The 72089-nt window shown below is 40.2% G+C and overlaps 1 long non-coding RNA gene across 1 annotated transcript; it reads right to left on the bottom strand.

The window, feature by feature from the left end:
• Positions 1 to 30044: 30044 nt before the first annotated feature.
• LOC145411107 (uncharacterized) lies at positions 30045 to 59897 on the bottom strand. Its single transcript, XR_013899373.1, has 4 exons — positions 59871 to 59897; positions 58178 to 58210; positions 57695 to 57799; positions 30045 to 30168 (listed from the first exon to the last, which is right to left on the bottom strand). It is a non-coding gene; the product is annotated as an uncharacterized LOC145411107 (long non-coding RNA).
• Positions 59898 to 72089: the final 12192 nt, after the last annotated feature.

The following is a 72089-nucleotide window of genomic DNA, read 5'->3' as shown; positions in this document are numbered from 1 at the left end:
TCTGAATATAGCGTTGCGGAGGTATTTGGGAATGATCAACCAATGCTACCCTTAGCATGCTCACTTCTTTTTGCTCTTCATCTCCCTTCACTTTCTCACCAACGCCACTAATTTGGGAACGATGAATATCCCACTGCTATTGCCACCAGTGTAATGATAAGAATTTTTATCCATCCCAGTTCCCACCAGTGTAACGGTATGAATTTACTATCCCCACCGTTATTCTTCACCCAGTGTAATGCTCAATATTTATAATCTTACCTGTTTTTGCCACTGATCAACTCATCCATGGATAATATAAGTGGTATCCGACTTAGTATAGTAGAAGGTAAGTATTTAAGAAAAGAAAGAATTGTGGTAGCGTTTGTAGTTTTTGGCCGAGCTTAGATTTAGTCAGTACCACGGGTGGTCGTCGTTCCCTCAGCGAAGGAATCTTGAATTGGAAGGGGAGTGAATTTGGCTTGAGGACATAATTTCCTTGATTAGGTACACCAATAAAGAAAAGAAAATGATATATACTTTAATAACTTGATGCTAGTTTCCACAAAACATTTTTAATTACATGGCCCTTTTTAGTATGAGAGAAAATTGTACATTAAAACATGGTTTGGATGATCATTCCTCTAACATTATTACCAGACGAAACAATTTGATACATACCAACGATTTATGAGGTTATTGTACTTTACTTTCTTTTGGCAGTTACTCTTGGGCTCAACAATAGCCTCAAGCCAGGGACCTTTTTTACGAGCATGGGTTATCTGTTCGGGCTGGCATAGCCTCGAATCAATAAGAATGATTACTTGTGTTCATTTTCATCCATATAATATATTCTCATCATGTAATTTTCTAGAATCCAATATCAATTCAGTACTATTTACAGTTCATAATCATCACTGCTATATAATCATTAGAAATACATAATCACTCGGGCTTGTCTAGCCTCGAGGAATAATTCAGAAAAGAAACATAATCACTAAGAATTCGTGATCACCCGGGCTTGTTTAGCCTCGAGGTACTATTCAAACATTGTATAATCACTAAGAATACATAATCACTAGGGCTTGTTTAGCCTCGAGGTTCATTTCAAAATTACATCATTGCTCACAGTCACTAAGTTCCCTTCCACGCTCCTAACTTCCTTAGTTACAAGCAAGAAAACGGTTAATGGGTTTGAATTTCGCTCTTCCGTTACCAGATTACATCACTTTCAATTTTCTATTTCTTATTTACAAAATAAAATTCACTTGACAGATCAATAATACTAATACATTTGGTTTATATAATAATAATTCATGGATAGTGTAATGTGTGTATGCTCAAGTCCTTGGACAATACTATGGGAAAAACGTCGTGCTCACACTGACGTCGCCGGTGTCTGGGGGACTGAACAAACGTCCATTAGATACGACGTCTGGGGCTCGAGTCACTACGTTAAACTTTCAACAATATTACTTCATATAGTCCATAACAAGTAAGGATTAAACAAAGAAAAAGAGGGGGGAGGAAGAAGAAATGTGGACGGCTCACCTGAACAAACGTCCATTAAATACGACGTCTGGGGCTCGAGTGACTACGTTGGGCACGCTAGCGACGCCAATGCTCAAGTCAAATGAGGTGGTGTTTTTGAAATATGGTGGGTTTCAATTCTCTTTACAATTTATTTAGCAATGTACCCATGACGCCAGGACTTTTGATTGAATTGGGGAAAATTTGGGATTTATTCCTTACTCAATTTAGATACTGATTCTATCACTATCTCACTTTGAATCTGACAGCAGCTCATGCCATCTAGTGACGGCCAAGACAAACGGGACCTTTAAATCCTCACAAATGACATTATTTAGGCCTTTTGAACTGTTAATCTTACATATTTGGGTTCTAGCAGCTTCATTAGCAAACATTTCACAACTAGGTTACGGAAAGAATTGTATATTCATCATTATTCTGTTTAAGGTTTAAACTCGGCGCCCAATAACGACAAGAAAAGTTGCGCGCATGTTATTCGTTACTCTACCAGACGGGGAATTCCCATAGCTCAACATCCACAATTACATCACCCACTGCATAGATACAGAGATACATACATATAAAAATAGTTAACCCTACATTAATCATTAACATATGAATTACTACTTAGGATAGGAACTTATAAACTAATATTCAGGTTACACCCTAACTTAAAAATTACAGTACTACTAAACACATACATGAATATCAAATTTCTGGCACTACACGGCTCCCACATTCGGAAAACAAATTTTACCCAAGTCAACTTTCTATGACATGTGCATGGATGGAATGTTGTTACTCTGATAACTGCTATGAACACTTTGAATTGGAGTGCTTTTCCCCACAATCGGTGACACCTGTCGGTCCACATTAAACACCTGATGCGTACCTCGGAAGGTTGCTTACTCACTACATTAGGAGGTATGATCACTCCTTACTCGAGATGTTATGAGGGAATTTATGCCCCAGTCAGCCTCAGGTTTTGGAGGATAGCGTGTCGCTCACCTGAGCTCGACAGGGTCTCTCGAGATTGAGATCACCACGGGAGGCGCTTCCTTACACTCTTCCATTCGCAATCACATTCACTCTGTCCTTTCGTTTCCAGCTTTCCTCCCGCAAGAGGTGAGCGCTTATTCTGTCCTGAAGACTCCACTACCTCACAAACCGTGCTAACTGTAAGGTGAGGGGATTGATCACTCCCCTCGAAGTAAGGCACTTCCCGGTTCCAACAGGAACTCTTCTCTCTTTTCCTTTTTACACCCACTCCTCGGGGATGAGTCCACCCGGAACATAACTTTAAGCAGTTATGTTTCACAACATTCGTCACATGCACTTGTCTACTTTCCTAACACTCCTCTATGAGCCTCCGAGGGGCAGTCCTCACTCGCGGCGGCAACCGCTCATCTTCGGGCTCTGGGGCGAGCTCCTGTTGCAGCGGTTCTAAGAGCCATTCCTCGGTACCATAATATGGTTTTACCTTTTCAGCAGCCCTTTGTATTTTTTTTTCCACTAAATACATTTTCAATGATATAAACACTTCCATCAAGCAGCACTTCAATCACTTTATACGGGCCGTCCCATTTGGCATTCAGTTTTCTACAGGTACCTGGCTGTATGATCTCTTTTTTTGCCCACACCAAGCTATTGATTCCAACCTTCTGTGCTCTCCTCCGTTGTCCAGGACGATACCTCGTGACGTCTCCAAAGTCGATGAAGTATTGCCCAAGACAGTGTATGATGTTTGGTGTATGTTTGTCTCTGGGTAATATTTGTTTAGAGAACATATAATAACCTAACCCTGAACATTCTAAGCTGGAAGGAAGGAAAGAAAAATGAAGAATTAGCACTAAGCTTGGAGGAAACATGGAAATATCGAGACAAGAGGTAGAACAGAAAAGCAGAAGAGGACAGTAAGGAGAGACTGGAGATAAAAAGGCCCCCTTTAGTCGCCTCTTACAACAAGCAGGGATACTGGGGAAGTATTCTTTCCCCCCTTCCCCAGGGGTAACCGTATCTAGTACACTATTTGAACCTCATTACTACCAGGATGTTCTGAATATAGCGTTGCAGAGGTATTTGGGAATGATCAACCAATGCTACCCTTAGCATTCTCACTTCTTTTTGCTCTTCACTTCCCTTCACTTTCTCACCAACGCCACTAATTTGGGAACGATGAATATCCCACCGCTATTGCCACCAGTGTAATGATAAGAATTTTTATCCATCCCGGTTGCCACCAGTGTAACGGTATGAATTTACTATCCCCACCGTTATTCTTCATCCAGTGTAATGCTCGATATTTATAATCTTACCTGTTGTTGGCACTGATCAACTCATCCATGGATAATATAAGTGGTACCCGACTTAGTATAGTAGAAGGTAAGTATTTAAGAAAAGAAAGAATTGTGGTAGCGTTTGTAGTTTTTGGCCGAGCTTAGATTTAGTCAGTACCACGGGTGGTCGTCGTTCCCTCAGCGAAGGAATCTTGAATTGGAAGGGGAGTGAATTTGGCTTGAGGACATAATTTCCTTGATTAGGTACACCAATAAAGAAAAGAAAATGATATATACTTTAATAACTTGATGCTACTTTCCACAAAATATTTTTAATTACATGGCCCTTTTTAGTATGAGAGTAAATTGTACATTAAAACATGGTTTGGATGATCATTCCTCTAACATTATTACCAGACGAAACAATTTGATACATACCAACGATTTATGAGGTTATTGTACTTTACTTTCTTTTGGCAATTACTCTTGGGCTCAACAATAGCCTCAAGCCAGGGACCTTTTCTACGAGCATGGGTTATCTGTTCAGGCTGGCATAGCCTCGAATCAATAAGAATGATTACTTGTGTTCATTTTCATCCATATAATATATTCTCATCATGTAATTTTCTAGAATCCAATATCAATTCAGTACTATTTACAGTTCATAATCATCACTGCTATATAATCACTAGAAATACATAATCACTCGGGCTTGTCTAGCCTCGAGGAATAATTCAGAAAAGAAACATAATCACTAAGAATTCGTGATCACCCGGGCTTGTTTAGCCTCGAGGTACTATTCAAACATTGTATAATCACTAAGAATACATAATCACTCGGGCTTGTTTAGCCTCGAGGTTCATTTCAAAATTACATCATTGCTCACAGTCACTAAGTTCCCTTCCACGCTCCTAACTTCCTTAGTTACAAGCAAGAAAACGGTTAATGGGTTTGAATTTCGCTCTTCCGTTACCAGATTACATCACTTTCAATTTTCTATTTCTTATTTACAAAATAAAATTCACTTGACAGATCAATAATACTAATACATTTGGTTTATATAATAATAATTCATGGATAGTGTAATGTGTGTATGCTCAAGTCCTTGGACAATACTATGGGAAAAACGTCGTGCTCACACTGACGTCGCCGGTGTCTGGGGGACTGAACAAACGTCCATTAGATACGACGTCTGGGGCTCGAGTCACTACGTTAAACTTTCAACAATATTACTTCATATAGTCCATAACAAGTAAGGATTAAACAAAGAAAAAGAGGGGGGAGGAAGAAGAAATGTGGACGGCTTACCTGAACAAACGTCCATTAAATACGATGTCTGGGGCTCGAGTGACTACGTTGGGCACGCTAGCGACGCCAATGCTCAAGTCAAATGAGGTGGTGTTTTTTAAATATGGTGGGTTTCAATTCTCTTTACAATTTATTTAGCAATGTACCCATGACGCCAGGACTTTTGATTGAATTGGGGAAAATTTGGGATTCATTCCTTACTCAATTTAGATACTTATTCTATCACTATCTCACTTTGAATCTGACAGCAGCTCATGCCATCTAGTGACGGCCAAGACAAACGGGACCTTTAAATCCTCACAAATGACATTATTTAGGCCTTTTGAACTGTTAATCTTACATATTTGGGTTCTAGCAACTTCATTAGCAAACATTTCACAACTAGGTTACGGAAAGAATTGTATATTCATCATTATTCTGTTTAAGGTTTAAACTCAGCGCCCAATAACGACAAGAAAAGTTGCGCGCATGTTATTCGTTACTCTACCAGACGGGGAATTCCCATAGCTCAACATCCACAATTACATCACCCACTGCATAGATACAGAGATACATACATATAAAAATAGTTAACCCTACATTAATCATTAACATATGAATTACTACTTAGGATAGGAACTTATAAACTAATATTCAGGTTACACCCTATCTAACTTAAAAATTACAGTACTACTAAACACATACATGAATATCAAATTTGTGGCACTACACACTAAGAAGATGGGAGAGTTTGAGTTAGGGAACTCAGAGCATTTAGTACGGATAAAATTATTTTTAGCAGAAATATAAAAGAGGTGAGATTAAGGAGTGGGATGGCTCCCATACCATATGGGGGCCCCTCTCCTTGTGGACAGCATTAGAAGCGTGATTAAACTTTTTTTTTTTCATTAGTCACAGGATAAGAGAATGGAATATATGCTTCCATGCCGATGAAAATCACCTCTGTAATGCGGAAGGAACATTTACACAGTTCTCCCAATCAGCAGCTTCAAAGTGCCAAAGCCACCGCTTCTTGGGAGGGTCCAGAGGCCTTACAGGTGCACTAGGACAAGTTAAGGTGTTAAGGCCGTGATCGGAGGAGCCCATGAGAGAGAAAGGATTAACACCATAAGCAGAAGGATTAGTTGCAAGGAAAATGTCAGGTATGTTGAAACTCTCTCAAAGGCGGTTAGGGATACTTTGAGGGTGTTGTACAGTCGGCCTAAGAAGTGACGGCAGAGTATCCAGAAGTTTTCGGTCATCGATAATGTACATATTTGTCCTTATATCTTTATAGGGTGAAACCTGTTATGTAAAACTGTTACAGAAAACATCAAGTAAATGAAAAAGTATCGGTATATTTCAAAACTGTAGTAATCAGTTCGTTAATTACGATAATAGAATATCCTAAACAGAACTAATTGAAATTTCAGAACTGTCACTCAGGGACAGTCAGGAATAATTAGCGGAGTTCATATCTAATATGATAAAATGAAATAATTTTTTAGTAGCGTAATACTAAAAAGAAAAGCGCTTTAATAATTAATTAAAGTCAGTCATTATTATTTATAAAATAATTTCCGTTACAATACTAAGGAATAATTAAAAGTCATTTATTTCCGTTACTGTTGTCTCCATGTACGACGACAGAAAGCGGGAATGCGGCGTAAATTAGTAGCCTATTTTAAATGGTTCGATCACTATGTACGGAAGGAAACAGCTTTTACTCAAAGACATGCAGTTATTACAATGCTTCTGGCCAGTTTTTCATTAAAAAAATTATCTTGAAGTTTTAAGATAAGCCAGAGGACTATCAATGATTGAAAAATAAGGAAAACCTCGAAAATTTGCCGAGAGTCGGAGCTCCTTGGAGAATGACAAACTCGTTTCATAGCCTAGTATCCTCAGTTTCTAAACATGTGGCAAGAGAAAGAAAATGCAGATGTTCATAAACAAATAACTGAGTTCTAAACTTTCATATCAGCATTTTCAGTTTAGCAGGGCACAGAAGTTTATTTGAAAAGGATACTAGAAATAGAGCAAAAAGTATGTGCTTTTGCATTGCAAGAGTATGAACTCATGCTTTGGTCCTCTTCACTGCCTAGTCATATGAAAAAAAAGGTAAAATCTCATATCTTCATACAGCCTGAAATAATTTTGCATGAATTAGGAATAAAGTCGCAGATAAATATAAGCGAGGGGAAGACAAGGAATAAAAGGCAGAATGGTCTTGCTGCTACCGCTGTGGTAGGGTATCATTACTAAGAAAAACTTCATTGTTGCAGCATCCTTTTTGTTGCTGTATCATGACTATAGCACTTGAAAATAAGGTAGTGTATTGCAGTCACATGAGTTTTAACTTAACCGGTCTTCGAAACTAGAGCATCTGTAATTGAAATCCTGGGAAGCAAATACACCAGGAACATGGGGTTATGCTGCACGCCATGCGCGGAATAATACTTTACACATTCATTCAAATCGGAAGAAGTATCTGAGTGTTAACTTCTAATATATCACTACCTCATGTTATTCGTTTTACATAATTCTTAGCGTGATATGATTTATTTTATATGACGTAATGGAGGCACATAAGTTTTACAATAAATTCACTAAGTTTTCATTGAACGTACATCGGTGCAGAGTGACCGTAGCAATCTGAAACTCTCCCATCACCTCTTGGGGCGACTGTACAAGCTGCTCTAGGTCATTCAGAATAGGAAAGATGTAGGCTTGTTCACCCGGTGGGTCAGTGAAAGGAAAGGAGAACCAGAGGTGGAGGATATCACCTAGAATGGAGATTTTGGAGAAAGGAGATAATTGATAGGATGTGTTCCATCTTAGAACTAAAATAGTCAGAGACTTCTTTAAATTAGGAATAATTAGGCATAAGTAAACAGCACAGATATACTTAGTCAGAGAATGACGAGATAGTCGAAACCAGAGCATAGAGTTCAGAAGATTATGCTCGGGAACCTAACAGCCATATCCATTGTGTCCCTCACAGCGACCACAATTACACTAATCACCATTGCCAAATTACCAACTTCAGACTCACAAAGAGGATAAGTAAGTTGGATAAATATTTTTTCACATTCAAGAAAAAACTTAAAATGCACACTGAAATTAAAAGGGTCACATTATTAGGCAACAATAGTATATTAGACAATACGGAGGTTCTCTCGTGGATTCCGAATGCAGGTAAATAAAAGAATGTCTGGTGAACAAATTTAGAGAGGAAATTAGCAAGTGCAATGGAAGTGTTAATACAGCTGGATAAAGGAATGAAGTACAGGACGGACCAGTACTGGTGGAAGGAAAAAGTGAAGTGTGTTCCACGAGAACCTGTATTCAGTTTCATCAACAACTTCAACAAGATGGACGTAGAGGAAAAATAGTGGAAAAGGAAACTTTGAACTGGATGGTAAGTAGTCTATACTGTCAGAGAAAAGTCAGTTTAGCAGCCAGAAAATCATTGCCAAAAAAACAAACAAAAAAAAAAGAATACTTAATGTCTGTGTGTTCTTACCTAATTGTTCTTAACTAATTGTATCTTTACAGGAATGAGTCAAGCTCGTACTGTCCCGTGTCTTAAACCATATTTATCGTACATATCCTTAAATATGTGAATTGTTTTGGCACACACTATTTCATTCGGTAGTGCATTCCATTGATCAATTGCTCTGTTTGGGAAACTGAATTTCCCTACGTCTTTATCACCTCTCTTCTTATGCAGTTTTTTGCAGTGTCCTCTTGCTGATGCTTCTCCATATGTTAAGTAATCATTTATGTCTATTTTCTCCTTCCCTGATATGCACTTATATAGCATTATCATGTCACCTCTTTTCCTTCTCTTCTGTAGTGTTGGTAGATTCAGTTTATTTAGTCTTTCTTCGTAGCTTAGGTCCCTTAAGCTTGGTATCCATCTTGTAGCGGCCCTTTGAACTTTTTCAATCTTGTCTATATGCTTTTTGAGATGAAGACTCCAGACTACTGATGCATATTCCAGGGTTGGTCTAATGAATGATGTTATTATCCTTTTTAGCATGTCTTCATTTATGTATGTGAATGCTATTCTCATATTTGCAAGCAGTATATACATGTTCCGTACCTTCTCGCTGATGTGGTCAGCCGGAGATAGTCTGTTATTGATAATCACACCTAGGTCTTTCTCTCTTTCTGATGTGTATAGGGTTTTATTTCCTAACTTATAATCCCAATCAGGTCTTTTTCCACTTTTACCAAACTTGATTACATGACACTTGTCCACATTGAATTCCATTTGCCATGTACTACTCCATTCATGAAGTTTATTTAATTCTTCTTGTAGGTCCCTACAAGAGTCTGTGCTAGTAATTCTCCTTTGTATTTTTGCATCATCTGCAAACATATTCAGATAGCTCTCATTTCCAGTGTTACTGTTTATATCATTTATATATACTAAAAACATGATTGGTGCCAGCACTGAACCCTGTGGTACTCCACTAGTCACTTCTTTCCATGATGAGTAGTTTCCTCTTAGTACTGTCCTCATTTCTCTTTTTTATGTGTGTGTGTGTGTGTGTGTGTGTGTGTGTGTGTGTGTGTGTGTGCTGAATAATGCAGGAACTGAACTTTATATACAGAAAAAGAAAGGACTAAAGGCTGTGAGCCTTCAAATTGCCATCTTGTCCAAACTGAGGCCAACAAAATAGAGTGAAAATAAAGATTCATTCATTCCGAAATATTGGTAAACATTATGCATTGCAGGATGATCATCGTAGGTGAAGACACATTTCAGGAAATTAAGTTGATCAGATTTGTTGTGTAATAATTACCTTTATCAATGCCTTTGGTTCCTTCTTCCTCGAAAAAAAACAAAACAAAAAAAAGATACCATAAAAGCCCCCACCAACCCCAGCCTCCCACTGACAACTAAATGAGATGCCTGGAACCATCGTCTGACTCTTTCTCTATTAACTTCTGCGTCATCCGTGGCCTTTCCTCTAATTTTCTCTCTGTAGAAAACCACTTCTTATCCTTTAAAGCTCATCTTCCCTTACTCACTGAGACTAAGCTCTCTGAGATGATTGATAGCAACCCTTTCTCAGTATCCTCCTACTTTCTCTGTACTCACTTTGTAACCGAGGGCAGCTATAATGTGTATGCCTATAGATTCCCCTCCCGAACATTTATTTTACTGTATCCCCCTTATCTTTTCTTGTGTCTCCTTTTTTCTACAATTTCTCTTTTATCATAATTTTGTTGTGTCATTGCATCTTTGCAACTTTGTAAACTGTGGTTATCATTTTTTACTTTTGTTTATAATTAGCTGTCTGTTGTTTGTGACACTGAAAGACTAAAGAATCTAGTTGTTGTTTCTGTTAATCCTGAGTTTAACAAGCACATAAACATTGGGCCTGTTCACACTGATTTATCGTATAATATTATCATCTGCGGCCAACTTCACCCTCACATGCCACCAGCGTCTTTTTCCCTTCTATCATTTTCTCACAAGCGTTGGTTAGATATTTCGCAGAATGTGTTTATATTCCGGATAAATAACATCGTAATTGGCCAATAGTCTCCTTGCGTTTCTAATTGCTATGCACTATTTACCAACTATTGACCTTACAAATATATCTGTCAACTTTATTGGTACTGTCAGGCAGGCAACTGTCTGGCCATTGTTGCATATTTAGCAGTTACTGTTTCAGCTGATCTCTAAAACCACCAACACTTAATTCAGTATAATAATCTGAATATCATAAATTCTGCTAACATGACCACAGTTAAGCAAGAGCCTTCCTGACACCATTAGTTAGGAATCATTATCCCTGCTAACCATACATGATCTGTGCAATCATCATCATCATCATCACCAGTCATCACTAACAGCAGCAGCAGCATCCTCTAACATAAACCTTTCCTACACCAGTTACCACAACAATCCCTATCGCCATTTATATTCTATGTTCACATCAGGCAAAGGCTGAATTAATTAATCCAACAAAAAAGTTTTGTAACAGGATGATTATTCTCATTTACTGATCGCAGCATTAATATTCATGACCATATAAAGTTAGAGTGGCCAAATACTGTTATTCCTGTCACGTACCAGTTTTATTAATGCAAATCATTTCACTTACCACAGGAGTTTCAATGAACTCTTTGTCAGTCATCTTATGTATCCCACTTTTCTGCATATTCGTGCCTTTTTTTTTTTTTTCTTAATGTCGATACCCTGTTGGTTCTGCCTATGGAATAGAGTCTAACATATATATATATATATATATATATATATATATATATATATATATATATATATATATATATATATATATATATGTGTGTATATATATATATATGTGTGTATATATATATATATATATATATATATATATATATATATATATATATATATATATATCTATATCTATATATATATATATATATATATATATATATATATATATATATATATATATATATATATATATATATATATGTGTGTATATATATATATATATATATATATATATATATATATATAAATATATAAATATAAACACACACATATATATATATATATATATATATATATGTATATATATATATATATATATATATATATATATATATATATATATATATATATATATATATATATATATACACACAGAACCAAGCCAATACAGCACTTCCACTTTCACATACATCATTCCTCCGACAGACGCCAGTTACTCGTAGTTCTGTAACATGGGGAAGGATCAATTCTGTCTATCGCTCTCCCTCCAAAGAAAAGGTCGATCCCACAGTGGACCTAAAGTGGATTTCTACAGAAGAAACAGACAATCTATAATATGCCTGGTATCCTTATTTAACTTAATTCCAATTATACCTCTTCCCAATATTTTACATCACCTCCCTCACTGCCACCACCACTCAGGCACACGACCTCAAACTTTACTCACAGGTTGCCAATACTGAAGCTCTGTTGTGAGTGAGTGTTCGTGTTGTGAAGGAGTATACTGAGATGAGTGACTGTAGTTCGTGGTAGATGGTGGTGACCATCATCCAATCACTTGATGTAGTTCTCTTCTTCCTTCACTTTTAACATTTTTTTTTTCTGTGTCTGACCTCCTCTCTTCCTATTTCTCACATCTTTTCTATCACTTTTTATTACTTTTTTTTTCTTTTTCAGGTGGCTTTAAATTGTGTGACAAACTTAATGGTTTCCTGTAAGCCAGGAAACCTTTTACAACCTACCCATATGTGTTCCTTAACCCCTATCTGCCAGGTAATTTCTATACATATCACAAACGGGGTGCTCCATGGCCACCAGGTAGCAGCTATACGTGCAAGTGTCTTCCAGCCACCATTTGAACCGGCCACCATTTCATCTCGGCACCAAAGGGTAGGGAGGGAGTACCACCATAGCACACAGGCGAAAGTCAGTCTGTTCCGTGCTTTTGTCAGGTGTACAACGATGTCTTCAGGTTCCTATTTGCCTGATTCTGTCCACGGCACTTGTAGCCAATTGCATCATCCACCCCTGCCAAGCCTCTTTCCAAGGATACTAGAAAAAGATTCAGTGATAGTGCCATAAGGCATGCCTTGGATGCAGGGGCGTCATTTGGGGGGGGGGGACAGCGAGGGGCGCTCGCCCCCCCAACCTTTCTGAGGGGTCCTCCAAATCAACTACAATTAATGAAAAATATATAAGGTTAACATCATGAAATTAAAAATCATTTGTATTTAGCCTCAATACTTTTTGAGTGAAATATATCTTGTGTGTGTGTGTGTGTGTGTGTGTGTGTGTGTGTGTGTGTGTGTGTGTGTGTGTGTGTGTGTGTGTGTGTGCGTGCATGTGTAATAATCACAATAATTTACTAAGTATATTAAAGGATGTCAATGTAAATATATTCCTAGTCCTATGTTCAGTTAACTTCAGTATCGAGCTGCCTTTTTTATTGTATTCTGGCTATCATTAAAAGTTTTTCTTCATCTTTGGAAGTACGTACCTGTAGGTAGAAGTCTTAAGAGTTCATTTAGATCAGTGGTTCCCAAAGTGGGAGGTGGAAAGATCCAGAGGGGAGGGGAGGTACCATGGGACCGTGGGGAAAAAGGGAACGGTAGGGGGAGGGGGGGACGGCAGGGTGGCATCAGAACGAAGTAAGCCTTTTTTTTTTTTTTTTTTTACAAAATGACAAAATCTAAGTCACAAACACTTAAGTGACATATATGTATTATTTAAAAAAAAAAATTATTTACGAAAGCATGGTTTTATTTTATTTTGTGGTTCGACGTCGGAATTAAAAGTTTGAATGTTTTCTTTATATCACGGTAACGTGGTCTGCACACGATAGGCACCACAAGCCAGCGGACAGCCAGTCAGACAGCAGACACCGCGGGAAGTTCATTCTGTAAGGGCTGACAAAGTAAGTATGAACACAGTTCTGTCTACCTTGTCACGAATCAAATTCGCGACATTTCCCTTTTGTGAGAAGCCACGAACTATTAGTGGAAAACTCACTGTTTATCGTTCAGTTAACCGCTCATTCGGACGGAAGCTTTGTCAAATCAATTTTTCAGTGTCATACGTTATCGTCTTTGCATGAGACATTAGTGCTTCCGCTGAGCGATTTGCTTTGGGCGCGTTTCGCTCACTCGACCGTTAAAAAATGCGGCCTACTGCTCCCCCTTTTTTCCCACGACTTACGCAGTCCAGTGTTTGTTGTGACGGAGAGAGGTCCTGTGCTCCAGAAGTGTGAGAGGTCAGCTAGCACCCAAGCTCCACTGAGTACAGTTAATCCAAGCTCCCATCCCCTGGGTGATACACAGCATTCATTGATCAGTATTTCCTTTTTGTATTTTCGTAGTCTTAAGAGTTTAGTTAAGGTGTTTTTTCCTAGGCGTAAGTATTTAGCTTTTGTGTGAGTGAGTGAGTGCGATCTCATTAATTTGATTTTGAATTGTAACGTTAAATTTATTTTGTAATCAATAAATTTAACAGTTCTTTTGCTTGAGCTTAATGTAATGTAAACTCTTGTTTCATTTCTCCGCAGTTAAGCTTATTTCTCTTATAGCTCCTAGCTTGCATAAACGTTTGCCTTTCATAACTGGTACTTAGACCAGTCTTGTATTAAACTTAAAATCCGTTGTGCCTTCTAGGAGTTAAGCATCAGCAAGAACCTGATGTTAGTATTAGTTATTTATTGTCAGGGGTGAAGTAACTTTCTCCAGAGGCTACAGTACTAATGAACAACAATTGAGTGATTAGTCTCTGCTGTGTACTGTCGAGAAAGTTTATAAATTCTTGTTCTTAGAGAATCGTTGCTTGATTTAGCAAGACAATCATTGTCCCTGCTCTTTAATATTATTGAATATTATTATCAGTTAAATAATATTTTAGCATTTATTTTAAAAACTCCGTGATATTATAAAAAACCCATAATAATTTTTAAAAAAACCGTGACAATTGGCGACCTCGCCAGGATATTAACTCCTAGCTCTAAAGCTATTCACGAGATAGTGCTCACTCGTTCATATTTAGGTATTTATAATTAAAGTTTATAGGCACAAGTTTACTGGTGTTTACCGTTAATTTAGCAAGTGAATTTTGCTTTATTAATCCATAGAGTACTTAACTCTATTTAGTACTTTATTTTTGGTAACGCCACACGATTTTATTCGCTCCTGGGAAGTCGCCGTACCCATTGTGTTAATTATTGAGTCTTCCCAGTTATTTGCATTTTTGCTTTAATCTTTGCCAGTTAACTAGACAAGACTGGTCACCAATAGCTTGTGTCTGTACTCTTTACTTGTGTTTATTAGTATTCGTTTGCGAAGCAGTCAGTACTCAGTTTCGGTTTGCTCAGTAAATTAGCGACATGGCTACCACCATATTTTTACAGGAAGCCAAAGATATGGGTCTTTTGGACCCAACCGAAATTAAAGAGTATATACTCTCACGGCATAATCAGGAGCAGCAGCGCGAGAATGATGCCCGTGAAGAGCGTAAGATTCAGCGCGAATACGAGCGAGAACAGTGCGAACACGAGCAAAAACAGCGCGAACTCGACTTAGAACACGAGCGAGAACAGCGTGAGGAACGAGAGAGAGAACGAGAACACGAACGTGCCGAGCGAGAAGCACGCGAAAAACATGAACTTGAAGTGCTGAAGCTCAAGCGAGATTCCTTGGCTTCAGACACATCTGGTGCAGTTGGTCAAAGCTCCACGAGCGTTCTCCCTGCACATGTCCTGGCGACCCCACGCATCAAGCTTCCTTCATACAAGGAAAGCGAGCGAATCGAGCCGTACATAGCTCGTTTTGAGGACATGGCAGACATGTATCAACTGGATGAGGCAGCTAAGCGGCTTCAGTTTCTTAGCCTATTTGAGGGCCCTGCCCTCGATATTCTCCACAGAATTCGTGGAGACAATCTCACATATGAGATGATGAAAGCTGCACTCATTAAGGCGTATGGTCTCACAGTAGACGACGCCAAAGTTCAGTTCATGCGAGCTCGTCTCCAAAACAAGGAGACAGCTGTTCAGTTCCTTGATCATCTCACAGCTTACTTAAATGAGTGGATGGAGAAAGATGAAACTCCTTCCACGCGTGAGGGGATAATTGACCTTATGCTGCGTACACAGCTAGAGAGGTCGTGGCCTGCTGAGCTCATAGCACAGCTTAAGATCTGCCAGGTGAAAGATGCCAGCCAAATGGCAGAAAAGGCTGACGCATTCTTTACTGCATATGGGTATCAAACTCGTAAGCAAAACACCTGGAACAGAAAACCTGATAAGTCTGGGAAGCCGTCTCAGACTGAACCCCAGCAACAAGGCCATTCTCAGAATAATGGCCAAGGTCCAAAACCGCAGTGGAAGGACCAGGGGCAAAGCACTCAGAAACCTGAGTGGAAGAGGTACAACAAGTACCCTAACCAGCAGCAGTATCAGCCACGCAACCGACCGTCGGGACAAACTTTTTCACCACCAGCTCAAAAGAGGCAGGAAGCGAATGCAGCCTTCATTCCTCAGCAGCAGCACGGTGGTCACGTTCCTACCAGTATGGGTACTTCCCCACAGTTCACTAGTCCCACAGTGACAGTGAACCCCCCTCCACAGATGGCCAATGTTCCATCTTCCCAATATAATTCACAAGGCACAATGTTTGCCGCATCAATTCAGCAGCCTCATGAGTGGCTAGCTGCTTCCTCCACAGGCCCTCCTACAGGTGACAGTACCTTCCTTGTTCAGCCAGGGTTTGTGGGAGGCATTCCTGTGAAGGTCCCGAGAGACAATGGTTCCTCAGGTTGCTCTGTTAAGCAGAGTTTAGTTCGGCCTGAGCAGTATACAGGTTGACAGATCCATGCAAACCTTATTGATGGATCAGTGAGATTGTTCCCTGAGGCATGTATCCAGGTGGCATCTCCATTTTATACTGGTACGACACTTGCAGTTGTCATGCCAGAACCTTTATTTGACCTCATCATTGGCAATATTCAGGGAGTCAAGGATAGTTGCTCCGATGATGACGCTACTCAGACTTCGGCTGCTGCGGTAACACGAGCCATGGCTGAGGCTCCAGATTGTGTCACCCCAGTGATCATTGAATCGCCGCAAGATCTGATGTGTAGTCAACTTGTTGTACAAGAACAACATTCTGACCCGACACTTGCTGCCGTGCGGAACAAACAAAAGGGTCGAGTGATAAAGTATTCACGGGGAGGTCGAGCCAAGTTCCTTCGTAAACAAGGACGGCTCTACCGTGAGTCACGAACACCCGAGGGCGAGGTTCGACTGCAGTTTGTCGTTCCCGCCAAGTACCGCCTAGCAGTGTTACAATGGGGTCATTGTTCAGCCTCAGGAGGTCACATGGGCAAAAGGAAGACCCAGGGCCGTATCCGAGCTGACTTTTTCTGGCCAGGGATGGGACGAGACATAGATAGTTTTGTCCGTTCCTGCAGTGTGTGTCAAAGTAACACCACTAATCAGGGATATGTCCTTCCTGTGCCGTTCGTAACCACACCTGTAATCTCTGAGTCAGTTGAGAGACAGGGTAGTGGTGAAGTGGGTGCAGACCTGACGTCTCGCCCATTGGCCCCACGGGACACATTATGTCCAGGGCCTGTACATACATATTATGTACCGTAGGTTAAGGGGGAAGTTAGAAAGAGAATTCCGCAGAGGCGACTCGAGGCTATGGAAGACCCGAGTTTGCACAAGGATTCTCAGCTTCCCGGTACTAATATAAGTACTGTAGGTTAAGGGGGAAGTTCGAGAGAGAACTCCGCAGAGGCGACTCGAGGCTATGGAAGACCCGAGTTTGCACAAGGAGTCTCAGCTTCCCGATATTAATATAAGTACTGTAGGTTAAGGCACAGGTTGAGGACCCGTGTGCAGTTCGAGGCTATGGAAGACCCGAGTTTGCACAAGGATTCTCAACTTGCCGACCATAATCGTGTGCTATAATTAATGGCGACCTCGAATGTACGAAGCTTAGGCTGTCACTTGTATTTTTCAGCTAGAGCGTACTTTTCGTAGCATGTACTGATTGCTAGGCAGAGAGAGTAATTGTAACGTAATAAGAATTTTGTCTCATTGACACTTTTGATGCTCCACCTTAATTGGTTTTGCAGGTTCAGCAATGGGTGTAGCAGTTTTGCTGTGCGGGCCAGCTGATCGTCTGCCGCACGCTGCCGCCTCTTCTCCTCTGCCTTCGTCGTCGCCATGTTATTATTTACTATGTCATTTTACACGTAGGTACAGTTACACTACAACTGTCACACCTACACCGTGTATTACATACACCACGCTACACAACAATTAGTTGTCAGTGTAAATGTAGCGACTTTTCGCTCAGTTTGACCTGAGTACAGGATTTTCACCGTCGTCACGGAGTTTTTCCCTCAAGCTTGCTTCTATTAACGTAAATATGAGGTTTTTTCGCTCACTGGCGACTGCGACTATCTCCTGTAGCAGGATAGCACACACACCACAGTGTGAATCTTGTGTGAATGACTTAGGATGTGTACATATATATATATATATATATATATATATATATATATATATATATAAAACCACAAATTTTTTCCCATTAGGAAAAAATTTAATTTTGTAGGGGCGTAATGTCACGAATCAAATTCGCGACATTTCCCTTTTGTGAGAAGCCACGAACTATTAGTGGAAAACTCACTGTTTATCGTTCAGTTAACCGCTCATTCAGACGGAAGCTTTGTCAAATCAATTTTTCAGTGTCATACGTTATCGTCTTTGCGTGAGACATTAGCGCTTCCGCTGAGCGATTTGTTTTGGGTGCGTTTTGCTCACTCGACCGTTAAAAAATGCGGCCTACTGCTCCCCCTTTTTTCCCACGACTTACGCAGTCCAGTGTTTGTTGTGACGGAGAGAGGTCCTGTGCTCCAGAAGTGTGAGAGGTCAGCTAGCACCCAAGCTCCACTGAGTACAGTTAATCCAATCTCCCACCCCCTGGGTGATACACAGCATTCATCGATCAGTATTTCCTTTTTGTATTTTCGTAGTCTTAAGAGTTTAGTTAAGGTGTTTTTTCCTAGGCGTAAGTATTTAGCTTTTGTGTGAGTGAGTGAGTGCGATCTCATTAATTTGATTTTGAATTGTAACGTTAAATTTATTTTGTAATCAATAAATTTAACAGTTCTTTTGCTTGAGCTTAATGTAATGTAAACTCTTGTTTCATTTCTCCGCAGTTAAGCTATTTCTCTCATAGCTCCTAGCTTGCATAAACGTTTGCCTTTCATAACTGGTACTTAGACCAGTCTTGTATTAAACTTAAAATCCGTTGTGCCTTCTAGGAGTTAAGCATCAGCAAGAACCTGATGTTAGTATTAGTTATTTATTGTCAGGGGTGAAGTAACTTTCTCCAGAGGCTACAGTACTAATGAACTGCAATTGAGTGATTAGTCTCTGCTGTGTACTGTCGAGAAAGTTTAAAAATTCTCGTTCTTAGAGAATCGTTGCTTGATTTAGCAAGACAATCATTGTCCCTGCTCTTTAATATTATTGAATATTATTATCAGTTAAATAATATTTTAGCATTTATTTTAAAAACTCCGTGATATTATAAAAACCCCGTAATAATTTAAAAAACCCCGTGACATACCTATCTATTGCCAGACGCCTTAAACCCACAAGGAGTGGCCACAATCAAATCGCCTTCATGTCGCCCTGTCCCCCTCCGTTTCACTGCTCTGCTCCCAGCTCACACACCCCTTTCTCATATACCTCTCCACTCCATCCCTCCATCTCATCCTTGGCCTCCCACTCCCTCTCCCCCCCCACCTCACCCACATACACTCTCCTCGTCAGTGTCTCACTCTCCATCCTCTCCACATAGCCAAACTACCTCAGTGTGTTTCTCCTAATGCTTCCTATCACATCCACATCCACACCACAACGCTCCTTCACTTCCTCATTTGTCACTTTGTCTCTCCATGTGACTCCACATGCTCCTTTCAAATAACTCATTTCCACTGCTCTCACTCTTGACTTGTGTCCCTCCAACAAGGTCTAAGCTTCACTTTCATACTTTAGAGTTGGTATCACAATACTATCGTGTAGTAACTTTTTCACTTCCATGATCACTTCCATGTTTCTTATCACTGCATTCAAGGAACCAGCAACCATTCTTCCTTGTTGTACCCTTTTCAAGCACTTCACTCGCCATACTTCTATCCTTACTCATCACATTACCCAAGTACTTAAACGCACTCACATTGTCCAATTCCTCCTCAAAGAACCTCACTGTACATTCATTGACTTCACTTTTCTCGAAGACCATAACTTTACTCCTCCCTACATTCACCTTTAGATTCCGTTTCTTACACACTCTCCCAAAATCATCCACCAAGCCTTGAAGATCATCCACCAAGCCTTGCAGACCCCCTTTGTCTTCACTTAACAACACAGTATCATCTGCAAACAAGAGTACAGGGAGTTTCCAAACACTGCCCTCTCTCATTAGGGCTGTTCCAACATCCACTGCCCTACCTTGTATCTCTTTTATTACCCCATCCATATACAGATTGAACAACCATGGAGACATGACACATCCCTGTTTCAATCCAACCTTCAAATAGAATGATTCACTCAGTTCACTATCCATACGCAATGCAGCCTTAGCACCCTCATATATACTCTTCACGGCAAAACTTCCCATCTATTCCATACATTCTTTATTACTTTCCACAATCCTTGTCTTTCCACCCTGTCATGTGCTTTCTCCAAATACACGAAGTTCGCATACAACTTCTTTCCCTTCTCTAGAATAATTTCCACTAAAGACCTAAGAATGAATATCTAATCTACACAACCTCTTCCCTTCCTAAAACCTCCCTGTTCTTCTCCAACTAATACCTCTATTATTTCCCGAACTCTGTCAGTATTTATCCTACCATACACATTTCCTGTTACACTGTGAAGACAAATACCCCTATGATTACCACACACTTCTTTTCCCCCTTTTCCGTTGTACAGGGGAATAATTATACCTGACTTGCAGTCCTCCAGGACTCTACCTTCCTCCCAAGCCAATCTGCACATCCTTCACATCCATTCTGCTACTATCTTTTCCCCATGCTTCAGCATTTCACCACACACTCCATCAATTCCTGGGTCTTTCCCCATTTTGACTTTCTCATTGCTGCCACAACTTCCATCCTACTGATTTCTTCTTCTCTTCTCTCTCATCCCTCCTTCTCCCAGCCATTCCCCAGTCACTTACACTCGCATTACTTTCATTCTCTATGTTCAACAATACCCTAAAGTGTTCCCTCCATCTGCTCACTTTTTCTCCCTTCTCCACTAGTAATCTACCATTTATATCTTTCACTCCCTAACTAACTCCTGTGACACCCTGTCTAACTTTCTTTACCTCTTTCCAGAACATTTTCTTATGTTCCCTCCACTTTACACTCAAATTCCTTCCAAATTCCTCATCCACTTTCTTTTTACTGTCTCTTACTAATATTTTCATCTCTTTCAACTTCTTCCACACCCCTGTTTCTCATCCACTCACTATATGTTTTCTTCTTTTGTGCCACAGCCTCTCTCACCTCTTCATTCCACCATGCTGTTCCTTGCATCCGCTTTCGTCTTCTCTTCTCCCCACACACCACCTCACATGTCAAATTAATGTATGATATCTTGCCATGTAAATATAATAATCTCTTGGAATTGGTACAGAATAAAGCTGCTTTAGATAAAATATACGGCATTAACCACCATGGCACGTAGGCCACAAAGGGCACTACAAATAACTTTGCAAAGCAGAGATCACGGAGATATCCACTATTGCAGTAGTTTATTCATTATTCAATGCAATAAATATACTTAGTTTAGTTTTCAATTTCCTCTGATGAATTCTGAAATTAATATACTATTCTTACCTGTGCATCTTCCAGATTTAAAAACCATCATTCTATTTCTCCCACCTCTTAGTGTAGGGCTTACTTTTTCACATTACTTTATATGGTTCATGGTATTTTGGGGGCTAGTAAGATAAAAGCTTTCCATTTTTAATTCAATTACAAGTTTACAACTTATCATTCTCAATTTTATATTCATTATCTTTTCATCAGGCTATAAGAATGAAGTCAGTTTAAGCTTTCACCAATACAAATATTTTAATTGCTATTTGATCTATTATGCAAGTTCATTAGCATATAATGCAATGATATGTACTTTACCATGCACTTTAAATTACATATTCAACTTCACACAGAAATACTGCCAATGCTAGAATATCCATCAGTATGTGTGTCAGGAAGTAATTGGTTAAATAAATAATTATAAACAGTATGTATATTTGTTTACTGATTATCTCTAAACATAGCTCAGCATGTGGCTTCAAAATGTTTGCTGGCCACCCCCCCATGTGGGGAGGTGGGAGCAGGGGGGCCTCCTAAGTAACCTATTCCCCCCCCCAAGGAAAATTGAAATGACACCCCTGCTTGGATGCAACAATGTTTGGTTTATATAATCATGGCAAAGTTAACACGTTGAAAGCAAAGCCATAATCGGCGCCGCAGCCAGCCGCACGGACACGTCCTTGTCTCGCATTGAAAATTTGTTATCTTCTTCACGTCATTACTCGTCAACGCAACGACAATAGTCATGGGGATACTTTCATTCGCAATAGGAAGAGTTGATGAGTAATACTGTCTTCAATCTGTTTGCCTACGTGCAAAACTTTCTGAGATATTAAGATTTGAAAACAAACAATTTTTTGGGAAATCACCAGAACTGAGGTGACGACTGCAATAAAAACAGCCCGGCGTTTGGGGGTTAAGTGACAAAAAGTGTGTTGGTGGAGGATTAGTGCTCTTGCCCGTAAAACAAATAAAATAAAAAACAAATGGCCACCCCTTAAGGGATTATGGTGTCTGGCTATAGACAAAGATAAGAGACTGTAGTGAGGTTGTTGACTGTGTTGCTGAGTGTCGTGAGTGTAAGGAGAGGGTTGGTGTGGTGTGGTGTGTGTAATGTGTGTAGCGAGCGAGATTAATGAGTGTGGCAAATGAGTTAGTGTGTTATAGTGGAGTTGTGCATCAGTGATGAGGTGGTGATGATCAACCTAGTGATGTCATGGCTTGGAATGCTGTATTAACACACACACACACACACACACACACACACACACACACACACACACACACACACATACACACACACGCACGCACGCGAGCACACACACACACACACACACACACACACACACACACACACACACACACACACACACACACATACACGCACACACGCGCACGTGCACGTATGCAATAACTAGAACTTACTCATGTACAAAATAATGTACTGCACATCCCAACTCCATAGCAACACACACACTGTATGGACCCAACACTTTCTCAGTACAGACAAATCATACCATAAGTAGCCCTAGAACACATTCCATAACAACTGTATGTACAACTCTATAACCGTTTTTTCTGTGCTTCCTGGGCAACATCCATCATCAGAACTATCCTCCCCTTCCACTTCCTCCTCCTGGAAACGAATCGTGCCAAGCCAACCCACAGCATGCTGTGGAGTGGGAGTAAAACTACTTGGTAAAACAAAGTATTTAATCTGACGCTAATTGGAGCTTAGAGAACACCCAGGCTGCAGAAGGTCAAGTGAAGCCGTTTAGTATTGTTGCATTGCCAAATGATAGTTAAAGCTATGGAAATGGCACGAGAAGAGATAATACAACAATAATAACGTGAAAGAGTAAAACAAGAGATGTTAAATGCAATGGCAAAGCTTTCACCAAAGTCCCGACATATGGATGACGAGGACTCTGAAAGGAAGGTGAGAAGATCTCAAGTGAGCATCCTTGGGAGAACCCATACTGACTATCGGAAATAATGTTGTGTGAGGAAAGGTGCTTATTTTTTTTTTTTATTCAATCAATCAATCAATCATTTCCTGTGGCACCCCAGGGGATGCATTGGGCCTCGATGAACTCTCTTCACCAATATTTGTCTCTTGCCATCTCCTTCAGGTCCCACCAACACTCCTCTCCTGCTTCTCTTTTCATTGTCCTCAACCAGGTTTCCCTCGGCCTACCTCTACCTCTTCTTCCTCTAGCAGTCCACTCTGGCACATCCTGTATTTAAGTGCTTTTCTTTTCTGTATATGTGCCCAAGCCACTTCCAGCGAGACAGTCTCACATATTCATTAACTGGTTCTACACTCGTAATATCCCTTACTCTTTCATTTGTAACTCTGTCTTGCCATTGTACCCCAAGAATCCTTCTGCGAATTTTATTCTCAAATCTCAATACATTCTGATCTGTTGCAATTGTACTGTACCATGACTCATGCCCATAAATTAAAATTGGTCTAACCATGGTTTTGTAAATTTTCACTTTAGTATGTACCGAAAGCATATTATTATTCCAAACAGATTTCAACATTCCAACCGCTCGCCAAGCCTGTCTAATCCTCTCATCAATTTCATTGTTTAATGATCCATTAGATGATACAATCGTTCTCAGATATTTAAAGTTTTCTACATTCGTCACCACATTATTCCCAATTACACAATCGATTTGGTTCTCCACTTCATATTAATAATTTTAGTCTTTCCACAATTTATTACCAATCCCACTTTTTCTCCTTCCTCCACCAGACAATCAAGCACCCTCTGCATCTCGTAAATACTTCCGCAAATCAGTACAATATCATCAGCATAGTCCAAATCCATCAGTTTCTTATTTTCTTTCCAGTTAATTCCTGCACCTGTTCTCCTTACAACCTTTCTCATAACATAATCCATAATCAAAACAAACAGCAATGGCGAAAGAACTCCTCCTTGAATCACTCCTGACCTAACTTGAAATGAATCACTCAAAGAACCACCCACCATTACCTTACAGAAAGTACCTTCATGCAGGCTTCTAATAATATATACAAACTTTTCTGGTATACCATAAATCTCATAATTTTCAACATAGCTCCACGTGAAACACTATCAAACGCTTTTTCAAAATCCACAAAACACATACTAAGTGGCACTTTCATCTCATTAGCTTGTTGCATTAGATGCCTTACAGCCTCGACCCTTTCTAAATCCCGCTTGTTCATCTCTTAAAATTTTTTCAATTGCTGGCTCTATTCTGTTCAACAAGATTTTGGAAAAGACTTTTGCAACTACATGTGTCAAAGTTATCCCCCTCCAATTGCCACACACACTTAAATCTCCCTTTTTTGGTATTTTTATAATCACTCCATTTTTCCACTCTTCTGGAATTCCACCATTATCCCAAGCCACATTAGTTTCAAAAGCGCATTCATCAACTCGTCATTTTCCACCTTAAGCATTTCAGGAAATATTCCATCCTCTCCTGGGGCCTTAAAATTCTTTAACTCCTTTACAGATTTTGCAACCTCTTCCAAGGTTATATCCCCTGTTTCTATCTGCAAATCTCTTTCGGCTGGCAAAATATCCTCTTCAGCTGGGATTGGTCTATTTAGAACAGATTCAAAGTGTTCTTTCCACCTTCCTTTTATATCCAAAACTTTAATCATCAAATTACCATTTCTATCTTGTACAGGTGTTTCCTTCCTTTTCTTTTCAGTCCCAGTTAACTCCTTTGTGGCCTGATACGCTGCTCTTGTGCTCTGACCGTCATTTTTACTTAATTTGATTTCTGTCTCTGTTGCATTTTCATCATATAGCCTCCTTTTATCACGTCTAACGAGTCTTTTTACTTCAGAATGTAAACTCCAGTTTTGATTTGATTAAAAAAAAAAAGAAATACAGGATTTTGATTAGAAAAAACAAAAAAGAAATACAGGATATTAAAGCAACTAGGCAACATTTAGAAGGTTGGGAATGGTCACTCTTCTTTGGGACAGGCTGAATAAGAGCATATTTCTAGCAAGATGGGAAGATAAAAGTTGATAGACAACGGTGAAAGAGCATGCCTAGGCAGGGTGAAAGTACAGAATGACATTTCTTGAGGACAACAGGAAGGACCTCATCAGATCCAAATGCCTTGTTAGTACTGAGGCCAGTGATGGCAGAATACATATCAACTTAAGAAATTTTAATGTGAGTCAGAGGGGAGAAGTGATGAAGAAGCAGCACTGGAATCATCTGAGGTGGAACTGGAGGAGAACGTCTGAGTGAAGATTTGTTTTATCAGTAGAAGAAACAGCCACAGAGCCATCAGAGTGGAGAAGAGGATGGAAAGATAAAGTAAGTTAATGCCATGGTGACAGAAGGAACAGTAAGAAATTGAGTTGATGAGTTCAGAGAATCAGCACAAATGACAGTATATTTAGCAGAGTGATGGGCAGACTAACCAAGCAGAAACACAAGAGAGATGAGATTCAAGGGTGGGTTGGCCTTGTGCCTTTTGCAATCCTTCTCCCTGTTATGGACACCTTTAGAACAAGTGTGATTAAACCAAGTTTTGTATTTTTTCCTTTGTCTCAGGATAAGAGAGAGGAAAGTATGCTTCCATGCCCGAGAGAATAACCTTCGAATTGCACAAGGATCACTCAGAAGGCTCTTGGCCATGGAAGCAATAATCATTCCACGGATAATCAAAGAAGTACTGCCTGAGGGCCTCCCAATCAGCAGCCCCAAAGTGCCACAGCCATTGTTTCTTGAGAGGGTCCACTGGCCTTACTGTATCGATAGGATAGGTCAAGTTGATATGGTTGTGATTGGAAGAGCGCAACAGAGAGAAGGGATTACAAGGGTAAGCAGAAGGATTAGTTATAAGGAAAAGTCAAGTAGGCTGAAAGTCTGTCCATGGCAATCAGGGATATGATTTGGGTGCTATACAAGATGCGCTAGACATTAAGGATAGTAAAGATATAGGCTTGTTCACCAGGTGAATCAGTGAGTGGTGAGGAGAACCAAGGGTGGTGTTGAACATCGAAATAACCTAAAATGGAGATTTCAGAGAAAGAAGAAATTGAGAGGATGAGTTCCATCTTCGAAGTAAGATAGTCAAAAGATTATTCATAGTCGATGGAATGAGGAGATAAGTGAACAACATAGATATATTTAGTCAGAGAATAACAGTATAGTCGAAACCACAGTGTAAAGAATTCGGAAGATTCATATTCAGGAACATGAAAGCAAGATGTATTGTTTTGAATATAAACACAACAGCCACTTTTGGCTTTGAAGTGAGTATAGAGAAAACAGTTGGAATCAAAGAAGACGTTGCTATCAGTCGCCTCGGAACACTGAGTCTCTATGAGGAAGAGAAGGAGAGGTTTGGAGGAACAGGGGTGGTGCTCAACAGAGAGAAAATTAGAGGAAAGTCCACGAATGTTGCAGAAATGAAGAAGTGAGCCTGGCAGTGATTCCAAGCATCTTGTTTGGTCGTCACCGGGAGAGGGGCAGATGGTGGGGACTTTTATGTCCCCCCCTCCCCTTCCCCCCCCCCCGAGGGACTCGACGGCTGGGAGTTCAGATGGTCTTTTTTTTAATTTTTATTGGAAATGTGTGCACTGCGCATGTTGTTTGGTGTTGATAGTTACAGGAAGTTGTATAGGAGCACATGCTAGGCCATTCTCTGTGTTACTAAAACAATTAAAAAATTTCAGCAAATACGGGTGGTGAGAAGCTAGTCTTAAAGGCCGATGAAACGGGAGCTCCAGCTCTCCCTCTCATCAGCCTTCCATCCAACTTGGGGGTGCCACCCTATTCGGCTGATACTACAGTTTACTCCCTCTGCAGGAAAGTAACCAAGGAAGTATGCAGAGAAGTAGATAGGCAGGTAGCTAGGGCAGCAAGTGGGCAGGTAAGTAGGTTGGTAGGAGGTTGACAGCCTTTTAAATATGCAGAAAATGATTGTAAACAGGGAGGTAGGTGGGGAGGTAGACAAGGAAGTATGTGGAGAGGTTGGCAGAGAGGTAGTTTGAGATGTAGATAGGCAGGAAGTAAGGTAGGTAAGGAGATAGGCAGAGAGGTATTTGGGGTAATACCCAGGGTAATACGTCGGAAGGTCGGTTGGCTTGGAGGTAGGAAGGCAGGCAGGCAGACAGACAGGAAGGCGGATAAGTAAGTATGCAGGTAAGTGGGCAAGGGGGCAAGTGGTAAGGTCAGGTGGAAGATAGGTAGTCAGGGAAGTATGGGGTCAGTTGAGTAGGCAGGTAAGTAACTTGGCAGGGAGAAAGGAAGGGAAATAGGTAAGTAACCAGGGAGCAATGGTAGATAAGAAGGTAAGTAGGTACAGGCAGGTAAGTAGAGAAAAATGACAAGAGGTGCAAGCTAATCCTTTCTATGCTGAGGGAATAATTTGCAGTTGAATATTTCCCGGTTAAAGAGCCACACTGTGTAACAGCGTGGCTGCAAATACTGCAGTAATCACATAACAGAATCTGCTGTACACGGCAAATACTGAGAGAGACTTCATCTTCGGAACCTTACCTTGGCGACACACTGTTAATGCTTTGTAATTAGTGAGCGATTTTTTAAAATTTCTTCTCTAATTACTGATATATATATATATATATATATATATATATATATATATATATATATATATATATATATATATATATATATATATATATATATATATATATATATATATATATATATATATATATATATATATATATATATATATATATATATATATATATATATATATATTAGTGCGAGTAATGGATTATAGTGTTGAAGACGTAGTGCTCCCTTGTTCAAATGCATTTTCTCTTATAATAATCAACATATATTTGGATTTTTGTTATCAGTGTTCCATTAGACACATATGAATTGTTTTTAAAAATCTGATTTAAGAAAATTGTACTTACGTTTCATGCCATTTATATTCAGTTAGTAAAAGGTATCATGGAAGTCTTTGTTTTGCTGTCTTCTTTTTCGAGGCCCCCTCCCGCACAATGTAAAGGGAGAAAAAATAATAAAGTTGATGGGGATAAAAAGAAAAGTCGTTATACTTATGCAGTCTTTATTTAAGTGGATATTTTATCAACATTGCTTGATTTATTACCGTGGGTGAAGACATGGTGTCGTACTTATAGTGTCCCTTGTGCTTTTGTTACCTACAACATTTTCTGTATATTTTGGTCTTCACTCTCACTAGTACAAAACTGTTCTCGGTCAAATTCGGCTGATCTTTAAAGAGAACAGATACGAGAAACAAAAAAGTATGTGATAATAGTTTACTGCTTTGGAGACTGGTTATCCAGTAAACTGAAAGGATCCTCTGAGGTGCGGCACTTAAAGACTACATGGCTTGAATCATATACTCAGCGGGAGAATCTCATAGTACGAAAAAGTCTATTTGTCTTGTCTTGAATAAAATCCCCCAAAAGTGCAGGAGCATAGCAAGTAATATTCAGATACAGACCAAATTAATTATGTTACACTTAACGAATGAACATATTCTGTCATGGTTTACATTAATAGTTTAGATCAACCAAACTCCTAGAGCACTAGATCGAGAATTTGAATATACGGAGTTAATTGGACAAAATAATCGAACATTCTTCAGATCAGATTATGCGGTAGATACATACAGTAGAAATTTTATGTATAATTTTAAAACGATAACCCCATGAACATGTTAACTGATTATCAGTGGAAATGCACTAACATCATATGAAGAAATTATACATCACTTATCCCTTGAAAGTTATACAGATATGGTAATAATAAAAAAAAAAAGTATGAATAAGGCAAGTATAAACTGAAGTACTTATAAATCAAACCAATTTCTAGAGGATTGTAACTCTGATGGTGTGAACAAGTGATGGTTGATTTCTAATTAAACACTAAGAGGAATCCATATATCCCCTGGAGGTGATGCGTCAGGTGGTAATGGTGGTAAGCGTGGATCAGTGGGTCTGAGGTCAGATTCACTAATAAACTTACTAACGACTCCTTCGTAGCATACTGTTTGGCGAAATATCCTACACAAAAAATTTAGTCAAACTTTTAATTTCTACTTCATACGGGATATTGAAAAAACATCAATATCAACAGCAACTAAAATAGAGCTGATACATCATTATGAAATTTCTCTTGTAGGTAGTAAGAGCCAAAACGATCACATCACTGTTGAATGAAATGAGTTTAGATTCTTCAGGCGAGCTATTTTGCGAGCAGCACCAAATCCTATAGACTTTAAGGGCCAACGACTTTACTATGTTATGGAAGAGGAACAAAAGAAATTAAAGGGCCAGGATTTTCATTCCCATTTCCTTCCTGCAGAACAAATCTTGGGTGAAAACTGTCGTGCTTATAATACTGTTTTTGTGGTAATGGCGTTTGGTGTCCCTCCTACCAAACAAATATGAATCAAGCGAGAAGAGTGGTCGTAAAGTCTGGTATAATCTGACAACGATCCCTAATCCTATTAAACAAAGTTGATAGTCATGTGTAGTCAGATTGGAGGACTCATTTCTACCTCATACAAAGGGTCATCTAATTTCAAATAACAACTTATTATTCAAGGTGTGCGAGTGATCCAGTTCCGTCAGATGAACACAAAGCGGGTATAGTAAACCTGCGCCTTGGTCTATGGCAGGCAGAAGAGCCGTGGGTGCTGGAGTCTATGGAAGTACAACACCACCACCTGACAAAGACGTGAGAATATTAGTGACATACACGGCCTCAGCGAATGGACTGACTAGCTCTCTCTCTCTCTCTCTCTCTCTCTCTCTCTCTCTCTCTCTCACACACACAGACACACACAGACGTTGACAGGGGAAATGTAGTTAATGTGAACTGAAATGATAAGAAGGATTAAAGATAAAAGGGGAAACAGAGTAAAACGAGGAGACATGATGGAAACGAGAAAAGGAAAAAGGAAGGGAAATGTCTCTGGTAATCCTGTAGTACTGATAAAAAAAGACTAACTTACACACACACACACACACACACACACACACACACACACACACACACACACACACACACACACACACACACACACACACACACACACACACACACACACACACACACACACACACACTTTGGGTTTCAATAAGGTTATATGACTGTTTCAGTATGTATAATTATACAATACATGGAAGCCAACCACACCCGGGCACCAGCTGGTGTAATGGTTAGCACATCAAACACGCAGCTGGAAAATTCGAGTTTGAGTCCCAAGCCGGTCAGAGTTTTGGACAAAGGTTGTTTGCTTTATATCCCTCTTCAACAAGCAGTTCATTTGGGGACCTGGATGTAAAGGGAATTGTTGCGTGTTGTATTCTGGAGGAAGTTTGTGACTTGGTTTGTGACTTGATATAACTATTTTACAGTGTGTTTTACTGATTCTCATGCAGTCGAAAGGCACTGATCTTAAGCCTTCTTCGCACCCAGGCAGCATTATGGACATAATCTGATATTGGAATGGGCCTCAGCAAACGGACTGACTAGATTCGCTTGGATTTTACCCAACCAAACTACAACTTACAATCCAATGACGTTTTCCTTACTTCATTTTTGCTGCCTCCAAACGAGTCTGTATAGCTAAGGAGACACTTTGTGAATGATGGTGTCAAATACTCACCCCTTGACAACAAAAGGTCTGACATAAAATGAGTTCAGTCCCGTGGTGGTAACAGAAATAAATACATAGAATACATCACCTATTTCAAGGGATTTATTATAGTTGCAGTAGTAGTAGTAGTAGTAGTAGTAGTAGTAGTAAGAGGAGGAGGAGGAGTAGTACTAGTAGTGTGAGGAGGAATAGAGGAAGAAGAGGAGGAGGAGTACGAGGAGTAGTAGGATGAGTAGAGGAGGAGGAGGAGTACGAGGAGTAGTAGGATGAGTAGAGGAGGAGGAGGAGTACGAGGAGTAGTAGGATGAGTAGAGGAGGAGGAGGAGTACGAGGAGTAGTAGGATAAGTAGAGGAAGAGGAGGAGGAGTACTTGCACTAGTACTTGTAGTTGTAGTAGTAGGAGAAGAAGGAGGAGGAGGAGGAATGACAGTAGCATCAGTGGTAGGGAAAAGATGGAGGAGAAGAAGGAGGGAGAGGAGTACTACTGAAGGAGTAGTTGTAGTAGTAAGAGTCGCAGTAGTAGTAGTAGTAGTTGTAACTCCATGCAAATCTGACTTCTAACACGATGGACTGCAGGCCAAAGTTACTCTTCTTCTGCAGCCCACCATCCTTCTTTTGGGCTATAGGTAAGGAACTGAGGGTGGTTTATATAACAGGTCTACTCCACAGTCAGGTCATATCAGTGCCATCCACTTCGAGGCGCCCCTCCCCAGCAGCATGCAAGGGTAAGAACGCAGATGGTTTTATTGCTGACTATACTTGCGTGTAAACCAGCAGGAGACTTGCCCCGGAGCTGTATGTGCCACTGGTGGGTTGGCAGGGGTCCTATGGGGACTGGGGGTGGCGTTGCCTTGTGGGGGGATGGTGTCAGGGGCATGGGTAAAGGCAGGACTGAGTGGAGGGCCTCTAGTTTCCTCTGGTGCTTCAGTAATTTTAAATAAATAAATCACATTTGTATCTGAAAGTCTGTCGTGCTGTGCGTTTGCTATGAAAATTACGGGCGAACTATGTAGAGAGATTGAGTGAGGTTTAATACTGTGACTTTCTACTGATAAATCATTTTTGTGGTTTAAGGTTGCTAAAGGCGCCCCGGACGGCCAGATTTAGATCTACTCGAGTTAATAATCAGGTGTGCAGAGTGTTGCCTGAGGGCTAATTATCAGAGTTGTAATTTCCTCCTACAAGCATATCATTAGTATTATTAAAGGTTGGGCTGAAGGGTAGCCGAGGTGGAGGGATTGGGTTGGGTGGGTAATTGGGTGTTGTGCGGAATGATGGGGCAGCGTGAGTAGGGGGACCGAATGGGAATGTAAGTTTTTGGGTAGTAGGATGTGTGTGTGTGTGGGGATGAGTATGAGTGAATGGGTTCAGAATGGGTGTGTAAGTGGGTGGAGAGGATGGGTGTGTGGGTGGCAGAGTGTGGGTGAATTGGAGTGTGGTTTGGCAGAACAGGTTGGTGTATAGATGAGTGGGTGGGCAAGGCAGGAGGGTGGCTGAGTGGACAAGGTAGGTGGGTGGATGAGTGGGCATGGTAGATGGGTGGGTCACTGAATGGGCAAGGTAGGAGAGTAGGTTGCTGGGTAGGGTGGATGTGCAGTGTTGGTGGATGGGTGAGTGGGCAGTGTGGGTAGGTAAGTGTGTGGGCTTGTTATGAGTCCATATTATATTTACAAATCATAATAGATAGATAGATAAATAGACAGATAGACAGCTCTATGCGAGCCTGGGAAAGGGAAATGATCTTGCAAGTTAACTGAGGAAATGCTGACGACAGATTAGGAAGTAGCAATGTCAGGAGATGATGCAGGTAGTGTGTCAGCGAGATAGCGGGGGAACAAAGCCTAGTGACATACACACATACTCACACATAGGTTTCTGGAACTTTCCAACCACAGTGTAACACACGTGACACGATCCCTGTTTCACCAGAATTTAGGAAAGAGAGCTCAGAAGGAGACAGGCCATAGAATCGGCAGGTAGTAGGGAGAAAGGCTTAGCAACTTAGAGAGAGAGAGAGAGAGAGATAGAGCGAGACAGGGAGGTAGCTAGCGGGACTCTACTTATACTTCACTCGTGTGTGAGAGACTTTGTTAATATTCCAAGACAAATAAAAATAGTCCCATACTATTCTTTACCTCTCCTGTCATTGCATGACAAAAGGGAACCAAGATTTTCTACTTACAAAACTACTCAAGCATAACAACCGCTCATCCACAAGTTTAATATATATATATATATATATATATATATATATATATATATATATATATATATATATATATATATATATATATGTATGTATATATATAACTTCTCTACAAGTAAACTACAAAGTCCTTTTTGTGACATTTGGTAGCAGCTAAAGTTCGGACCTCGTCTTCGAATCAACAGTGAATTTCTACAAAAGCAGGCGACACTCTACAAGATTAGCTTCAGTTCTACAGTGAATTCCTACAAAATACAGCCAACAATGTAACTAGCCTACAAGTCTACAAAACAACTCTATAATCTTCACGTAACTTCAAGAAGCAGCAAGAAGAATAAAAAACAAAGCAAGTAAAGAAGAGGAAACATTAAAGCAACAAGCAAACATACCCCTACTACTCTCTCCCGACTACCTCCATCGCTGATGCAGAGGTCAAGACACGCAGCAAAACACCAGAGCCACATTTATAATGCGACTTACTCACCTTTCTTCACCCAGCTTAAGCATCGCTACTCAGTATTCACCACAGCTACCAGTGTGGGAAGCCGACGTCACCATGTGCTGAGGGACATCACAACGCGAGTTTGCCATGCCAAGCAACGTGTGACTGACACCAGGCACTTCTCACCCACTACTCATTACTCATTATTCACATAGCTCCTACTCATACTCATTTATTTCCACAGTATTGAGTTGGAAATTCGACGTTCTATGCTGAAGTTTGCCTGTGACAGCTGTTAACCACCACAAGCACCAGGGCATGGAATTTCCTGAGTAATATCGTCCATCAACACAGCACTAGAATTATCAAGAGATCTTCAGTCAACCCTGCATTTTTCTTCCGAGATCGACTTTTGTATCGACACACCTCTACGATCTGTATCAAGTGGGTAAAATTATACTTACTCATTTCTTCTCAGTGCTAAAATTAGCTATATTCAACTTTTTTACTTATTTCCATATATACACTTATACACTCACTATCTATCATTTATTTCAACTTATTTACTCATCTATTTTGTTAGGACATAAATAAACAAAAGGCGTATTTCATAACACCATATCTTAATAACAGGAATATTTTCGCCACCACCCACGTTAATACCAGATGACACACAATTAGCCACAACAACAGACTCACAATTAGGAGAGCATCAAGGCAACACACCCCTTGTACAAACCTCACTACAAATTAAAGACCAAGAAATACATATGGCAGTTTCAGAGGATGAGTGGGAAACCTCCTCTGACTTTGTCGCTGACTTGCACACGTATGCCAATACACTTAACAGGGTTCACCGGTCCGGTCGAATATATTCCACCATTCCCTCACACAACGATAAACAAGTCCAAGTTAAATTAACAGAGCAAACAGTGAAAATGAATCAAGAAACAAATACCGCGGATCTAACAACCACACCCCATGTGTTCGTGTACCATGAAGATAAAACTGCCCCAAAATTCTCTGGCACAGAAAAAGTTCGCATTGATGTCATTTCATTAGTCAGTCAGTACGAACAAATGTTCATCAAGCGCCACATACTAGATGAACAAGAGAAAATTGCTATTTTTTCATATTGCATAAGCCAGGAAAGATGTCCAGCAAGCAATTTATTGCGATCAGATAAGCTCCATAAAGCTAGGACATATGATGAATTTAAAACTGAATTTTTGAAGAAATTTTCTGGAGGTATGAACTTCTTGCCAGGTATAATTCCAGAATTACATAAAATTGTAGATCTTGTAAGGGAGCACACTACAAACCATGTGCTCAGTGAAATAACTGCTGATGTCTCCACAATCAAAAGAACATTGTTAGTTACTTTGAAAAACTCAAATTGGATAACAGATGATGGAAAGATGTCCCCAGACCTCGTCGTGGACATCAATGGTTATGTAGCTGCCTTGTGTAAATTACCTGATAGGACCCTTAAGATCGCCAAGACGATCGCGTACACCCCAGGCATGTGCTTACTAGACTTAATGAACGAGGTAGAGATGCAGTGCAGTAAAGCAGGTATGGTCGACACACATGCACATTCTAGTAGAATGAGGGTACCTGAGACAGTATCAGCTGTGAAAACATCTACACCGACCCCAAACAGAGAACAAAATCGATCGCGACCCGAAAGCAGGCAGAGCAAACAACCAAATCTGACGAGGGCTCGATCACAGACGCCAGGCTACAGGCAGTTTCATAAGTTTTCGCGAGCCCGAGCAGGTCTCACGCCATAAACAACACTACTTATGGGAAGTCATCTCGTAGGTCACAGTCAAGGGATAGGTCCATTCTATGTCATTATTGTGCAAAACCAGGACACACAAGGTATGAATGCTTTATCAAAGCAAAAGAGGACAAACAAAAGACACAAGGATTTGGTCCTTACTGTAGGCATCATAGATAGCAAGGGCACTGGACCAGTGATTGCAAAACAGTAGAAAAAATTGTGTCCATGTTCAAATCGGGGGAAGACCAAGTCATGACAAAAAACAAACAAACGTAAAAAAAAACAAGTCTAAAATTCACATAGGAGGCATGTTGGGAAATGAGTGTATCTTGATACCAGCGGTATGTGAGGATCAAAACGTTTCCTTATTTTTAGATACAGGCTCTCCAGTGAACTTAATAACACATGAAGAAATAAATAGAATTCTTAAAAATAAGAAGAAAGTAACTTTTCTGGATGAAGCCGATTTAGATTTATACACGGTAGATGGAAAACAAATTACAGTGAAAGGTATGATAAGATTAAATATCAGTTTCACAGAGACTACAAGACCATTCTCTGCATTTTTCTATATCGTTGAAAATTAAAGCTCATATGTTACTGGGCTTAAGATCCATGAGAGCAGAGAACATAACTATACTCCCACAAATGAATGGAATAGACTTTGGCAATGAATTCATAGAGGAAATACCTTCAGAGCCCTCACCGATTGGTAAAAGAGAGCCAAAAAGAATTGGTAATATTAAAGGCTTAAACAAACATACACAAACAGATGAGTGTATAGATCCACTCCCACCACCAGCCCCATCCTCCAGAATTAGTGACCCAGATAACAGTACTGATTTATCAATTTTTCCAGCCCATCTCACTAATGATTTAGTTATACCACCTAATTCCTACATGAAAGTTACCATAAAGAGCAAATTACGGAATAGTACTGTTCGTGTCTTAGAAGAATTATGTAAAGTAAAGGAATTGTCAGTAGAAAACGCATTATGTCATACGAACGACGAAGGGCAAACTCAGATATTCATAATTAATCACATGGATGGGGAAGTTCAGTTGAAAAAGGGGACTTGCATAGTTAATATTGAAAAATGTCCTGCCCCTGTGAAGGAAATAGTTATAGCTGGAGTGACAAGTGAGATAAAATCTACGGATAGAGAAAGAATAAAAGAATTTAATTCTATCTATCTATATATTGCCAGACGCCTGAATCCCGTTTGGGGTGGCCACAAACAAATCGCCTCCAAGTCGCCCTGTCCCCCGCCATTTCACTCCCCTGCTCCCAACTCACACCCCCCTCTCTCATATACCTCTCCACCCCATCTCGCCATCTCATCCTCGGCCTCCCCCTCCCTCTTGCCCCCTCCACCTCACTCACATACACTTTCTTCGTCAGTCTTTCACGCTCCACCCTCTCCACATGGCCAAACCACCTCAGTGTGTTCCTCATAACGCTTCCTATCACATCCACATCAACACCACAACGCTCCTTTATATCCTCATTCGTCAGCCTGTCTCTCCATGTGACTCCACAGGCTCCTCTTAAATAACTCATTTCCACGGCTCTCACTCTTGACTTGTGTCCTTCCAACAACGTCCAAGCTTCACTTCCGTACGTTAGAGTTGGAATCACAATACTGTCATGTAGTAACTTTTTCACTTCCATGCTCACTTCCCTGTTTCTTATCACTGCTTTCAAAGAACCAGCAACCTTTCTTCCCTGCTGTACCCTTTCAAGCACTTCACCCTCCAAACCTCCATCCTTACTCATCACACTACCCAAGTACTTAAACGTACTCACATTTTCCAATTCCTCATCATCCAACCTCGCTGTACATTCACTGACTTCACCTCTTTCAAAGACGATCACTTTACTCTTCCCTACATTCACCTTCAGATTCCGTTTCTTACACATTCTCTCAAACTCATCCACCAAGCCTTGCAGCTCCCCTTCATCTTCACTCAACAACACAGTATCATCTGCAAACAACAGTACAGGGAGTTTCCAAACACTATCCTCTCTCACCAGGGCCACTCCAACATCCACTACCCTACCTTGTACCTCTTTTATTACCCCATCCATATACAGATTGAACAACCATGGAGACATGACACATCCCTGTTTCAAAGCAACTTTCAATGAGAAAAATTCACTTAGTTCACCATCCACACGCACTGCAGCCTTCGCACCATCGTACATACTCTTCACAGCATTCAACAACTTCCCATCCACTCCATATATTCTTAACACTTTCCACAATCCTAGTCTATCCACCCTGTCATATGCTTTCTCCAAATCCATGAAAGCCACATACAACTTCTTTCCCTTCTCTAGAAACTTTTCCACTAAAGATCTGAGAATGAATATCTGATCTACACAACCTCTTCCCTTCCTAAAGCCTCCCTGTTCTTCTCCAACTAATTTCTCTGTTCTTTCTCTAACTCTGTCAATAAGTATCCTACCATACACTTTTCCTATTATACTAAGAAGACAAATGCCCCTATGATTACCACACACTTCTTTTTCCCCTTTTCCTTTGTACAAGGGAATAATTATACCTGACTTCCAATCCTCCGGGACTCTACCTTCCTCCCAGGCCAATCTGCACATCTTCCACATCCATTCTACTACTATCTCTGCCCCATGCTTCAGCATTTCACCACACACTCCATCAATTCCTGAGTCTTTCCCCGATTTAACTTTCTTCATTGCTTCGACAACTTCTATCCTACTGATTTCTTCCTGTCTTCTCACCTCCCTCCTCATCCCAGCCATTCCCCAGCCACTTATACTCGCATTACTTCCATCCTCCACGTTCAACAATTCCTTAAAGTGTTCTTTCCATCTGCTCACTTTTTCTCCCTTCTCCATTAGTAATCTACCATTTTTATCTTTCACTCCCATGCTAACTTCACTTCCACCCTGTCTTATTCTTTTCACCTCTTTCCAGAACATTTTTTTACAGTCCCTCCACTTTACACTCAAATTCCTTCCAAATTCCTCATCCACTCTCTTCTTACTCTCTCTTACTAATCTTTTCACCTCTCTCTTTCTTTCTACATATAACTCTCTCTTCCGCCTCTCAACTTCTTCCACGCCCCTATTTCTCATCCATTCATTGTATGCTTTCTTCTTTTGTGCCACAGCCCGTTTCACCTCTTCAGTCCACCACGCTGTTCCTTGCACCCCCCTCCGTCTTCTCTTCCTTCCACACACCACATCACATGCTGCACATATTTCTTCTGTAAATATTCTACACACACCTTCCACGTCCCCCATCTGCTCCAATTCATATTTGCCCAATCGTTCCTCCACTTCTCTCTTATACTCTGCCTTTTTCTCATCCTCTTGTAACCTTTCCACTCTCCATGCAACTACTCCTTCCTCTCGTCTTTCCATTTTTCTATTCCTCCAACTTACTTGAACTTTAATTCTGGCCACCACCAAGTAGTGGTCAGAAAGTCCACTCCCCCAACCTCTATAAACTCTTGCATCCAATATACATCTTCGCATCCTTTCATCCACACACACATAATCAATCATTGCCTTCCTTTCACTCAGTTCACCACCCACCCTTCTCATCACTCGCCATGTATACCTGTGGATCATTATATGCCTGAAGAGGGTATTGGCTATCACCAACCCCCTCCCAGCACAAATGTCCACTAACGCACTCCCATTCTCATCTCACTCAGGTGAATTTGATGAAGAAAATGATTTGTTAACCCTGCTGGAAACACACAGGGACACCGTAGTATTGCCCGGAGAACAATTAGGGTGTACTAACATGATTAATCACATGATTAATGTGCACCCAGAAACACCACCAATTTTCGTACCAGCTTACCGCATACCACACTCCCAACGTACACTTGCAAATCAGTATGTCGATGAAATGTTAAAACTTGGAATTATTGACCTTTCAGTCTCCCCGTGGAATGCCCCATTATTCTTCATGTCCAAACGAAATGGAGAAATGCGTGCGGTAGTAGAATACCGTAAACTAAATAGTCACACAATCCCAGACAGATTTCCCATGCCATTGCTAAGCGACGTTCTACAGAATATTGGTCCTGAGAATAACATATTCTCAACCATCGATCTCCTAAACGGCTATTATCAAATCCCGGTTTCGGAGGAGTCACGTAAATACACTGCCTTTTCCACAAACAGAGGCCATTATCAATATACAAGAATGCCAATGGGACTGAGGACAGCCCCAGGCACATTCCAGCGTCTTATGAATTACGTATTGTCCGGAATTTTAGGACAAGGAATATTTGTTTATCTTGACTATATCATAATCGCAACGAAGAATATTAAGGATCATCTCAGGAAATTAGACTTACTCTTACAAAAGCTTAGTGATGCTGGTTTAAAAATTAAACTTTCTAAATGCAAATTTTGCTTTAAGGAAATAAATTTCTTAGGCCACAAATTAAGATCTAATGGTATTCACACCACTGATGACAAAATACAGGCAGTGAGAGATTTTCCTGAACCCACTACGACTGACGAAGTTAGACAATTTTTAGGTCTGGCTGGGTACTATAGGTCATTCGTACCACAGTTCTCTCATATAGCCTTTCCTCTATTCCAACTACTCAAAAAAGATGCTCTTCCAGCGTCATGTGTTGTTTATTTCTTTAAGGTCATCCTCTGTAGCCAATCCAAATATGTTCCCAAGAACTGCGCCACCCAGGTCGAAGAAACCGCGCTTTTGGCGAGTACGTGTGATGTTGTTCCTGTCGCTCAGTACCTCCGTTCCATAAGATGGGAGATCTTGGATCATGATGAGCATAGTTGACTTTGCCTGTTCTAGTTTCCATTTCGCTAACTTTACCATTTCATTCACTTCCTTTGTGTTATGTGCTTGTGAAACATAGTTTCCTATCATGAAGTCCAGAGTTCACATTGGCTTCGCAAGATTGTCTAGATAAGTGGGTAATTCATACAAGTAATCTAGACTTATTTCAGTACTCATGACGTCCTTAACGATTGTAGTCGTGGCCGTTGGAGCTATGGGGCATCCTTGTCGTACTATGTGTTGGGGGTCTAAGTGCGCATATCCTCTTGCTATGTAAAGGAGAATCCATAGCATAAGTTCCTTCATCGTAACCTACCAAAAAAAAAAATCTATTAATTTCCTAATATGGTCATGCTGTGGTCGATGATAGTGATGATGTGCGTTATGGTTGACTGTTATTTCATTTATAGAAGGAGTTTAAATCGATATCTAATTCTCGTAAATGATGTACTGTAGATTTTATTGGAACAGTTGCACCTATGTTCGATTGTTTGGTATATGACCTTAATTTCTTTTTGTAATCATTGTTGTTTTCTTGCTTGGTTTCTTGAGGTACGTTCGCCTGTTCGGTTGTATACGAGGCTGAATAATTATTGGATAATTCCCTTGAAACTCGTTTTAAATGGTCAATATGAACTTGTTTCTTTTCGCCACTTGACAGTGACTTAATTAAAACTTTGTTTGCTTTTATGTTAATTACTCTGTATGGGCCCTTAAATTTGGGGTATAATTTATTGTCTCTCGTATGAATGATACCATAAACAATGTCTCCTAAGCTGGTAGGTGAATCTGTCACGAATCAATTCGCGACATTTCCCTTTTGTGAGAAGCCACGAACTATTAGTGGAAAACTCACTGTGTATCGCTCAGTTAACCGTTTCTCTCTCCATTTCGGAGTATACTTTTCAAAACATTCGTCACCGTTTTCAAAAGTGACCGATTTAATGCACATCACTAAGTCCTGTACTGAGCGATACTATTGTTTTTTTATTGTTCGCCCCTGCTCACTCGACCGTTAGAAAATGCGGCCTAGTGCTCCGCTTTTCTTTCCCACGACTTGGGCAGTCTAGTGTTTGCTGTGACGGAGAGAGGTCCTGTGCCAGCAGTGTGAGAGGTCAGCTAGTACCCAAACTCCACTTCACAGTTAATCCAGTCCTCCCACTCCCCGGGTGATACATAGTATTCATCACGACTGGTATTTCCTTCTGTATAATCCTAGTTTTAAGAGCTTAGTTAAGGTGTTTTTCCTAGGCATAAGTATTTAGCTTTTGTGTGAGTGAGTGAGTGCGTCTCATTTAATTGATTTGAATTGTAACGTTAAATTTATTTTTTGTGATTAATAAATTTAACAGTTCTTTTTCTTGAGCTCAATGTAAAGTAAAATCTTGTTTCATTTCTCCAAATTTAGCTTATTTTCCATATAGCTCCTAGCTTGCATAAATGTTTGCTTTCATAACTGGTACTTAGACCAGTCTTGTTGTATTAACTTAAAATCCGTTGTGCCAGATAGGAGTTAAAGCATCAGCAAGAGCCTGATATTATTATTAGTATTAGTTATTTATTGTCAGGGGTGAAGTAACTTTCTCCAGAGGCTAACAGTACAGTAATTCAGCAATTGTGAGTAATTAGTCTCTGCTGTGTACTGTTGAGAAAGTTTTTAAATTCTCGTTCTTAGAGAATCGTTGCACGATTTAGCAAGACAATCATTGTCCCTGCTCTTTAATATTATTGAATATTATTATCAATTTAAATAATATTTAACCATTTATTTCAAAATTACCCTGATATTATAAAAACCCCGTGACAATTGGCGACCTCATTCCAGGATATTAACTCCTAGCCCTAAAGCTATTCACGAGATAGTGCTCACTCATTCATATTTAGGTATTTATCATTAAAGTTTATAGACACAAGTTTACTGGTGTTTACCGTTAATTTAGCAAGTGAATTTTGCTTTATCAATGCATAGAGTACTTAACTCTAGTTTATTTTTGGTAATGCCAGACGATTTTATTCGCTCCTGGGAAGTCGCCGTACCCATTGTGTTTATTATTGAGTCTTCCCAGTCATTTACATTTTTGATTTATTCTTTGCCAGTTAACTAGATAAGACTGGTCACCACTAGCTTGTGTCTGTACTCTTTACTTGTGTCATTAGTATTCGTCGCTAAGCAGTCAGTACTCAGTTTCGGTTTGCTTAATAAATTAGCGCCATGGCTACTACTGTATTTTTACAGGAAGCCAAAGATATGGATCTTTCGGACCCAACCGAAATTAAAGAGTATATACTCTCACGGCATAATCAGGAACAGCAGCGCGAGAATGATGCCCGTGAAGAGCGTAAGATTCAGCGCGAATACAAGCGAGAACAGCGCGAACAACGTGAAAGAGAGCGTGCATATGAACAAGAGCAGCGTGAGAAAGAGCGCGAATATGAGCGTGAACAGCGCGAATACGAGCGTGAACAACGAGACAGAGAACGAGAGCATGAACGTGCCGAGCGAGAAGCACGTGAAAAACACGAATATGAAATGATGAAGCTCAAGTGAGATTCCTTGGCTTCAGACACGTCTGGTGCAGTTGGTCCAAGCTCCACGAGCGTTCTCCCTGCACATGTCCTGGCAACCCCACGCATCAAGCTTCCTTCATACAAGGAAAGCGAGCGAATCGAGCCGTACATAGCTCGTTTTGAGGACATGGCAGACTTATATCAACTGGATGAGGCAGCTAAGCGGCTTCAGTTTCTTAGCCTATTTGAGGGCCCTGCCCTCGATATTCTCCACAGAATTCGTGGAGACAATCTCACATATGAGATGATGAAAGCTGCACTCATTAAGGCGTATGGTCTCACAGTAGACAACGCCAAAGTTCAGTTCATGCGAGCTCGTCTCCAAGACAAGGAGACAGCTGTTCAGTTCCTTGATCGTCTCACAGCTTACTTAAATGAGTGGATGGAGAAAGATGAAACTCCTTCCACGCGTGAGGGGATAATTGACCTTATGCTGCGTACACAGCTAGAGAGGTCGTGGCCTGCTGAGCTCATAGCACAGCTTAAGATCTGCCAGGTGAAAGATGCCAGCCAAATGGCAGAGAAGGCTGACACATTCTTTACTGCATACGGGTATCAAGCTCGTAAGCAAAACACCTGGAGCAGAAAAGATACTGCCAAGTCTGGGAAGCCGTCTCAGACTGAACCCCAGCAACAAGGCCATTCTCAGAATAATGGCCAAGGTCCAAAACCGCAGTGGAAGGACCAGGGGCAAAACACTCAGAAACCTGAGTGGAAGAGGTACAACAAGTACCCTAACCAGCAGCAGTATCAGCCAAGCAACCGACCGTCGGGACAAACTTTTCCACCACCAGCTCAAAAGAGGCAGGAAGCGAATGCAGCCTTCATTCCTCAGCAGCAGCATGGTGGTCACGTCCCTACCAGTGTGGGTACTTCCCCACAGTTCACTAGTCCCACAGTGACAGTGAACCCCCCTCCACAGATGGCCAATGTTCCATCTTCCCAATAAAATCCACAAGGCACAATGTTTGCCACATCAATTCAGCAGCCTCATGAGTGGCTAGCTGCTTCCTCCACAGGCCCTCCCACAGGTGACAGTACCTTCCTTGTTCAGCCAGGGTTTGTGGGAGACATTCCTGTGGAGGTCCTGAGAGACAATGGTTCCTCAGGTTGCTCTGTTAAGCAGAGTTTAGTTCGGCCTGAGCAGTATACAGGTCGACAGATCCATGCAAACCTTATTGATGGATCAGTGAGATTGTTCCCTGAGGCATGTATCCAGGTGGCATCTCCATTTTATACTGGTACGACACTCGCAGTTGTCATGCCAGAGCCTCTGTTTGACCTTATAGTATGCAATATTATTGGAGTCAAGGATAGTTGCTCCGATGACGCTACTCAGACTTCGGCTGCTGCGGTAACACGAGCCATGACTGAGGCTCCAGACTGTGTCACCCCAGTGATCGTTGAATCGCCGCAAGATCTGATGTGTAGTCAACTTGTTGTACAAGAACAACATTCTGACCCGACACTTGCTGCCGTGCGGAACAAAAGGGTCGAGTGATTAAGTATTCATGGGGAGGTTGAGCCAAGTTCCTTCACAAGCAAGGACGGCTCTACCGTCAGTCACGAACACCCGAGGGCGAGGTTCGACTGCAGTTTGTCGTTCCCGCCAAGTACCGCCTAGCAGTGTTACAATGGGGTCATTGTTCAGCCTCAGGAGGTCACATGGGCAAAAGGAAGACCCAGGGCCGTATCCGAGCTGACTTTTTCTGGCCAGGGATAGGACGAGACATAGATAGTTTTGTCCGTTCCTGCAGTGTGTGCCAAAGTATCACCACTAATCAGGGACATGCCCTTCCTGTGCCATTTGTAACCACACCCGTAATCTCTGAGACAGTTGAGAGACAGGGTAGTGGTGAAGTGGGTACAGACCTGACGTCTCGCCCATTGGCCCCACAGGACACATTATGTCCAGGGCCTGTACATACATATTATGTACCGTAAGTTAAGGGGGAAGTTGAGAGGCGACTTGAGGCTATGGAAGACCCAAGTTTGCAAAAGGATTCTCAGCTTCCCGGTACTAATATAAGTATTGTATTGTAGGTTAAGGGGGAAGTTCGAGAGAGAACTCCGCAGAGGCGACTTGAGGCTATGGAAGACCCAAGTTTGCACAAGGATTCTCAGCTTCCCGATACTAATATAAGTACTGTAGGTTAAGGGGGAAGTTCGAGAGAGAACTCCGCAGAGGCGACTTGAGGCTATGGAAGACCTAAGTTTGCACAAGGATTCTCAGCTCCCCGATACTAATATAAGTACTGTAGGTTAAGGGGGAAGTGAGAACTCTGCAGAGGCGACTTGAGGCTATGGAAGACCCAAGTTTGCACAAGGATTCTCAGCTCTCCGATATTAATATAAGAACTGTAGGTTAAGGCACAGGTTGAGGACCCGTGTGCAATTCGAGGCTATGGAAGACCCGAGAATTCACAGGGATTCTCAACTTGCCGACACTAATCGTGTGCTAAAATTAATGGCGACCTCGAGTGTACTTTTCGTAGCATGTACTGGTTGCTAGGCAGAGAGAGTAATTGTAACGTAATAAGAATTCTGTCTCATTGACACTTTTGATGCTCCACCTTAATTGGTTTTGCAGGTTCAGCAATGGGTGTAGCAGTTTTGCTGTGCGGGCCAGCTGATCGTCTGCCGCACGCTGCCGCCTCTTCTCCTCTGCCTTCGTCGACGCCATATTATTATTTGCTGTGTCATTTTACACGTAGGTACAGTTACACTACAACTGTCACACCTACAGTATACCGTGTATTACATACACCACGCTACACAACAATTAGTTGTCAGTGTAAATGTAGCGAATTTTCGCTCAGTTTGACCTGAGTACAGGATTTTCACTGTCGTCACGGAGTTTTTCCCTCAAGCTTGCTTCTATTAATGTAAATACGAGGTTTTTTCGCTCACTGGCGACTGCGACTTTCTCCTGTAGCAGGATAGCACACACACCACAGTGTGAATCTTGTGTGAATGACTTAGGATGTGTACATATATATATATATCCACAAATTTTTTCCCATAAGGAAAAAATTTAATTTTGTAGGGGCATAATGTCACGAATCAATTCGCGATATTTCCCTTTTGTGAGAAGCCACGAACTATTAGTGGAAAACTCACTGTGTATCGCTCAGTTAACCGTTTCTCTCTCCATTTCGGAGTATACTTTTCAAAACATTCGTCACCGTTTTCAAAAGTGACCGATTTAATGCACGTCACTAAGTGCTGTACTGAGCGATACTATTGTTTTTTTATTGTTCGCCCCTGCTCACTCGACCGTTAGAAAATGCGGCCTAGTGCTCCGCTTTTCTTTCCCACGACTTGGGCAGTCTAGTGTTTGCTGTGACGGAGAGAGGTCCTGTGCCAGCAGTGTGAGAGGTCAGCTAGTACCCAAACTCCACTTCACAGTTAATCCAGTCCTCCCACCCCCCCGGGTGATACATAGCATTCATCACGACCGGTATTTCCTTCTGTATAATCCTAGTTTTAAGAGCTTAGTTAAGGTGTTTTTCCTAGGCGTAAGTATTTAGCTTTTGTGTGAGTGAGTGAGTGCGTCTCATTTAATTGATTTGAATTGTAACGTTAAATTTATTTTTTGTGATTAATAAATTTAACAGTTCTTTTTCTTGAGCTCAATGTAAAGTAAAATCTTGTTTCATTTCTCCAAATTTAGCTTATTTTCCATATAGCTCCTAGCTTGCATAAACGTTTGCTTTCATAACTGGTACTTAGACCAGTCTTGTTGTATTAACTTAAAATCCGTTGTGCCAGATAGGAGTTAAAGCATCAGCAAGAGCCTGATATTATTATTGGTATTAGTTATTTATTGTCAGGGGTGAAGTAACTTTCTCCAGAGGCTAACAGTACAGTAATTCAGCAATTGTGAGTAATTAGTCTCTGCTGTGTACTGTTGAGAAAGTTTTTAAATTCTCGTTCTTAGAGGATCGTTGCACGATTTAGCAAGACAATCATTGTCCCTGGTCTTTAATATTATTGAATATTATTATCAATTTAAATAATATTTAACCATTTATTTCAAAATTACCCTGATATTATAAAAACCCCGTGACAGAATCTCTTGCCTTCTTGTTAAATGCCTCCGTCATTTCTTCCTTGGACATCGTTAATTGTCTTTTGACTCTCTTGTGTATGTCCTGGAATTCACGTAAACGGAGTTCAGAGTAATCATCGTAATTGTATATGGGCATACTGTCACCCTCTAGGAGCTCATATGGTAGTTTTTTATCTGTTCCATATATAATGAAATGTGGTGTGTCACCTATGGATTTATTTATAGATCCATTAATTGAGGCTTCTACTCTGGGAATCCAAACATCCCAGCTTGCATAATTTTCACTGAGAATGTGTCGTAGCACATCTAATACTTTTTTATTTTGTCTCTCTACCAACCCATTCGATGCTGGGTGATAGGCTAAAACGTTAATCTTTTTGATGTTGTATTGTTTACATATTTCTTGTAAGATCTCAGAATTAAATTCTCCTCCATTATCACTTATTAGTACCTTTGGGGTAGTAAAGCGACATATTACATTATCTGTTATTGCCTTTGCTACTGTCTCTGCTGTCTTATCTTTAATTGGAGATAAAATGATATAACGAGAAAAATGATCCGTTGCTACGAATAAGTATAGGTTATTATTGTATGATAATGGCATCTTGAGTAAATCAACAGCGACAACGTCCCACGGTTGATGTGGTACAGGGTAATTACCCATCGGTGCAGGTGTGATTGGGTATCCTTTGTGTTTCGCACATGACTCGCATCTGTCTATATGATTGTTTATATCTTTTCGTAATGAAGGCCAGTAATATAACAGCTGGGCTTGGTTGAATGTCTTATCCTTTCCAGGATGTCCTGCATGTGGGCTATCGTGTATCGTTCGTAATACTTGGGGTATCATGTCATTAGGTACTACCAACTGGTTAGTATTTCTCTGGCGTTTTGGTTGTTTAGAGTTAATCTTGTATAATGTATTATTGACCATTGTGAATTGTTCGAGTGGGACATGCAGTTTGGGTAATTGTATGTCATCTCCACTTTCTAACTTGTATATAACTTTAGACCATATTGGGTCAAGTCTTTGTCAAGTCTTTGTGCCTTCGCGATATCATCGTGGTTTGGGATATTTCCTTTGAGATCTAATGCCACGACCTAAATTGTGTTCGGATTCCTAGATAATGCGTCAGCTACTATGTTCATTTTACCTTGTATATAATGAATTTGTACATCGTAGTTTTCAACTGTACATTTCCATCTTGCTCTCCTCCCAGAAAGGAGTTTTTCTTTAAACATACCCACCAGTGGTTTATGGTCGGTGAATAAGTGGATTTCGTAACCATATACCAAATCTCGAAACTTTTGTAATGCAAAAACCACTGCAAGTGCATCTAAGTCTGTAGTGCAATAATTTTTCTCTGCACCTCTTGTTTGTCTGCTGGCAAATGCAATTGGTTGATTTTTTCCTCTTTTATCTTCCTGCATCAGTACAGCCCCTAATCCTTTAACTGATGCGTCTGTACAAATAAGAAATGATTTTGTGTAATCTGGATATGCTAAACAAGGTGCATTTGTTAGTTTAATTTGTAGATTGTTAAATGCCCTTTTTTGTTCTTCTTCCCATTGGAATACAGCATCTTTTTTGAGTAGTTGGAACAGAGGAAAGGCTATATGAGAGAACTGTGGTACGAATGACCTATAGTACCCAGCCAGACCTAAAAATTGTCTAACTTCGTCAGTCGTAGTGGGTTCAGGAAAATCTCTCACTGCCTGTATTTTGTCATCAGTGGTGTGAATACCATTAGAACTTAATTTGTGGCCTAAGAAATTTATTTCCTTAAAGCAAAATTTGCATTTAGAAAGTTTAATTTTTAAACCAGCATCACTAAGCTTTTGTAAGAGTAAGTCTAATTTCCTGAGATGATCCATAATATTCTTCGTTGCGATTATAATATAGTCAAGATAAACAAATATTCCTTGTCCTAAAATTCCGGACAATACGTAATTCATAAGACGCTGGAATGTGCCTGGGGCTGTCCTCAGTCCCACTGGCATTCTTGTATATTGATAATGGCCTCTGTTTGTGGAAAAGGCAGTGTATTTGCAGTACTGCTGTTCGCAATGCACAGAATGCATGCAAGAATTGCAAATTTGGAGTCAGTATTTAGTGGTGGGAGAGTTAACATCCAAGTTAACCCCCCTGAATGAAGTGTACATATTTTGTATATAGTATTAATATATATAGAAGTATGGCATGCCAGTACCATTATCTTTAAATGAAAAATTAATAACTCTTACCATAAATCTTAATTTTAAACAATTTTTTTTTCTTGCATCTATGCATTTCACTATAATAACCCAAGTACATACTGTATTACAGTTAAATAGTTTACTTTTAATGCATTTATTAAAACATGTATACAACTTGTTTAAAATGTAATATTACTGGATAATTGCTATTTACTATGAATGTTATATGTATACAATATTATAATCAATATTATGTACTAATAGATTAGCACATGTCAATGATAATTGCTGTCGGAGGACCTTCAGCGGCGTGGCCGAGCAATGTTATGAGTCCATATTATATTTCCAAATCATAATAGATAGATAGATAAATAGACAGATAGACAGCTCTATGCGAGCCTGGGAAAGGGAAATGATCTTGCAAGTTAACTGAGGAAATGCTGACGACAGATTAGGAAGTAGCAATGTCAGGAGATGATGCAGGTAGTGTGTCAGCGAGATAGCAGGGGAACAAAGCCTAGTAACATACACACATACTCACACACAGGTTTCTGGAACTTTCCAAACACACAGTGTAACACACGTGACACGATCCCTGTTTCACCAGAATTTAGGAAAGAGAGCTCAGAAGGAGACAGGCCATAGAATCGGCAGGTAGTAGGGAGAAAGGCTTAGCAACTTAGAGAGAGAGAGAGAGATAGAGCGAGACAGGGAGGTAGCTAGCGGGACTCTACTTATACTTCACTCGTGTGTGAGAAACTTTGTTAATATTCCAAGACAAATAGAAATAGTCCCATACTATTCTTTACCTCTCCTGTCATTGCATGACAAAAGGGAACCAAGATTTTCTACTTACAAAACTACTCAAGAATAACAACCGCTCGTCCACAAGTTTAATATATATATATATATATATATATATATATATATATATATATATATATATATATATATATATATATATATATATATATAACTTCTCTACAAGTAAACTACAAAGTCCTTTTTGTGACATTTGGTCACAAAAGGGAACCAAGATCTTCTACTTACAAAACGACTCAAGTATAACAACCGGTCGTCCACAAGTTCAATATATATATATATATATATATATATATATATATATATATATATATATATATATATATATATAACTTCTCTACAAGTAAACTACAAAGTCCTTTTTGTGACAGGCTTTCATGTTGAGTGGGTGAGTCATTGAATGAGTGGTTGGACAGGGTGGGTATGTTTTCAATGTGGGAGGGTGGGTGGGTGGCTGAGTGGAATAGGGTGTTCCGGTGGGTAGGTAGTGGAGGAAAAGACCATTGGGGATCAAGTCCATGGGGTGAATACATCAATGGCAAGACTATGCACATAGAGAATGTACCCCTGGGGATATGGACCGAAGAAGGAACATTGGTCCAGTATGTAAAATGGGAACCTGGGTGCCGTCTTCAAATAGAAGGGTTGGTCTTTCAGTGCTGCAGGCAAGGGACAGTCCTTTTTTTTTTTTCTTTCGTTCTTTTACCTGATCACCGCCAGGTCCCACGTCAGTAAATAAATAAATGAAATCCTGGAATACGATGGTATCATTTTTTTTTTTCATTTTTGCTGCTGTCTGACGATTTCAGAAGAGTAGTGATCGAATCTCTGACAATGGCTGGCAAACTCAGTCTCTGCATTGATCATACACTCATATCACCACCTTCAAAGCACGTGCCTCCTGCATCCAAACTCTTGTTTCAAGCATCCTACCACCGATGGAGCCAATGCTGCAATCCTTTTTTCCTTGATGTTCTTTGGGACACTTGTTATTATCGCAAATTACAGGATGACCCCAAAAGAATGCAATCCATAAAAGTGTGTCATTTATACAGCTGATAAGTGATTTGCTTTATTTTTGCATTCATGTCAAACTGAGTTGATAACAAAACAATCCTGAAAGTTTGGGTTCTCCAGTTAGTGTTCCAATTAACCACCTCGACGTCACAGGCACTCCTGAATGCTAACTTGTCAATTATGCGAACACACTCCTCTCTTGGGATGGCTCTGATGTTGGCTGTGATTTCTGTGTTCAGGTCTCTGATTGTCTGGGGGTGGTTTCCGTAAACATGATCCTTCAGATTACCCCACAAATAGAAATCTGCTGAATTCAGGTCGGTTGAGTGTGGGGCCCACTCAGGGTCACACATACTGACATGTCAGTCCTAGAATAGTTGCCGCAGCCACATCAACGTTTGGTTTGAAGTGTGTGGGATGGCCCCATCCTGCTGGAACCAGTGCTCCCCACGAGTGATATCCCTACGTCTTCCTAGTGTTATGGGTTCATTCATTTTGGGTCACCCTGTAAATGTCCTCGGTCCTGTCAAAACACTGTTCTTTCATCACGACCTTCAGTATGTATGACAACTAGAAAGTCACACAGTGCTAAGCCAGGTGATCAGAGTGAACGTGGAACTAATGGAATTCTTCACTTGATCAAAACCTACTGTTTAAGGTTACAAACACTGACAATTTGTGCATATTGTCATGGTGTAGCAAGCCTCTGTTGTTCATTTTCTCACATAATTTACTTCTCACTGTCTCAAAGAACTTCATCAAAGGAACATGTTCTTTCCATGATGAAGGTGTTCATGCAACCCAGTGTATACTAGTCAAGAGCAACGATAACAGGCAGGTTCACTGTTAGAGGTCGCATGAATCATGGTTTTTCAGCAGTACAATACTGAGCTCGCCCTCTGAAATACCACTTCATTTCTCTTTCTAATCAACTTTGAAAAAGTTCTTCCTGTTGAATATCACAGGAATTCTTGTGGAAGACTCTGGGGGGTTGAAACAAGGAACTAGAGTTTATGGTACATTAGGTATAACAAAGTTCCTTTTACTTCTTTGATTTTCCCTTGAATGATTATTGCTTCCATGGCAGGGAGCCATCTGAGTGTGCATTGCGCATTATGGAGGTCATTCTCTCGGGCATGGAAGCATACATTCCTTTCTCGTATCCTTTGACTAACGCAAGAAAGCCTTGGTATAATCACACATGTTCTACTGCTGTCCGCAACAAGGAGAGGGCCTATAAAAGGTACAGGAGCCAACCCACCCCTGAATCACATCTTTTATACGTTTCTGCCCGGAATCGTGCTAAGTCTGTTCTTCGCTCTGCTAAAAAAAAAATTCATCCATACTAAATACTCTCAACTCTCCAACTCGAATTCTTCCCACTCCTTCTGGTACCTTGCAAAAGACCTTTCTAACAACTTTACCTCATCATCTTTCCCTCCTCTTTTCTACTCTGATGGCTCTGTAGCTATTTCTTCTACTGATAAAGCAGATCTCTTCACTCAGAGTTTCTCCTCAAATTCCACCTTAGACGATTCCGGTGCTGTTTCTCCATCACTTCCCCCCTCTGACCTCCTCATGGCTGACATTAAAATTTCTTCACCTGATGTATTTTCTGCCATCACAGGCCTCAATACTAACAAGGCATATGGGCCTGATGGAATCCCTCCTGTTGTTCTCAAGAACTGTGCTTCTGTGCTTACACCCTGCCTAGGCAAACTCTTTCGCATTTGCCTATCAACTTGTACCTTCCCTTCTTGCTGGAAGTTTGCTCTCATTCAGCCAGTCCCAAAGAAGTGTGACCATTCCCAACCCTCTAAATATCGTCCAATTGCTTTAACATCCTGTATCTCAAAAGATTTCGAGTCAATTTTTATTAGAAAAATGTTAAAACATCTTTCCTATCACAACCTTCTTTCTGAATTCAGTATGAGTTCCGTCAGGGACGCTCTACTGGTGATCTTCTCACCTACCTTTCAGACTCCTGGTCATCCTCCTTTCGGGACTTTGGCGAAACCTTTGCCATTGCACTTGACATCTCAATGGCTTTCGATCGAGTCAGACATAAATCCTTAATTTCCAAAGTGCCCTCTTACGGTTTCTATCCTTCTATCTGTTCCTTCATCTTTAGCTTCCTTTCTGGTCGTTCTATAGCCGTTGTTGTAGACGCCCATCGTTCTTCTCCTAGATCTATTAACAGTGGTGTTTCTCAGGGTTCTGTCCTATCACCAGCTCTTCTCCTTTTATTCATCAATGACCTTCTAAGCGGTACATCTAACCCTATCAATTCATACGCTGATGACTCCACCTTTCACCTTTCCATTCGGTTTCCGCAACGTCCATCTCAGCAGTTACTTCAGCAAACAAAGGATGAGGCTATGGCAAACTTAATGTCTGACTTGGCTCGTATCTCTGACTGGGGTAAAAATAATCTGGTTGTTTTTAATGCATCAAAGACTCAGTTCTTACACCTATCAATCCAACAAAATCTTCCACAGGTATACCCACTAATGTTTAATAATATTCAGCTTAATCCTGCATCCTCCTTGAACATGCTTGGGCTTTCATTTACTCGGGACTTACCTTGGAAAGATCATATTACATCTCTTGTAAAATCTGCTTCCAAGAGGTTAGGTGTGCTAAGCCGAATCCGTTCCTTCTCTACCCCTGCACAATTGTTGACTCTATTCACGGGTTTTATCCTCTCCACGTGTGGGGAGGCTCCCCACATTCAGCTGATCTCAATAGGGTGAAGTCAAAGGTTTTTCGTCTCATTTACTCTCCTCCTCTTACTGACTCCCTTGAATCTCCGTCTCTTTGCTGCACTGTTGCATCTTTATCTCTTTTCTATCGCTACTTTAATGGTCACTGCTCCTCTAAACTGTCTGCTTGCATTCCTCCACCTCTACGACGGGTGCGTAGCACCCGTCTAGCAGCAAACTCTCAACCCTCTGTCCAACTCTCTAATGCAAGAGTTAACCATTACTTCCAGTCCTTCATTTATGCAACAGGTCATTTCTGGAACTGTCTCCCTCTGTCTGTATTTCCTGCTTCCTATGATATCCAGTCTGTCAAACGCAGTGTGTCCGGACATCTCGAAATGATTGGATCTTGAATTTGGCTCTCTCTTGTATTTTGCTTTTCTCTTGGAAAGAACAATTTTGCGGGCTCGTGGGCTTTGGTTCATTCTTCCTCACATAAAAAAAAAAAAACTAATCACAAATTAAGGGCAAGTAAGAAACCAAGTGTGCCATAGCATCATCGTGTAACTGTTGAAGTAGCCCATCTGCTGTGATTGGGATTGTGAAAAGTAGGTGGATAAACGTACTCGTATGGTGGAATAATCAGTGTATGAGTGGATAGGCATAGGTATACAGTTCAAAAACAGTACTTATGATCAGGTGCAAGCGATTTGGTGGGAGGTAGAAGCATGAGGAACAATACAATAGAAAACTTTCGAAAAAGAACTATGGCCATCAAGAAGAGTAGCTATGGAGAGACTAGCTGGACAAGCTACAGATAATGACACCTATAGGAAGATGGAAACCGTAAAAGGGCAAAGTGGAAACTGAAGATTTGTGCCAAACTCGGAAAATGCCTTTATTAGGACAAGTGCAACAGCAAAAGTTTCACCAAAGTTTCCAAAGAATGTTGACAAAGAAATTGAAAGGAATGTGAGGAGACTGCAAATGAAGCACACCTGACGAAATTCCATACCACCCATCTGGAAGATTATAACCTCCTATTGATAATATGCAAAGTCTTTGGAAATGGAAAAGATTATTGCAAAAAGGCAATATTATTTTAGGCAGCTGGGAACAGTCACCCTTTTTTTAGATGGGCTGGATAATAGCAAGCTTCTTGCTGGAAGGGAAGGTGCAAGTTGATGGACACACGTGAAAGAATGTACTTAAGCAGGGTGTCAGCATGGAAACATAGTCATTACAAACAGCAGGATGGGCTCTATCAAGACTGCACTCTTTTACATCCGCCAACGAAGTTGGAGGAGGTTATGTTTTCACCTATATTTGTCTGTTTGTCAACGAGATATCTCCAAAAATTCTCAGTGAATTTCAATGAAATTTTGTGAAAAAATGGGTCATGGACCAAGAACGAATTGATTACATTTTGGGACGGATCCAGATCCGTATCCGTATCCTATGTATCTCACTTGCAAAAGTTCTGTATGAATTTCACTGTAATTTTGTGGCAGGGTGGACCATGGGCCAAGAAGGAATTGATTAAATTTTGGGGTGGATCCGGATCCTATGTATTCCACACAATATCTCCACGGATCCGGATCCTTTTTAATGGCAATGGCATTGGTGGATGTATGCACTTTCTGAGTGCCTTCTAGTTAACTATTGAAGCCAGAGATGTCAAATATACGTATTCCAAAGGAACTGTAATTACAGGCATCAGAATGTATAGGGAGGAAGAGATGAATGAACAGTCCTAAAAAAGTTGAGTGAAGAGAGAACAGAGACATGGACAAAAAGTTCATGTTTCTTTACGATAAGGAGGAGCAAAGAGACATCGAAATGGAAAAAAGGATGGCAAGAGGAAGAAGCTAAGTTAGAGTGTGGTGGAGGCAAAGATTTTTTGTCTCATGAACTTTCCTTCTCTTACTGGCTCCCATTCAACCACTGTCTCCTCGACGCACTTCATATCTTTATCCTTTTCCCATCGGTACTTCAATGGTCACTGCTTCCCCATACTATCTGCTTGCATCCCTCCACAACTACAGCGGGCGTGAAGCACTTGTCTGGCAGCAAATTCTCATTCCTTTTCTGTCCAACTTTCTTATGTAAGAAATTATCATTACTCCCAGTCCTTCATGTCTGCAACAGGTCGACTTGGGAACTGTCTTCCTCTGCCGGTATTTCCTACTGCCTATGACCTGCAGTCTTATAAACAGAATATGTCCAGGCACCTCGAAATGAACGGATCTTGAATTTGACTCCGTTATTTATTTTTTTCCTGGAGGGGACAATTTGGCGTGCTTCTACTCGTTGGTTCCCTCTTTCTTGCATTAAAACATAGTAGGATACCATAAGGGGCTAGAGGAGTTAGACTGACATACATTTAGAGCAGATGTAATTGTTTCCGGCAAGCCAAAGAACAGATTTAAGACGATTCTAGGCCACAGTATGCAGAGAACATATTTCATGGGTAATTTGGATTGGGAATATCATTTCCCATCTCGTTGTTGTGGACCGCATTATAACAAATGCGAATATTTCATGGAACTTTTGCGTTAGTCATAGGGTAATAATATGTAATGCATACTTCCATGTCTGAAAGAATATCCTCTGTAATACATACTGTATACAGCATGCTCGGACGGCTTTCAGCAAGATTAGGAATTATCATCCTAAGAAAACTCGGAGAAGTACTGTCTGTGGGTCTCCTAATCAGCAATGTTGATGCGCCGAAGCACTACAGACACCGATTCTTGGAAGTATCCACAGGCTTTACCGGAGTAATAGGACAGGCTGTATAAGACTGTGATCAAAGGAGCCCAAAGGAGACAAAAGATTTGCAGATTTGCAGAGGGCTTAGTTGTAAGAAGATCAGATATGTTATGGCTCTCTTTCAGATTTTCTAAGGATGGAGGGAGAGTGCTGTAATCGTTGGTCTAGGTCATTTAAGACAGAAGAAAATGTAGCAGTTTTTGTGAAAGGAGAACCAAAGGTGGAGGTGAACATTGAAACCGCCTAGAATGGCGATTCCTGGGAAAGGAGAGATGAATGTCTTCCACTTTAGAAGACAGACAGTTAAAGAATATTGTATAACTAATCAATTTAGGAATAAATAAAAAGCGCAGATATATACAGTCAAAGATGGAAAGAACATCCTCATCATGAATTTGGGCAACGCTGAAGATTCAAGTTCGAGAACACGAGAGTAAATGAGGCTGCATTCCTGCTCTTCCCAGTCCTTGTCTTTTACTCACAGAATACTTATGTCTGTTATAACTTACCCAGTAAGAAACAACCTAGAAAAGACCAACAGGTCTGCTGTTGTTTGCTTTCCTTTGTACTTCTTTGTTATGCACATATATGCAACAACCATTTTGGTCTTAGAAACTCGTATAACGAGAGAGGATACAGAGATTGGTTTCCTGTCTTTATACTCAGTCAGCTGAACCTCGCAGAGGAGGAGAGACAGTGCTTACAGAGAGAATATTCGAAGAAAGTCCACTAATGTTATAGAACTGAATCTAAAGATTGTTAAACAATAGTTCAGGACATATCATATGATCATCACCAAGAAGCTACTGGTGAGAATATTAATGATCACCCTTCCCACTCCCCTCTCCCCCAGCCGCGGACTCAGAGGCTGGGTGATGCACTGCCATTTTGAGAAAATATAAATGCAACGTTTATTATGCAATGTGCTTGTAGAGGAAAATTCTGCCAGAAAAACTGACAAAAATATCAGCACTGGGAGATGGTCAGGGATCAAGTCCTGACTACTGCCTGTCATCAGCTTTCCATCCATTTCGGGAGTTTTGTCCTGTGAGACTGGTGCCACAGTCTCCTTCACAATCACACTCGCCTTAAATGTCGGGTTTGAATAGTCTCGCTCTGGTCCCCAACGCTCTCGATACATAGATAGATAGACAGGTAAATATATAGATAAAAAAAAGATATAGATACCATACCCATTTCGAGGTCCCTCGCGCTCCTGCCACAGATAGTGTTAAGCACGGTGATGAGAAGTTGCTGGTCGCTCATGGCTGTGATGTTCGTCCCGTTCAGGATTCCACCTGTCGTGTAAGCACAGTGCTATAGTTTACCACATTAACCTGGCGGAGATCTTCGATGTTTTGCTACTTAATTCGTGTAGTTCAGCGACAGACTAAGCGAACTCTAAAGCTCTACATCCATTCTACAGCATTTCATCGTAACAAGCTCTTTATTCTATTCTTTTGTTATAACTCAGCAATCAAGATACAGTGTTTGCAATTTTTGGCAGATTTAAGGAGCTTTATGTTATATGCCATAACACCACAAAAATGGTGTTCCAGCTATTGATAATGACATCTCGGTAATTATCTCTCTTTCGTTAAAATCTTAGTTTAAGTGTGCACTATTGACCAGACAAGCTTTGAATATCCTGTACATAATGAAATATGATAACTTACTTGCCCACACCAGGAAACTGTTGCCTCTGTTACCTGCGAAAAACAGTGACAGTGATTATTACATCTGCTAACAAGGATTTCCCTAAGTTCATTCCCAAAATGAGTATAAATGTCTGAGTTTGATCTCCGGCTGTTGGCAAAAATATATTTACATTACAAAAAAGCTTATAATGGGTAGAGCTGGCTGGAAGAATTTTGTATAGAGGGGCTATAAGTATGACAAGGGTTTGGATTCCCTGTTTTTACCCGATGACGTGAGTCATCAGAATGACTCAAGTTGATAGGCAAAGTGAAGTATCTTAGCGTGAATGTTTCATGGAATCAGGATTCCAGAGCTTAAATGGTGAGTGAATGAGAGTGAATTGACCATACTGTTAAAAGTTTTCCCTCAAACAGATTTTTTTCATCTACTCTATACGCTGCCTTATCCCATCCTTCGGTCGGAAAAGAATTCGAGATGATGACGACAACAACGACGATGATGATGATGGGAAAATAAAAGAATTTGGTGGCACTTGATACATTACGATAGGAGAGAGATCTGCCCATGTACAGATGCCGCAGTTAGGAGCACAGAAAATGCAAAGGAATTCACTTATTATCATATGTATATAAAAGTTTCAAGCTACAAACTATATCCCACTGAAGCAACAGATAGAACACACACACACACACACACACACACACACACACACACACACACACACACACACACACACACACACACACACACAAATAAAATGGATAAATAATTTTCTCCAGCAAAGACCGGTCTCATGTTTTCTCGTCCTTTATTTAATAAATTTAGTTAAGACAGAGTAATCAAACTATGCAAGACATGAAATAGTCCAGTCAAAACCTCCGTTATGGTTCGGTGATCTGAATCCTCTCAGGCTTTTATGACTCATTTTCAGCTGAATAAAATTATTGTCAGGAACTGCAATACGTTAACTGAGTAGGTCCCATCATGAGAGGGTTACTGGTGACAGTAATGACACTTTCAGCGTTCCAGGACTCACTCAGCTGAACAAAAATGTTTGGCATTAGCTTCAATAAAATACTGCAGTTGTTCCCACAGTGAGAGTTAAAAAATGTTCATACAAAATTGGAGACATATGACTTTACCAACATCAGTGTGTAGTCTACGGATAAAACAGGATATATTATACTAATTACAGTGAAACAGCAACACGTACAGTACATCAGTGTGTAGTCTACTGATAAAAAGGGATATAATATACTAAAGACAATGATCATAGACTATTCGTTGATTTGCCAGTTCACTGAAAGTGTCATTTTAAACTGACAAACGCTTCGATGACAGAAACTGGAAAAAAAAAAACAGTAAGGAACACAATAGAAGTATTTCTGAGTGACTCTTGCCCAACTTCGGCGTGACACTTTCCACAGTGGCAGGGTCCAGAGAAACATTAGGGTACTACAAGCAGAACTGAAATGTCCCATCATCGGACTGTAAGTGATTGACATTTTTGTAAACTCACCGTTTTTTTGCATGAAGCTCCGTACAAAATATCAGACAATTAATTTCAGCCTGCCAGCCAGCCACGCAGACAAAGTCATATATATATATATATATATATATATATATATATATATATATAAAGAGAGAGAGAGAGAGAGAGAGAGAGAAAGAGAGAGAGAGAATACTGTGGGCAAGGTAACCTGAACTCACAGAATGCATTCCTGGCATCAAGGGCTGAAGGACGAGACCTGAACCACAAGAAGCGATCGGCGGCCTGTGGTTGAGTGGCTTCCTCTGCCTCAGCTGTGTGGAGGGCAAGGATAAGGATATAGGTTAACGTTCCTGTTGTTTGATCAGTTGCAGACAATGGAGACTGAGACAATAACGAGGGTCTTTCAGCTAACTTAGGCCAAATTTTCTTTCTGTCGTTGCTTATTCAGGTAGTTCACTTCCAGAAAATAATGACAATGCTAAGGGTTTGCCTCCTTTCCATACCACTTCTTGATAACTAGCACCAAATTTTAGTGTTAATCTGTTGTTACACCTCAGTACTGAACATAGGGAAATGGCAGTTTTAGCCTAAGTTACAATAAAAGGAGTTTAGGACAGTGTATGTGAGAGGTGGTGGCGGGGAGGAGAAGCGGTAGATCAAGGGTGGCAGGAAGGGATGGAGTGGAAAGGCATATGAGAAAAGGAGGTGAATGTTAGAGAGAGGGCAGCGTGATGGCAGGAGAGAGAGAGAGAGAGAGAGAGAGAGAGAGAGAGAGAGAGAGAGATGAACACGATCATTTGTGTCCACCTTCTACGGAATGAAGGTAACTGGCGATAGACTGATAGAATGTAAGTGGGAAAAGAAGTTTCGTAACAGCTATTCCTTGGCGATTTATTCTCTGTTGTGTGGAGATGAAGGAGCATCTGGATTATAAGTGATATAGAAAGGAAAGCTTCATAACACTTCTTCCTCAGCGATTTATTCTCTGTTGTGTGTAGGTGAGGAAGACCCTTTGGAATTCTAGTTCAAACAATAAGCAGCACAGGTAGCTTCGTAACACCTCTTCCATGGCGACTTGTTCTATACTGTGTGGAGGTGATGTAGAATGACTCGGAGCATGACTCTTGTAAGTGGCATAGGAAGCTTCATAACAGCTCATCCTTGGCATTTTTTTTTTTTTAGTTATTCAATTAGACCTACACCAAACTTGCAATCATGTCCAGTGACCATTGTTTACACCCAAATAGCTGCTTCAACAAGTGTCTGTGCAGGAGGGGGTCGATGTTCTCTGAAATGACGAGTGATATCTCAGGAGGGTTGGTATACACATGGTTCCATCTACCTCCATTCAGTCCCCATCACAGGCGGTGTGTTGCTATATGGGAATTAGTAAATAGTTATATGTTATTATCGTTTGACAGTATAGGATGACACCTGTTACCGTTCCTAATATATAGATTACATTGTAATGTAGCACACATTGGCACTGGATGCAGTGCATACCTTGAGTAGCTTTGGCACTACATGCATGTAATAATCGAATCATGATGCCGAATTCCGTTTTCATGGACTTGGTGTGTATGCGTATTGTGTGCTATTTATTGAAAAAAAAAAAAAGTACAGATTGGTGAAAGTGATGATCAAGTACCATGAACACTTTCACGATGTACTGATGTTCACTTTCATATATATATATATATATATATATATATATATATATATATATATATATATATATATATATATATATATATATATATATATATATATATTTTTACTTTTTAATTTTTTTGCATTAAAAGCGGATGATATTTTTTCATACGCAAAGAAATGAATAAAACATGGAAATCTCAGTCCAGTCTAACGGCATAATACTATGATAAACCCTTCCTTCTGTAGAATATAATTGCCTGGCAGCACTAAGAACAATACTGGCAAGATTTTGTGCACAACAGAGTACACTTACCATGGCAGATAATAACGCGAACGATTGAACTACATTGGATTTTTGCATATCTTTAATGTTTTGCTATACAGATTTTTGTTTTTATGGAAGGTACGGTAAACATTAAACGACAGATTGTATACCATAATGCAAAGGATGTAAAGGTACCAAAGAATGTATAGATAATGCAAAGTGTGTAAAGGTACCAAAGAATGTATAGCATAATGCACAGTTTGTAAAAGTACCAAAGAATGTATAGCATAATGCAAAGGTTGTAAAAGTACCAAAGAATGTATAGCATAATGCAAAAGTTGTAAAAGTACCAAAGATTATATAGCATAGTGCAAAGGTTGTAAAAGTACCAAAGAATGTATAGCATAATGCAAAGGTTGTAAAAGTACCAAAGAATGTATAGCATAATGCAAAGGTTGTAAAAGTACCAAAGATTATATAGCATAGTGCAAAGGTTGTAAAAGTACCAAAGAATGTATAGCATAATGCAAAGGTTGTAAAAGTACCAAAGATTATATAGCATAGTGCAAAGGTTGTAAAAGTACCAAAGAATGTATAGCATAATGCATAGGTTGTAAAAGTACCAAAGAATGTATAGCATAATGCAAAGGTTGTAAAAGTACCTGGTTGTTGTGTCCTAGTGGCTGGACAGACGGCTCTCAGGAGTGTGGTGATCAGCTGGCTAGTGGTCACGTTGGTCAGGTTACCACCGATGCTTACCACCAGACTGGACGCTGAGATGGACCCACGTTGACCATGGTATAGTTTATATTAGTTTGGTTAGGTCCACAGTGGCTGAATATTATGCTTGTTAAAAACCTGTGTTAGGATGGCTGTTTCCAGAGTGGCTATATATTATTAAAGTTGTTAAATTTATCATGGGTTGTCTGTGTCCACCGGTTATAAATTATGGCTGTTAAAACTTATGTTGGGTTGCCTGTGTCCAGTGTTTAGTATATCATGGCTGTTAAACCTTAGGTTGTCTATGTACGGTGTTTATATATTAGGGCTGTTCAAACTTATGCAAGGTAGTCTGTGTCCAGTGGTTGTATATTATGGCTGTTAAAACTTATGCTATTATGGCTGTGTAGAGAGTGGTTATATGTTCCTATAGCTGTTAAAACTTAGGTTGACTGCGTCCAGTGGTTATACATTATAACTCTTAAAGCTTATGTTAGGTTGACTTGTGTACTGAGTGGATAGTTAGTGTGACTTTGAAAAATTATACTAGGTTAGGCTTTCTAGTGTCCAGAGTAGTTATAGTATTATGAAAGTTAAAGCATAATTCAAGTTAGTGATGTCCAGAGTGTGTATTTGTCATACTTGTTACTGCTTATTTTACGCCTGGTATGTCCTGGGTGGTTACATATCGTGCCTGATTTTCTTTTTTTTAGGTTGGTTAGTTCCAGAGAAATTATATTAGGGCTATTAAAGCATATTTTAAGTTGCTTACAGTATGTTCAGAGAGGTTCTGTATTATGGCTAATAAAATGCATCCTAGCTAGGTTATCTTCCAAGTGATTTTATATTATTTCTGTTAACACTCAGGTTGATTATGTCCAGGTTATTATAGAAAAAAAGTGGTTGATGCTGTATTATATTACGGAAAAATCTGACCAGGAAGGAAACATAAGCTAATGGAACTATGATCATGTTGATGGAGAGTGCTTTTTGCATTAACAACTGGCCTATCAAATCACTTACTGAAGCAGACTTCACTTCAGGGAAACATACAATTTCCGATAAAATGAATCTGCCAATCTACCTGTCTATCTGTCTATGTATGCATGTAGGTATGTATGTATCTATCTATAACTATATCTATCTATATCTATCAATCTATCTATCTATATATAACTTTCTTAACTGTAATTCCTGTGAAATGTGACCTACACTTAATCAAAGCAATCCACCAGAATACGTTCAAAGATATTATCGCATATGTCTCCGAATCATTGCTTAGATTATGGAAAAAATAATAATTTAATTTTTGGTAAAAACTAAATTACTGCCTCTTCACTGTTGCCACACGTGTAAAACACCGTCTGGTTTTAGGCTAAAGATAATAATAAATATTTGTGTGCAAGGCAGCAGAGGCATTAAATTCGTAAATAATTAAAAAAACTAAACAAGTAGAAGGAAAACAGAAACTGTTACCACTGTTGAGGAAGCTGGTGAGAGGTGAACCTGTAGGAGAAAACAAAACATTTATTAATATATACGTCATCGTCATCAGCATATATTTTGTCCTTGGTCCTTGCTACCTTCACACCATTTTCTTGATATGAGGAATTTTTTTTCGAAATGAACGGGCTATTTATCTATCTATGTGTCTATATGGTACATCTCTCTCTCTCTCTCTCTCTCTCTCTCTCTCTATACAATACATATATATATATATATATATATATATATATATATATATATATATATATATATATATATATATATATATACATATATATATATATATATATATATATATATATATATATATATATATATATATATATATATATATATATATATATCTTTCTCTCCTTCTCTCTGTAATGTATATATATATATATATATATATATATAGAAAGAGAGAGAGAGAGATATACACACATGGTTCACAGACTACACGCACATCCAAAGCCACTCCCACACAACAATTACACTTACAAGCACTTCTCACCCTACATACAATCTCTACCAGACAGCCTAAGCCACTTGGTAGAGATACATTGGCTGTATCGTCCCGACTTCGGTCGGGATAGGCCGGTCCTGCAGTGGATACTCAAACGGCTGATGATGATGATATATATATATATATATATATATATATATAGATAGATAGATAGATAGATAGATAGATCTATATCTATCTATCTATCTATCTATATCTATCTATATATATATATATATATATATATATCTATATATATATATATATATATATATATATATATATATATATATCATTATCATATAGATAGATAGATAGATATAGATAGATAGATAGATAGATATGTTGGTGTAGCCAGGTAGAATATTTCCTTGGAGGCATACTAGGTTAAAAGTTATGGCACATACTCCTTTATCGATTTTCTTAAGTAGTTTCTATTTGCCGTACAATTTGTCGGTGGTCTGCTTGGAGTTTCCTCAGGAGTTCCCCGAAGGGCAGTGACTTTTCGAAACTATCTTGTTCCATCTTCAGGCTGTATCTGATAGTTTTTTTTTTTTTGGAGGGGGGTAACTATATGTCCAGCACCCACAATTTGGGGTATTAGTCCAAATACTATTAAAAAACACAATGGAAACTTTAAAAAAAATTTATCAGGCATCACATGAAACGCCCAGTAAAGGGGGCCAAGCGTGAAGGAAGCATATGATAGAATGCTCGGAGATTGGCTAAATGCATCTCTTCCTCCCTGAGAATCAAAACGAATGTAACCCCCTCACCCAGGTCAGCAGCCTGGAGCAGATTGTGGAGGTTGGAGTAGATCATGGCTTCGAGTTGGTACGACCGGGAGTAGGTGGCTAGAGTCAGGAAGTGTCGGTAGGAGTATACGGCTAGCCGATCTTTGTGGTCCATGATTGGAGGGCGAGATGGGTTGCCTTCCACTGCCAGAGGAAGGGAGGACTCAGTGACCTCTTCCTCGGCCGAGTAGTCGGTCGACGCATCCTTGACCATGGAGACTGAGTCAGAAGAGTCCCGTTCCTCCTCGGTCTCTGACGGCGGATCGTGAACTTCTGCTTTGGTCATTGCCATATCCAGTTCTAGTGCCGGTCAGTGATCTTGTTTGCAGTGTTCCGAATGGGCGGGGCATTCAGCCTCAGCCTCTATCACTGTGTCGTGCAGGGGGCAGCAAGTCACAGGTGCTGGGCACGGCACTCCCATCAGTGAGGAACAGATTGTACATTGCAAGCAAAGCACTCGGGGATGACAAAGCAAGGCAGCCAGTTCTCCTCAAAGATCTTGGGTAGAAGAACACACAGAGCCCCCTTGTCACCCCCGCAAAAAGTCTTTGTCATCGCAATGTACATCTCCACGACGGTGCTTGTCTCCCCAGGAATCACAGGATCCCTGACCTGGTGTCCCGGGGCCTGGGGACGCCATTATGCATAGGTAGAGCCCTGCACGGTCATGCCTCCCCGTCTAGTAATATCCGGAACCTCAGGGCCCTTGGGAATCCCAAACAGACAAAATTCCACCGACTCACTGTCCCTGCAGGAGTGATGTAGATGCTGAGGGTTGGTGCAATGACAGCCTGGAGATGCACGAAAACATCAGCGCCAGTATCCTGATACTTGAGGAAACTGTACCCGATTGAACCAAATTGTGGTTGACCTGATCTTCTGGGCCACCGGAGACTGAGATCTGCTATTCGCCCCCTCAGCAGGTCTCAGACAGTAGCAGGAGATGCACTGTCTATCGTAGCTAGATCTCTCTCCCTCATCTCTGCTCTCCCTCTAGATGGTTATGCCATGGGTGGCTGCATATATATGATTCAGATGAATCACGTGGAGACAGGAGGATGGAGCTGGTTAGGTAAGCTGATTGCTCATTGGATGCTTTGCTGGCTAAGCCAATGAGGCTTTTTGATGATGGTAGGATTTAGAAATCGACTTGTGTGTTTATTGTAGGTTGTTTTGTGATTATGTAGATTAACTCTAGAAACAAGAGATGCCATGGGTCTTGCTCTTTGTTGATTATTTTGGTGTTCTCATCCACCTCTTGTCGTGTTACGTGTGAGTTGTGTAGGGTGGCATAGTGGTTCTTGATGGCTCCTTTCTGTAGGTGACAGGTGAGGTGCCTCGACAGTCTGGTCCATGTCATTCCAGTGTATGAGTGAAGTCCACGCTCCCCACTGTTGCAGTTATGCTAGTAAATGACATGGTCTTCCTGAAGGGGCGTCTTGGTAACTGCGGGTCGGTTAAGAAGCAGAAGGTTGGCTGTTTTCTTTGTTTCGTAGTAGATGATGAGAGAAAGGTGTTGATCCGGGTCTGTAGGACATACATTTCTGTATACAATGTCCTTGATGATCTTCTCATCCATCTTGTAGTCTGTAGACATATGGTTCATGTAGTATATCCTGATATGTTTGCCAGTTGTGGGTGTTGAGGCGTCTTTGTTAATATATCATTTGTCCATGTGTCTCTTAATTGCGTAAGATAGGTCGTTGTTAGTGTAGCCGTTGTTTACTGATTTTTACATGAGAACCATCAAATCGAAAGTCCTAGCTACTGGCTGCCCCTCCCTATACCGCTGCTATGTCGACGACATCTTCATTCTTATCAAGGACCTTCAGGAACTGCAGGACCTCAGACAGCACTTCATCTCTGCCTCTGGACTTAACTTCATCTATGAAGAAGCTAACGATTGATGCCTCCCCTTCCTGGACATACTCATCACTGCACAAGGTAGCGTTCAAGACTAGAGTATTCACCAAGCCCACGAACAAAGGACTGCCTGAAAGGAGATAGTGAGTGCCCAAGATCCTGCCCTCCACCATCAGTGCCTATGTCTGGAGAGCCCTCTCCCACTACTCCACTTGGAAAGACGCCCACCAGGAACTAGAACGCATGACTCAAGCCCTCGTTAACAACAGCTACACTATCACCAATGTATCTGATGCAGTTAAGTGACACATGGACAAATGGTATACTAACCAAGATGCCCCAACACCCGTAAATGACGATCACATCGAGATACACTACAGGAACCACTTGCCTATAGACTACAAGATTGGTGAGAAGATCATCAAGGTCACTGTATAGAAATGTATGCCCTACAGACCCAGATCAGCATCTTTCTCTCATCATCTACTAGGAAACAAAGAAAACAGCCAACCTGCTGCTTCTTAATCGACCCGCAGTGACCAAGACGCCCCTTCAGGAAGACCATGTCATTTACTAGCATAACTTGAACAGAGGGGAGCGTGGACTTCACTCATACATTGGAATGACATGGACCAGACTGTCCAGGCACCTCACCTGTCACCTACAGAAAGAAGCCATCAAGAACCACTATGCCACCCTACACAATTCACACATAACACAACAAGACCTGGATGAGAACACCAAAATACTCAACAAAGAGCAAGACCCATGACATCTCTTGTTTCTAGAGTTAATCTACATAATCACGAAACAACCTACAATAAACACACAAGTCGATGATTTTTAAATCCTACCATCATCAAAAAGCCTTATTGGCTTAGCCAGCAAAGCATCCAATGAGCAATCAGCCTTCCTAATCATCTCCACCCTCCTGTCTCCACGTGATTCACCTGAGTAATATGTAAGCAGCCACCCATGACAGAACCATTAGATACAGCTTGAAGATGGAAGAAGACAGTTCCGAAAAGTCATTGCCCTTTGAAGAACTCCTGAAGAAACTCCAAGAGGACAACCAAAAAACTGCATGGCAAATAGAAACCATACATAAAAAAACAAGTAAAAGAGAATATGGCATACCTTTCAACCTCATATGCCTCCAGGAATAAACGTATATATATATATATATATATATATATATATATATATATATATATATATAGATATATATATATATATATATATATATATATATATATCTATCTATCTATCTATCTATCTATAAATATAGATAGATAGATAGATAGATAGAGAGATAGAATATATATATATATATATATATATATATATATATATATATATATATATAGATATAGATATATATATATATATATATATATATATATATATATATTTATTTATTTATATTATATCTCTCTATCTATATCTATTTATCTATCTATCCATCTATCAATCTATCTATCTATATAATATATCTATCTATATAATATATCTATCTATCTATATCTATCTATATCTATATCTATCTATTTATCTATCTATCTATCTATATATATAACTATATATATAGATAGATAGATATAGATATAGATATATCTATCTATCTATATAGATAAATAGATAGATAGATAGATATAGATAGATACATAGATAGATATAGATAAAGATATATATAGATATATCTATATCTATCTATATATATAGATATAGATAGATAGATATAGATATAGATGTATATATATATATATATATAGAGAGAGAGAGAGATAGATAGATAGATAGTTAGATATAGATATACATATATAGATATATAGATATATATATATATATATATATATATATATATATATATATATATATAGATATATAGATATAGAAATAGATATATATAGATATATAGATAGATAGATAGATAGATATAGATAGATAGATTGATAGATAGGTAGATATAACTATCTATCTATCAATCTATATAGATAGATAGATAGATAGATAGATATAGATATAGATATAGATATAGATATATCTATCTATCTATCTATATATAGATATAGATATATCTCTCTATCTATCTTTTTATCTATCTATCTATATATATAGATATAGAGATATCTATCTATCTACCTATCTATCTATCTATCTATATATATATATATATATATATATATATATATTATCATCAGCCATTTGAGTATCCACTGCAGGACCGGCCTATCCCGACCGAAGTCGGGATGATACAGCCAACCTATCTCTTCCAAGTGGCTTAGGCTGTCTGGTAGAGATTGCATGTAGGGTGAGATGTGATTGTAAGTGTAATTGAAGTGTTGGAGTGGCTTTGAATGTGTGTGTAGTCTGTGAACCAAGTTTAATTGGCCCGTGCAAGCCGACTGGGTGCAAGCATACTTTATTGTAAGCGACACTGGTTCAACCACAGCACCCCTTGTGTCCGCCAATGCAGTACGTGGGCGGGTGAACACTCCCAAAGTTTATTACCCTGGCGGGGCACGAACCCTGGTTCACCCGTGTACGAAACGCACACTGTACCACTGTACCACAGAGACTCATATATATATATATATATATATATATATATATATATATATATATATATATATATATATATATATATATATATATATATATATATATATATATATATATACAAGGAGCCTCTGTGGTACAGTTGTAGAGTGTTCATCTCGCACGCTGGTGGTCGCGGGTTCGACTGCTGCCAGAGCTGTAAAAACTTTGGGAAGAATTCACCGAGCCACTTACCAATTTCGCAGACATAAGGGGTGCTGTGGTTGAACCAGTTTCGCATACTAGTATGCTTGCACTCAGTCGGCTTAAGGCTGGCCAATTACACTTGGTTCACAGACTACACACACATCCAAAACCACTGAAACATTGCAATTACTCTCACAAGCACTTCTCACGCTATATGCAGTCTCTACCAGACAGCCTAAGCCACTGGCTAGAGATACATTGGTTGTATCGTCCCTGCTTTGGTAGGGATAGGCCGGTCCTGCAGTGGACACTTATCTGCTGCTGATATATATATATATATATATATATATATATATATATATATATATATATATATATATATATATATATATATATTGCACTCACATCTGCCACGAAGTTAACTTGAACGAACTATAGGTCTGCAAAATTTGTTTCCCTTGAAGAAACTGTACAGTAACTGAGGAAAATTTCAGAAATGCATAAACCTTAACTTTTTTCTTTTTTTCATTGGCATTCACGTTGTAAACTTGTTGCATTATACCACTGATACAAGACAGTAATATTTTTTTTCGGTACCAATACTCACAAAAAAATCCCAGGGGATTTACTGGCTGAGGCCAAAACCATCTGGAAATCTGTTTCTCTTCCTGCTGACCTGAAGGAGAGAGAAGGAAACGGTTATGAGGTTTTCACCATGGGGAAGACCATTATATTTTCCAGCTGTATTGAGAATGGGGAGCAACAGAATTAGTAGGAGAATTTATGTGAGTGAGGTGGAGGGAGGGAAGGAAAGGAAGTGGAAGACCGAGCATGAATGGATAAATGGGGTGTGGAGGTGTAGAGGTGAGGGTGGTGTGAGTTGGAAAGGGAGAAGCCTAATAATGAAGGACAGGGTAAGTGGAGGCGAATCGTTTGTGGCCACCCCTTCCGAGATTAAGGTGTCTGTCTGTAAATGGACAGATAGACAGGCAGACAGACAGACAGACAGATAGATAGATACTCGGCATTGCTCATTTTAATCATATTGCCACAACACAAAAGACACTCCTCGAGTCAACCAGAAGGATGTGTTTTGATGTCTCGTTGTATTTAGCGTGATTTTCGCAAAATTTCAAAGAAATCCATCACTGTTTCACATCCCTTTTGTCTAAGGTGGATCCTCAAATAATCTTTATCAAAGTTTGAAGTACTCTCGGGCCCATTCGAAATTCCAGGCCTAGGAAACTGTACACCCTTTCTTCCCTGGGAGGGGTAAAGGGTAGGGAGCGGTACCCTTCCACTGAAATCTCAAACGTATCTGTTAATTACTTTCGTCTTAGTCTACTCTCATATAAATTTCCGCATTTATATCATGGTGTCTGTGAGAAACTTTTTGGCATGGAGTCAGGATCGAGGACTGAACCTCCATACCTGAACCCCACAACCTGTTTATATGCTGTCCATGACCTTTCTGAGATCCATACCTGTACTCATGTATATCTTGACCCCCGGCTTGAGAACTGGCCATGAATAGCAGACAGACAAGCAAATATTCAGGCCTTCCTAGGATACAGTCCACCTCTATAGTACGATATGCAGGAATAGAATTTCGGTACAGGTCCCCCAGTATCTTGTTGGTTGAAGAAATACAAAAGGAAAATAAACTATGTCCAACATTCTGCCCAGCCTGAAGAGCATCGGGAATAAACAGGTATACTAGCCAGTCTCATATAACCCGGTTCGAGGATTCGATGTCTGAATATCACAGAATTGTGGGCAGTGATACAGATACAGATGTGGTGCAGGGACGGTGGTGTGCAGAGGCAGTGTTACACAGGTACAATGAAGCAGGTACCATGGTGGTACAGATACAGTGGTGGTGCACGTACAGTGGTTTTGGGGTAATGGTGGTGTACGTACAGTGGTTTTGGGGTAATGGTGGTGCACGTACAGTGGTTTTGGGGCAGTGGTGGTGCAGGTACAGTCGTGGTGCACGTACAGTGGTTTTGGAGCAGTGGTGGTACAGGTGCAGTGGTGATGCTGGGACAATGATCCTGGGACAATGGTGCTGCAGATATAGTGATGGTGCAGAGGCAGCGGTTGCACAAGGGTAAGTGGCGGTACAGGGACAGTGGTGGTACTGAGACAATGGTGGTGCAGGGACAATGGTGGTGCAGAGATAGTGGTGGTGGAGGGAGAGTAGTTGTACAGAGAAAGTAGTGATACAGAGACAGTGGTGGTGCAAGGACAGTAGTGGTGGAGGGGGAGTAGTGATACAGGGACAGTAGTGGTGCAGGGAGAGCAGTGGTGCAGGGACAGTGACAGTAGTGGTGAAGGGACAATGGTAATGAAGGAAGGGTGGCGGTGGTGCATTGACGTTGATGATGGTGAGGGCAGTTGTGGTGCA

Source organism: Coenobita brevimanus, chromosome 88 (genome assembly GCF_032717465.1).
Source record: "Coenobita brevimanus isolate Jiangsu-jjx chromosome 88, ASM3271746v2, whole genome shotgun sequence".
Lineage (NCBI taxonomy): Eukaryota > Metazoa > Arthropoda > Malacostraca > Decapoda > Coenobitidae > Coenobita > Coenobita brevimanus.
This window is presented reverse-complemented; position numbering and strand designations above follow the sequence as displayed.